At 41.9% G+C, this 51,375-nt stretch overlaps 1 protein-coding gene and 2 long non-coding RNA genes across 3 annotated transcripts; 1 reads left to right on the top strand and 2 right to left on the bottom strand.

Annotated features, from left to right (window-relative positions):
* Positions 1-450: 450 nt before the first annotated feature.
* SLF2 (SMC5-SMC6 complex localization factor 2) lies at positions 451-30,417 on the bottom strand. Its single transcript, XM_062580337.1, has 20 exons — positions 30,227-30,417; positions 25,452-25,495; positions 24,262-24,974; positions 22,131-22,188; positions 20,416-21,578; positions 17,798-17,880; positions 16,728-16,844; positions 16,269-16,436; positions 14,474-14,576; positions 13,004-13,079; positions 11,135-11,276; positions 10,587-10,698; positions 9,235-9,411; positions 8,515-8,612; positions 7,784-7,871; positions 7,085-7,210; positions 6,119-6,196; positions 4,336-4,422; positions 3,599-3,667; positions 451-2,434 (listed from the first exon to the last, which is right to left on the bottom strand). The coding sequence occupies exons 1-20, from the start codon at positions 30,334-30,336 to the stop codon at positions 2,399-2,401; spliced, it is 3,648 nt and encodes a 1,215-aa protein (XP_062436321.1). The 5' UTR covers positions 30,337-30,417; the 3' UTR covers positions 451-2,398.
* Positions 30,418-41,588: 11,171 nt separating this feature from the next.
* Positions 41,589-46,914, top strand: LOC134143029 (uncharacterized). The gene is made up of 2 exons (XR_009959004.1): positions 41,589-41,638; positions 46,420-46,914. It is a non-coding gene; the product is annotated as an uncharacterized LOC134143029 (long non-coding RNA).
* Positions 46,915-48,261: 1,347 nt separating this feature from the next.
* Positions 48,262-51,091, bottom strand: LOC134143043 (uncharacterized). The gene is made up of 2 exons (XR_009959015.1): positions 50,743-51,091; positions 48,262-48,592 (listed from the first exon to the last, which is right to left on the bottom strand). It is a non-coding gene; the product is annotated as an uncharacterized LOC134143043 (long non-coding RNA).
* Positions 51,092-51,375: the final 284 nt, after the last annotated feature.

Here is a 51,375-nt window from a genome sequence, read left to right as displayed (position 1 = left end):
TCCAGACTTAAGCAGCTGGGGAATTATTAGTCAGCTACAAAATGGATGGAAGAGAGTCTGGAGCAACTGGGAACAGGAGAGAGAGAGAAAATGCCGGAATCTATACAGAGGCATTAAGCAGGAAAACATAGAACTGGCTGAGCTAGGAATTACTTCAAGACTTTCTCCATTTATAGTAAGCTAATCAGCTGTGAACTTAAGAACTACAATGACCACAGTGTGACTGAAATAGGACCTGCAGCCATTTTTTTGTGAACTGGAAGTTGATGCATGCCCATTTTACACAGAAACTTTTAATTAGAGAAGCATGTCTACTGTTATTTTTCATTGGTCTATTAAATAAAAGAAATTTCAAGTGGTTATTTAGTTAAAAAAAAAAAAAAAACACAGCAGTTTGCGTGCTTTGAACTGCAATACAAAAGCTGTTCATCTAAACCCCACCCCTTTCCTCCCCCAAAATGTACAGGACAGTAACTTTAGCTTTACATAGTAAGAAAATATATACACATTAGATACAGTAAACCTACTCTGTACTTTTTTAAACTTTATACAATGTTAGTGAGAAAAATATAAACATTAATAAAATTACATACAATATATTCACACAGTAACCAACTGCTACCGGGGAGAAGGTTGGTAAACTATCAAAGACAGAGCAGAGGACGGCATTGTACATCCCCATACCACACCAAGTAATTTTTTTTAAGTCTAAAGTAGTTCTACTGCCAAACAAAAATATTCTTCGAGGTAGATTCTTCCAATCCTTGAATGACATGCTGAGATAAAAAAAATAAATAAAAAAAGAGGGGTTGTTTTTCTTCCTGAATATTGACATCAGCATAAGTCTTGTTCTAATAAAGATAAGCTGATTATCCTGTGAAGGGTACAGGGATGTTGCAGTTTTAGGCTAATTCACTAATGCTTGAAATGAAGGACAATACATTTAATATGAATTTGCAAATAAAATACCTTCCCTGCAAGTCATGTGTCTGTTCTATAGCAGTTCCTTTATATATAATGTACATACTTAAATTTGGATTTTTGAGTCTTTTTTTTTACCTTTATTTTGAAAAGTTGCAAATCTATCATACAAGACAGTAATCTACAAAAATTAAAAGGAAACGGTATTATAAAATGTACACACAGCTATTATTAAAAATCTCACTTTTTAAAGGAATCCCAGTTGGCTTCTACCCAATACCTAAACTTATTGTTCATATATACACACATCCTACAGACAAAACACAGCATAAGATTTAGATGACGGCATACACACAGAAAGCACAAAAGACCACATTTTCCTTTGATTAGTCCATGAACAGCTCTTTGAGCTTTGAGCACACATTGTATATGTGACAACACTTGGCACAAAGGATTTCAGACTTCATATGGCTTTCACGGTTATTTTTACACATACAGGCCAAATGCTCATCTTCTCAAATCTCCACTGGCTTGATATTCTAGGAATAGTATTTCCTCCATTTAAAGAAAGGTGCTGAAGCCAGATAACAAGTACAGGTAAACTTGTACCTTAAAAAGCAGTACAACAATACCGCCCATGTAATAAGACTGCATTCATAATATGGTCTTAACAGAATCGCTTCCTGCACAGTCACATTCACTGCATAAACAAACTAATGCCTAAAGATGAGGAAGATAAAACGTATGCATCACTGCAGTGAAAAATTCTGTTCCGTTATTTGATGAACCACAGCCATGGAGCAAAGTACCAGCCAATTTACCTGTGGGGGCACACTTCCTCCCTCAAGCAAAGAGGGCAGTCCCTTGCTCACACACAGCTGCTGTGTTTTCCACTATTTAGAGACATCGGATGGTCAAGTCAATTCTGCTTTACAGAATAACATGCGCAGGCTACTTCATTATTCAGTCCAATTCCAAATACTTCTTCACCTACTCACAACAGGAGAGACCTAATACTGTTTCTGAACTCATGTTTCATTTTATGGGGCAGTTCTCTTTCCTAGTCATGCTGAACCAATACTTATAGCTGCATACAGACAAGAAAACAAGATATTTTTGAAGACTTTACGCATTGGTGATTAAGAATGGAAACGAAATGAGAAAACTTCCCTCAATTTTCGATTAAAAAAAAAAAAAGTACTGGCTAATTCAGCGAGGGCTATAGAAAAGGATGATTCCCCCCCCCTACTTTACCCCATTCATTTTTTCAGAATCAGTATATTGGTAATAAATGCAATTCCAATCAAACTGTATAGTTGTGTTTTTAGTATTTGCCTGAACCGAGCTCAAGTTTTAATTTAGGTATCTGATTTCCTCTGTTTCAACCAAGCTGTAGCTCCATTCATTCTAAAATCTTCCTTGGCTTCAGAAAAGATCCTTGTTCAATTTCTCTATTTTCCCTGAACTAGGTAAGGTTTCACAGATCTGGCTCCCAGAAATCATGCAGTTTTCCCTAAAGAGTAAAAACAAAATAGAAAACAACTCAGAAAAATCAGAGAGGCCTTGAGAGTAAAGCAGGCAACTGTTTAGCTTGAGATCATCCTGTTGTGCTACAAGTCCCTAGATCTCCATTTGGAAACACTTGCCAGTGAACAGCCAGTTTCCCCATGTGCAAATCAAACCCAAATATTTTTGAAAAAACAACTTTAAAACAATCGCACCATTAACCATTTTCATCAACTGGTAAGTAGCTGCTACAACAATATGCTACTACTCAATTCCCTCCTGCTATATAACAAGAAGCCTTAACCACATTACAAATTAAGTAGTCTTTGCTCACTGTTGAGAATGTTTTATGCTAATATTCTTTTAAGATGAATGTTTAATTACACAAATTTTAACTGGCATTAATACTAAGCATATATGCATTTTTTTAAAACATTATGCAAGACATATACAAGATTACTAAAAAGCTAAGCAAAATTTATTGTGAACGCAAATAACTTTACATTCCAGGACAGCAGTTAAACAGATGGAACCCAATCACATTAGGAAAGAAACTTATCAACCCTAGACTGGAAGAAACAGCTCTGAACTCTTGATATTCATAAGGATTCTCCAACTATTCCAAGGCCAGCTAGATATCATGAAGGCAAATATTTATGAAAGACTACTCATGTAATTATTTATAACTGCACACCTTTATAGAATATGAAAAGAGTTCAGTGCATAAAATCAGACATTTTCAAAGATGAAAAAGGATCAAGGGCTGTTAAATACAAAGGTAGGTGAAACCTTGGACTCAGGTAGTCTCCAGGTCACATGCTGCTAGCAATAGCAGGAAGTGCATCATTGCATTCCAGCCACACTCAAACTCCTTCCCAAAGCATCTGCTAATAACTATAATCAGAGACAGGTGCTCTGATTTGACCCAGTACTAGTATTTTTAAGGGGTTACATACCATTTTAAAAAAACAGCACTTTTAAGTGAAAAAACAAATTTCATCTTTACCTTTAAGAATTTTAACAGAAGACTATGCTAATATATCTAAGTGTATTCCACAGCCACACTATTTATGAAGCAAAAAAAATTAAAGGGTGTACTATTTTCAAATGCTAAGGAATGAGTCAAATGCACCCTGCAATACAAGAAGAAAACAAAATTTCATTACAGTACCTGAGTAGGCCGAGTGTTTTGTATCATATCTTGCCATTTGCCATATATCCTAGCAACCAAGTCTTTCACCTGCAAATGTAGACTGATTAGTTTAGCCACTTAAGAAAAATAATAATAATTATTAAAAAAAAAAAAAAAACACACTACCACTCCCCATACAGACAACAACATTTACTGGGAGGGAACAGCTTTAGAGCTGGCACACAGAATATCACCACCTCAATTCCTACCACATTCAGGGAATTTTGGACTTTTAAAAATCATGTACTTCCATACAAACACATTACAGGCAGATGATTTCCTATCTAAGTGTTTAAAATCAGTACACAAGCCTCTGGTCTCTAAACACCCATCTTACCATTCTTGTAAGCTAGGCTTCTTACAAAAATCTGACAGTTCAGAAAAGATGGAAAACTGGAAAAGATGTCTGCAACAGCAGTCACAGAGGCCAACTACACAATACTGTCTGCCACTGAAAGGAATTCCTGATACGTAAAATCACACTTTTCATAACCAATTACAAGCAGGTCTTTAATACAAGCCATTCAGAACTAAGATTTGTTTTATACACTGTATAAAAACCAGCATAGTGGTGCCTCTGGAAGCTACTGTACTATCACACAAATAAAGAAATGTTGGGGAAAAGCAGAGAATGGAGTTTCCAGCACTGGGATGAGGGAACAATGTAAATCAAGAACACTCAAAAACACAAAAAATCTCAGCAACAAAAAACTTACCTTAGATCGATAAAACAGCCTTGCATCTTCCCTAATATCGCATTTTATGTGTTTATCTAAGGCACCACAAAGCTTCAGTAAGTGTTGCTAAATAAAGACAAAAATGTATACCTTTAAATCCTTCATGTTGAAGCTAAAAAATTTCTCAAATGTTATTTCAATTTAAAAACTATATGCTTCTTCAAAATATATATTAAGTAACAGGGAAAGGAAAGAAAAAAAAAACAAGTTCTTCTGTCAGTTACTGATACACACCTGGTAAACCATATCCAAGAACTTAAAATAATAATAATAATAATAATAATAGCTTACAGTTGTATCACAGCAGAACTGTGTCACATAAGAGTTCCTACTAGCTAAGTTCTAAGATCCTCATCCCCTCAAAGTAGCAAGAGCAGTGCCATTCAAATATTCTAAATTTACAACAGCTAAAAACAGCCTTTTCAGCAATAACACAGTTCATTTGCTTCTGCAGTCCACAGGAATTGGAGTAACAGCTAAAATATACTCAGGGTTTGCGCACTGGCCTTTCATTTCTAATTTTCTCATAACTTTTATAAAGTGTTTTTTTGCAACTTTATAATGATCGCAAGATCTCTGACTTCCTGGGAATTTCTTCATAAAATTCCCATTTTTGATCCCTCACTAGAGAGATGTAAAAGTGGCTCCATTCTGCAGAACAAGTGAGACACACCAAAAGTCTGCTTTTGAGCTTCCTGCAGTGTCTCAAGAACACGACAATTTACCGATATGATTGGCAGAGGACCAGCACTGAAACAGCAATATAGATTTTTTTACACAAAGACTAGCCTGCACAATATTCATCTACCATCCAGTTCAGCCACACACCTCTCTCCATTTGGTTACCAAGCCAACGATTAAGAGGCTCCTTCTTCAATAAGAAATTCTAAGATATCACTTTTCCTTTTATTTTTTTAACCAAGTTCTCCACAAACTTCAGAAAGACAGTTGTAAAGAACAGACCTCAGATCACCACCACAGTATTTTCTTTACCAAAGACAGCTTTGTTTCAGATTACACTCTATAGTAATCTTTTTGCACTTGAGCAGGAAATAGAGATGCTTAAGCTCCCAAACACAAGCAAACATTACTATTTTGCTTCTGTCTTAAGAAACATGTTTGTCCTGTGAACTCTTTAGTAGCCAAGAGCAGTTCCATGGGGCAAATGTACACAAACACCTTGCAGTAAACAATTCACTGCAGAAGATCAGAAATCTGAAAAGGACTACTGAAGGATTAAACAGGTGATGTCAGTTAACAGATATTCACATCAGGTGGTGCAAGGGAGCTATAACTACAGAGGACATACAGCCCTGGTCTTCACTTGATGCACAGTTGCACTCCACCACTTAACAACACTTCACTATGCACTCAAAGAAAACTGTTGCTTCATTTGAGTATATTTTACTAGATATTTTCAAAGTGTTTTTCTTCTAGATTGCAGAATTTCAACTCAATTTAGAAAGTCCACAGGATCTTTGGAACTCTTTGAATTTGTGTTGAGTTAATCTGCAGTTATGTTCAGAGAAAGATAACAAAATACATGCCTTCTGATCCAAAGCTTTATGTTTTGACAAAAGTCCATTTTGCAAAAACGCAAAAGAGGTTTCTGTATTCATTTTACCTCAGAACAAAAGTTTCCCTCAGTGCAGGTGTCCTCTGGTGAATTTATCTTTTAACACATGAAAGCTCGTATCAAAATAGAGTAAAACACACATGATAAAGTCTTTTAAAATCAAAAGATCTAGTCAAAGTTACTTACCCTTTGATTAGAATTTACAACGTCAAAGAAACTAGCTTCACTGACTAGATGGAGGAGGATATAGATTAGGTAGTATGTCTAAAGAGAAATCAACAGAACTTCAGCATTCAAAGCACAAACATAGCTGTTCACATTTAAATACAGCATGATCCTTGCTTTCTGGAATGATTCAATGTTTATGTCCCTGCTGGAATTCTCCAACGGCCAACTCAATGAACATGTATATCTACACATTAGCCTAAAAAACTAATTTGAAATAGTATACTTAAATTTTTGTAACATTTTAAAACAGTATTACACTGTTTAAAGTTACCTAAGTTATCTACAGAGCTTTCTGAAGTTTTAATTGTAGAAAATTGAGTTTATCAGTTAGCTTTGTTTTCCTATCATCTACATTCAGACCAAAATATTTGCTAAGAGATTTATTGGTAGACTCAAACAAACTAATACCTAATTTTCAGTTGGGTGGAAATACTAAATCTTTACCAAGTGACCTTTCTACTATGGTTTATTAAAAAAAAAAGTTCATGAAAACATCTTATTCTGAAGCCTGAAAATGGAAAAATCTGGCATCGCATTAATCAGTTCCCACCGATTACATCAGAAGGGAGGAAAGATGGTCCTGTGATTATACCATGGTTGGAAGACAGGACCAAAAACATCTAGGTGACTTAACCACATAGGAAACTTGGCTGTCTCTCTGGCGGGTAGCACAGGTTAGGTAACACAACCTAACGCAGCTGCCTTTGTCATACACCGTTTCTTTCCTTTCTCCATGACTATAAGCAAAATGGAACATGGGTAATATTTTTAACCTATACAAATGAATAGCAAAATAACTACAAAATATTGTAAGCTATTATACATACAGAATCGTCTTCAAACAATTAACAGAAGTTAAATGTTCTCAAATTTTTGGAGAACGCATAAGGCGACAAACGCAAAAATCCACCATTAACAATATACCTGCTGTTCTAGTTCTGCATGAAGGTGCTCTCCATTGACATCATTCTGCTGCTCTAATCTTTCTCTTGTCCTCTTTAGTAGACTAGAAGGTTTCATGTACACCAGATACTGACGCAGAACATACATCTAGAGATAAAACAAACATCTCAAGAAATTGGACTGGTCTACTGGCACTGGAAAATTTGATACCGAGTGCCACTGCAATATTATTTGTTCACTAAGAAATCTCTTTTATAGATGTTCTTAATTAAAATGGGGGTTTTCATGCTGCGGATAGTTTTTGACTATTTACAAATTCAAGCGTTTGTGTGTTACCTTATTAAGGCATCAATCCTAAACGAAACAGTGATTTTACAGAAAACCGAAACAAAGACAGAAAGAAGCACAGAACTATTTCCAACATCCAAAAATGAATGTTTGGGCACATCCATAAAACTTCACTTGAACTGTGGAACATGCAGGTTATACATATGCATAAACATGCTTCTGACACTAATCAGAAAAGTTACTCATCTGACATTTTTCAAGCTTCTTAAACCGGAAAATAAGCCTACAGTATTAAGACATGAAATGCATACAAACACAAACAATTATATATACACTTTATAAATTTTCAAGGAGCCTTCTTCTGACACACTTCAGACTCTGGGGCAAATTCCACACACACACACACACACACACACACCATATATGCTGTACCTGCTCATCACTGGTATCAGGTATTCTTATATGCTTTTTATTAAGAAGCTTCGAAATTATCACTAGGCTAAGTCGTCTTCTTACTTGCCTGAAAAATAAAGTTAAGTTTTTTTTCCCTACAGAATGTTTCAAATCCATATAATTTCTGCAAAGCATTATGACACTATGCATGGCTTCCCTAGACATAAACTTGCCTAGAACAAACTAGTTGTATTATCTGAATACAGGCGTTACAGAACCAGTAAAAAGGCTAACAAGACATAGGTATCTTTACCTCACTGCAGCTCTTCTTGGGCACAGGCAAACACTTAGACGCTTGCCTTTAAGCCTGGAGCTGAGGATCCAGATCATTTTCCTCTCCAAGAAATAGAACTCCTAACAGAGCAACACTTGAACGACATGAATCATCCAACATTTAATTTATGGATCATTCAGGCAGAAGTGTGAATAAAACCCTGTACTACGGGATTCCAGGATGTCTGTAGTCCAAAAACTACATGGTACATAGCCTAAAATGTAAAAGAGTTTTGTATACAAATAATCCAGTAGAGCTGATTAAGACTGTACATATGCAATAAAAAAATGCACATATATCTGTAAGATACAAGAAAAAAATACTTTTTTTAAAGCATCATGTAATACTTACTTACTTATTGCATTTATCAGACTTCGGGTTTAGACAAATAAACTGTTAGCAATACTACGTATTTCTGATGTGACAGTGTCATTACCTTCCACGTATTATCCAGCTAGGGACCAGCTGAACCAGCCACAGAAGATTATGGTGCTGACTAGAGAGTTCACTCACCGCCAGGCACATCTCAGGCATCTTTAAGAGAACAAAAGCAAGAAAACCCAAAACTGCTGAAAAAAAGGGTATAGCAGGCAGTTGCTTTATTTGCAAAGGAGTACACATCTACTCCCTAGAAACATACACAGCATAAAGATTAAAAGGAATTGGGCTAATAAGACATGATGTGCATAAAGATACTTCCGCATTGCACCTGTAGTTAAGTCTGCCAAATATTATTTTACAATAGGATAGTTGAGATCAGGTTGTTTTTTCCTGACATGCAACAAGTGTAATCAACTTGCTTCACTCTTTCAAAGAGCCATTTCAAACATATAGCAGTTTTGCTAAATAAAAGATTATTGGTTAATTCAAAACAACAGTTCCCTTGTAGAAAGGGGAAGCAAGCACAAAAGCATGGTACAAACCTTTTCAGCAAGCCCACAAACACCCTAAATTCTATACGTTCAGAACTCCCAATTTGTTCGTAACATTCTCCAGCAGTATTTTTGATACATCAAAAACATCCTAAAAATCCCTCAGACCTCTCTCCACTTACCCCAGAAGGTTCATCACTATGAAAACTTCAAAACAGTTATTTTCTCAAAATTCAAGTTGCAATTTTATATATCTAGTACTATAAAATTAATTATGAAGTTACCTTTGTATCCCAGTCTTTTATACTTTTCAGAAGCTTTACAAAAAGGCACTGAAAATCTATCAAAGGAATTTGCTTTAATTGTTTCTCCAAGCTTATTTTAAATAGTGATAGAAGCAGCAGCAGTATTTCTTGATCAGTATAACCACCTTGATATACTGTTGTACAAAAGCCTAGAAACTTTAAAAGAAATAAAAAGCATTAATAGCTGGAACTGATTTAGTCCCCATAAAATATGGTAAGAACTTTAGTTTTCCACTCTCACATTAAGATGCATTTCAAATGATAAACTGTTCTTATAATGCTCTTACATATCAAACATCCTCCACGCTGTCTCAATAGGTTTACACTACCACCTCTTTCTTTTAACCACCTCCTGCAGGCTCATCTTGCAACTATTGAGAGAAATACTTTTGAACAATGGCAATATGCCCTGCGAATTATACAAATATGAAAGATCTTTCTGCACTGCACAGATGATCTTATTCTAACTGGATGAAAGACTACCGACAGACTACCTAGCTACACAAGTAATACTGAAAACAATCATCAAAAATTTCCTCCCTACTCAAGTATTATCAAAAGGGTTATCTACAACACAGCATATAGGATGTGCATGCAAATGAGATCACAAGTTAACCACGATAGGTTTGTATCGTCTCTACCAGAGACTCTCAGAATGTTTCCTTTTGAATCCAGCGATTTTATAGTTACAAATCTCTCCAAAGAAGTGTTAGGAGAATTCAAATACTTCCACAATGAAGTCTGAAACTGGTTATACAGTCAGTATTTTCACCACAAGACCTTTAACCAAGGAGAACTAGCTTGCGAAGTGTGACCAGCACTCACTCAGCCTACGGTCTCACAGGACAGGGCATGGATCCAACAGCTCACCTCTTCGAAAGGCCTCCACCTGCCCTTTATGAGCTCCCACCTCATTCACCTCGTGCTGCACAGGCACTGATCACACCTCCAAGAGCTCCACTAACCCACTGAAGCAGCACAAAACATACTAGCCAAGACTGATTCCCCTTCTCACTTCCACTGGAACACGCAAATGATGAGTGTCTCCTACATTATTAGGGGGTGAAGTGACTCAGAGGGGCTTGATAGTGCCCCACAGCAGGAAAAAGGAAACAGAACAGTGCAACTGGGAGCGAAGCCAAAGTCACAGAGACAGCAAACTTCTCAAGTTTGAAGCAACAAGCTTTGCTGTATGTGGAGATGAAATCCCAGGCTAGCATGTACTCATAAAATATGCCCAGGACTGAAATAAGGCACTGTCCTTATTCAGTAACTGAATAGGGTTACTACCAAAAAAACTTTCACAGTAACTGGAGTTTGAAATTTCTCACCTTAATCACATTAATTAGATTGGTTTCTGGTACAGTGGAGAAGGCTGGTGGATTGGCAGTGATGAGATCTCCTCTTAGCTGGTTTTTACCCATTGTTTCTTGCATATGACTTCTAATAAAAGAGAGGCTAATCTGATCAGTAAATTAACAATTAGAAAGCCTACAACAGCTTAATTACATTAAACTGAAGAAAAAAATTGTTTTAAAATGCCTTTAAATCAGAAACAGCCTCAGTTACAGCGTAGACATCTATGTAAAAAAATGCAATCATTTGCTTATAATTCTGCCCAGTCTTCTAGGCAAGAATTCTTGTAAGTCTCCACTAGGAAGCTATAGGAGAAAGAATAACCCTCCGATTTGCAGAGTTCTTACCTGGCAGAAACTGTTTAAGTTTTGACTTACTTACTTTTAAGAAGCCTGAGTCTAGAATTTAAAGAGCAGCATTGCATGATGGAAGGGGTGAGGGGAAGGAGACCTTTCTGATTCTACATTCTAAGCACAAGATTTCACTGGATCTAAGCAATAAATATCAAAAGGAAAACACTTACAAAATATCACACTCGTTAAAGTTGGGCTGAAGATGCTGCAATGGAAAGAGAGATCTAAACGCAACACCCATATTGACAAAAACAGCTGACACATCAGCTAGTGAAGGAATCCATGGTTTAGACTGTTCATCACTGATGGAAGCTACAAGTAAAAGACATGGAATGGATTAGTTTTAAATTTAGTTTTCAGCATCAGTTCCTTTCAAGGGAAACAAATACGCTCAGTCTGCATCGATTCTACTAGCTCTAACCTCAGAAGATTTGTTGGAGCACTGGATGATACATTATTTTCAGAAAGAATCGTAAGGAGGTGGTTTAACACAGCACTTCAAAGTAAGGGAACCTCTCGCGTATGTAATAGGTGAATTACTTTAAGTTCCACCTCTTTCCCCTCATAGCTCTCTTTCATCACAGACAGTACCACAAAGAAAGAGGTAAAATTTACTTTTAACAGAACATGTAAATTACTGTTCCGCATAGGCACAGGTAAGAGGGCGTTATAATAGGACTGGAAGTAGTGCTAAATAAGATTTGGAAACAGGCAGAGCTTGTAGAACAGAAGTACTAAATAGATGGAATTCACTCATTTGACAGAATTAAGTAACAATGCTCATTGCAAAAAGCGCTCGTTTATATTGTGATTCACATCTGAATGTATCTGCAAACTACATACAGGATACTCTTAGACTGCTAAACTAGCAAGGTGACATGACACTAGATGCAGTGTTCTCCAAACAGTGACAGAAGTCAATAGAATTCTGAATTGGGTCATTTTTAGTGTCTTAAGTCTGTAAGAAAAAGAGAAATGTAATGGAATGTAACACTCAAGACCCTACAGGTTCAGATCTCAATGTTCAATTTGGGGGGGAGAGGGGGAGAGGAATGCATCCTCAGGCACAGAAACAGAGTGTTTAAGAATGGTTTGGAGATTCCATAGTTGGCAGTTTTAAAGTCATTAGACAAACTTTTCAGGAGCAACTGTAGCAGATTTGATCCTGCTGTGAGGGAAATGAAAAGGTTAGAGGATCTGCTGAGATCTCTCCCAGTCTTAATTCTTAAGAGTGCACATCGACCAACCATTCACTTGGAAACAAGCCTGCTGCCAGCAAAGCATAAAACAAAGGAGGCTACATAATCCTACTGCACAACAAGATTCAAATACGTGGAATAATTTGGATAGACCTGATCAAGTATTTCAAGGGAACTGCATTACTTTAACAAAGTTAACAGGCAGGCTTAAATGAGCTAGTGACTTTTGATGGATCTGAATGAAGCAAAGACATGGAGAACACATAAAGGAACTGGTACTGGAGAAGTCTCTGAGAATAGAGATGAAAGAAGGCAAAACACAAGAAAAAGAACAGTAGTGTGGGCTGAAGCAGACTCTTGAAAATGTTTCTGTACAAATGATTCTTTTTGCTTTTGCTATATACCCAGAAAGAAAACTACACAGAACTACACACTGGGTATGACTATGTGAAAACCATCCTGTAGTCCTTAAGCTCTAAAATGAATGTCTGTAACTTCCAAAATAGAAGACAGGGAGGAAAGGAGAGTAAACTTTTGAGCAGCCACACTGGGCTCTTTTCAAGGTTAATTCTAGCTGTGCAAGAACAAAAGTGTGTTTAAAAGGTTCTGTATCTAGCACACTGCTTTGCAAATACATGCCAAGACCACATGCTGAGGCACAGCTTGTGTATGCTCTGTGAAGACCAACTCCTGCACTAAGTAACAGAATAACCTAAAAGCATTCCAGATCCACAGAACAGAGACAGTGCCTTTCCCCTACTCCCCATCATCTTTCCATGCTTAAGAGAAAGAAAATGCCTTTGTTCAGTCAATTTTCTTTTCTGTTTTTCAAACACTCACCATTTTTTATTGTTATTTCCATCAATTTGTCTAATATCTGTGTGGAAACACAGTAGTCAGGATGAACAGACATAATCTGTTGAGAGAAAAGAAGCCACATGTCAAACACTGAGTTACACGATAACATTTTTTTTTTAATTAATAACACACCAACTCTTTAGTACAACAGAAAAACAAACACTAACAGAAAACAAATACCAAAGCCTCTAAAAGCAAGATACATGGAGAAGAGAATATGGATTACTCCAAGCAGTGCACAAATTGCAGGAATACTTAAAAATTCCTTGCAGAATTTTGCAACCCCAAGTTGAATACGTCTATTCAGAAGAAGGTACAAAGGAATAAGAGAATGGAGAATACCATATCCCCTTCTGGAACCCATTTTCATCCATGATCAGATTAATCTTCCCTTTAACCAGGAGTGGGGGCAATTGAGAGCTGACTTTCTACCCATGGGCAAGATGAACATGTGCAATACTAAACTGAAATAATGAATTCTTATTTGTACACAGAACTACAAAAATACAACCATGAAATGCACTTCACGTTTCCAGAGGCACTTCACTAGCCCAGTGGAAATGCTTCTTTTTCTGCCCAACAAGCGTGGGAGAGTTTCTATTCTGTGAGCAAACCGAACTAGCTCACAGTTCCTCCTTATTTGAGGAAGATCCAGAACGTGATCTGGTCCTAGCGAAAGGGAAGGAGATAGAGGAGCAAAACATTTTTCTTTTGGCAAAAGCAGAAAGCCAGTCAGCAGACTAGGCTGCAATCTCACAGGCATCCTCTTTTTATTTTTCGTTTCAGGCACAGTTAGAATTCAGTAAGTAATAATGGAATAGAGATAGGAGAAGGGCATTCTCATAAAGAAATGACAGAACAACCTAAATTCCCTGGGGATTTATACTGCCACAGACATCTAGAAGGCAGACAGCCACAACATTTCCTCTGAGAGTGACTCTGAGCTTTTGAGTCATGACGCACAATGACCTCTTCTGGACAAAAATTATCTGGTATTCCAGATATCTTTGATGATTTAAAAGGTGATATATATAGAACGACACTTTTGCACACTCCTGCACATAATTTAATTCCCTTCCAACTTAAAAAAAAAAAGTAACATTCCTGTCATTTGGCCCATGCTATTAACATCCTGAGATCTCTTCTCACCTAGCAAGCACTGTGTCCTTTCCAGATGAAGTACCTTGTATGATGATGGACAGGGACATACAACTTTCAAATCACTCAGACAGGGAGGAAGAGAAACTATCCTTAGTGTTTTATGAAAAGAGGATCAATCAAAGTCTTTCAGACTGAAGAACAATTAAGAACCAGAAAGAAGATTTATTAAACTGTTACTAATGTAATGCAATAGAATCACAAATTTGTCCTCATTATTTCTGCTACAACTGGCTTCTAAGATGACTATTATATTCAAATACAATAGAACTGCAGGAATAGTATAGGTCTTACCTGGAAAAGCCACTTTAGAATTGGTATGGGACACAAGACACAACTGTAAGCAGAACTTAGAAAGCCATGAATAGCTAGAGAAAGCTGCTGTGTTGCATTAGAACTGTAAGACAAAGACAGAAGGAGGGGGGAGAGGAGAGAACCTATTAGTGGTTCAATCATCACTTTTACAAAAGCATACCAACTTCCTCTATCCCAGATGATCATCAATAGTAAGAGATCTGAACATCTGTAACAGACTGATGCTCTTGACTAATTAATACAAAATACTATAGTAATTATACCTTATTCATGGCAATATCTTTAAAAAGATTGTAAACTTAGAACAACTATCTTTTTCTCTAAAAAGACATACCATATCATTTGGAAATATTTGTACTATTATAGAATGACAGCTTCAAAAAATTGATTTATACTACTGTAGCATGAATCATTTTGCCTGTGGATTAGTATGCTCAGACCAGTGAATAAACTTATTTGCTATTCAGTGACCTTTACCAACCCATTTAGAAAAAGAGAACCTTGTGGGAAATTTTTAAATAATCTCTAAATAAGGAATCTGGACACAACACAAAACAATTTAAAAGGTTCAGTCTAGTTCTGCTGTATAAATCTATGAGGTGAAAAAAGCAATAGAAGAGCAGAACATTTACATTTTCTTGTACTAAATTCTTTTAGTTTCAGTTTCCATTAGAATGTTGTGCCATAAGCAACTGAACTAATGAAACACAACTTCCCACATATCCTGCTTCATTCACCTCTGTCCTCAGTATCTATCAAAACAGAGACCTAACTTCATCCATCTGTTTGACTGAGCAAATGGCACTTGATTCAGTGGCTTCCAGGACGTGTCAAAACTGGACAGCCAGTATGTGCCAACTGGGCAGCTGGCTGGCTTCAAAATGCATAAGCAATTAAATCATAATTGCCTTTTGCAAGAGGCAACTCATTTGGTACTCCTTCCTCTAGCCACTGATTTACAAGATACTTGTTGAAGCTTACATCCTTGCGATCGCCAAATCATACCAATAAGGAGGCCTGAGGGTAAAGGAGTAAATCACAAACTCTTCCTCTACGTACAAGGAGAAACCACTCTTCCCCTTCACAGGCACAACAGCACGTACACATGTGCATACAGAATCCTTTAAGATTACACCAATTCTCTCAGATCCACTGATGCCAGTTTGGAATAAAACTCCACTAAAGTTAATGGAATTCTTCATTTGTGATATTAGGCAAGAATTTGGCCTACTATTTGTAGCCCGATAGCCTCACAAACACACAATACAAATCCCCTACTACCTTCATTGTGTATATCCACGCACACAGTTTTTACTTCAGTGACTGAATCTAGCAAATGTTAGAAATTGTGACTTTCTGCAATCCTCATTAGGTGGACTCCTAAGTCCCAGGCCTTTACAGGACAAAGACATGCAGAAGTCTTTCAGCTTTCAGACATAATGCAACAGGAGCCAAGTCACAAATAAAGCCACAACAGAGGTTTTCTTCCCAACTTGGGATAGTTAAGCTTTTGTTCATTTTAATATTTCAGTTCTGTGTCTTCATTTAAAACCAAAGGTGTTTTCTCAAGAATTTTTGAGGAGGAAAGAAGGATGTTTTGAGTAAAAATTCACTGTTCTGTAAACCTAACCTGGAGAGAATTCCTGGAACAGGGATTCCATTTTGCCTACGCATTAAGACAAAGCTCATTTCCACGCAAAGGCATGATTTCGTCTTAAAAACTGCTAACTCTAACAGTGAATAAACACAGCAGTGTGAAAAAGGACATTCTTACCTAAGGAGGAGTTTTTCTATAGGATTTTGAGGTATGAAATAAAAGTTCCTCAAGTCAAGGTTGTTCTGATTGAAGATTTTTCCAGATGTTGCTAAGTCAAATATATCTTCTCCAGGGTGGTAGTCAGGTATGGCATGAGCCGTTATTGAAAATCTCTGTATAAATGCCCTGTAATGTTCAAAATTGCTTTTATGAATTTAAATTATGAGAGGCTTATTTGCTGTTTGAGACAGTTATCTTCAATGATGTTTCAACATGTCAAATCTGTTAACTGTATTTTAATCTAATTCAACTTTAACTGCCAAGAAAATACACTGGAATGTAAGAAAAAGAGAAGATGATAAAAATGGTTCACATTAGATGCACTAACAACAACAGATAGAATAAGAAAAAGATTGGGAAAAAAGGCTAAAAAGAAAGCAAAGAACTAGATTTAAGTGGTTTCAGAGTAGGAAGGACCTATGTTCTTCTGAGAGATCTCCATCAGCACTGGCATCCTCCTCATCTTCTCCATCTGAAGAATTTGTTTCTGTTCCCTGTATGTCTTCCTGTAACCGCTTTTCTAGTTCATCTACCCTGCAGTAAGAGTAATAGCAGAACATATCATTACCGGTGGGTATCTACAATAGAAGAAAATAAAATTCAAAGTTCTGAATGTGAATCCAGGAGTCAGTAGCCAACCACACACAGCAAAAACATGCAAGACACATTGCAACCGTGGAAAAAATCAAGTAGTTTGTTATTCCAAGATACTAAGTGGACAGTTCCCAATGCCTAAAGAATTTCTAACAGCACATTCAATCTCTAGTTTGTCAGAGACAAATAATTCAACCAGCTTCTGACAAATACTTTTGTAACTGCATCTAACTTTCAGTCTTCTGGATGGATTTCTTATTTACAAATAAAATACTAATGTGAAGTTGAAAAAATACAATCAATTTTATGAATGAGCATTTGCTGCTCCACAGTCAGTCAGTCCATAGTCACAGGCTCAGATTCAACAGAAGTCAATAGCATATACACTCATCACCAATTGACATGAGTACATATACCACATTAGGTCTCCTACTAGAAAGATCTCTTGCAAGAAACCCAATTAGCTCTATCCACTACACTGTTTAACTATTCAGATACTGACAAAGTCTAAACAAGTTTGGAAACTAAAAATGAGCTACGAAAAGCTTTGAAGAAACCAGTATAGTCTGTCTATGCAAATAATTTTATTTCATGCCTGTCAGCTGTTAGCTGGCTCAGTGACCTACAACAAAAGCATCAGTAAATTCAGTCTAGTTCTTAACGGGGCAGACTGATGTATCACAAGTCACTCAGTATTGTTTACTGGGAGAATATCAATCAGCTTTTACACTTAAAAAGTCCTTGTAGATACAGCCAGAGGTATGTTAGTGGCATTGGCAAGCAAACCTCAGCTTGCTGCTATCCAAACTACAGCCAGTTCGGGGAAGACGAAGTACACCAAAGCTTCCACAACTCCATCTATTTTTTTTAAAAAGCATCTTTAAAAAACTAACCTTTTAGATTCTTCTTTCTCCTTCAAGAGATGCTCTAAGCTGTTCACATATGACACTTGGCTAACAACAGGAGGCTTAGAAAGCTGTCAATGAAATGAGATATGTAAAAATAACATACATGAAAAGCCATCAGTTGCATCACTACTACGCAATAAACATGTTAATCTATTAACCCCTTTCTATTTTAGTGGTATTTTGCCTGTGGGTAAAAATGCAAAGGAGATCCTGAAAAACGGGATGATTCACAGTTTAGATTTCAGTCACTTGAGAATTATATAATGGTCAAACCTCTCTCAGCAATTACATTTAGAAATCAATTGCCTAAATACTTTTAAATCCTCACCATAAGCTGGAAAGCCACTTTTAAAAGCTGTACTTGGACCTTTGGAAATTATTTGCTCTTTCTAGCTCTGCAACACTGCAAACATCACCCAAAGACCAGGGCTCCACTGTGCTTCAGACTGGATCTGAATAGCAAAGCAAACCACAGCTTCTCTGCCTGCTAATGCTATTTATTAGGTTAGCTGGAGATTTACAGCATCAGAAGTTTTCTTTTACATCACAGCTTTGCTATTTTTAATCCACTTAGACCCTAGAAATCCTCATTCTTGTACATGGGACAGGAAACTCTCAAAATAATTCAGTACATCTTTAGTAGTTTCACCACTCGCTAAGGAGCGAACACTACAATGCTTACCAAATCACCTCAAAAATCAGACAAAACAAAGCTTTTCACCAAAATCCTAATACAGCACCAAGTTAGAAAGCTAGTAAACATAGTTAAGACTTTTTAAACTGCTAGCACAATTAGCTTGATTTTCAGTAGCCAGAATTTTATTCATCCAATAGCAAATAAAACAGACTTGCAACCTTTCATAGCCAGATTTCAATTCTTTGGACAGTGACCTTCCAACACCATCTTCTTTAACTAGAAACCCTCACCTAGGGATAAATTTTCTTTTGTGAGCTTCCTTACTGAAGGAGAATACAATTAAATATGAGCACACACTCCTACGGGGACTTTCTATTACCCAGAAGAAATAGAAGTTAATTTAGGAAGTTAGTGTCCACCTGCTAACCTGCTAATAAAAGAACAGTTGACACAGCATTAATTTTTGGTATATAGAGACATTTTTCAAATGTCACAAAATGCCCAAAAGCGTTACTCTCTGACTTAAACAGGGACAAAATTCACAAGATGTAAACACATCTTTCAGTCTTTTTGTAAGGCGACAGGCCCCACACTCAACTTCATGTGCTGAAAGACCAACTTTTTGTGGAGAAAATTGAAGCCCCCCCCCCTTTTTTTTAAACATGGTTAATATGCCTAAAATGACTTTTGAACAACTAAAGAATCAGAGTTTGCTCCAATTTGCACATATGCTCATTCTTATAAAAGAAGAGGGGAATGACAGTACAGGCAAAAGTCATGGTCACGGAAATTTTGGGAAAGTTTTTAAACTCTTTGCCTTTTTTGGCCATAATTACACAGAAACAGGGTAAGTCAAATGTTTGTGGTCCCATATATGCCCCTAGGCTACATCTAGGCTGTGTCTGTTTATCAGTCTTAACCACTAATTATGTAGCCATACTAGTTCAGATTGGGAAATACAGACATGACCACAAAAATTTCCACCTATAACGTGCTTGCATAACTAATGGTGAGGTCAGATAAAATAATTACAGCTGTTCAACATCTGCCTATGGAGATATTAAAAAAAAAAAAGGTCAACATAATAAACATCGAGGATTTAGAAATGGGAGACGGGAAAGGAAAGAATATTTATACAGTTATTCTGTGAACCGCAGCTTTATTTTTTACTTTGAAAGATTTTATTCAAATGCATTCACTTCCAAACTGTATCAGCTTTGTTAGGAGTGCTACATTAAGTTCTAATATAGCACTTTCCAAATGAAAATATTAAACCATTAATTTACCATAAAACTTTAAAATAGCAACCTATCTGCCATGCTGTTCTTGAACAAATAGCTAGCTTTTAAAAATACAGATTAATTCATCACCATAATATCCTGTAAATCGAAATTCAAATACTTCTTCCATCCATCACTTGTGAACAGAAGGTATTCAACTGTTTGAAACACCATGAAATTCAAACTCCAATAGTTGGACCTCAAAGAAAATACCATTCTTAGCAATCAAGAACTCAGATTTTTGAGAAGCACAAATCATTGACAAGGATAAATCAGTTCAAGTCAAAAATCTTGCCTGATCAGAAAGATGAAAACATTAAATCCCATACATCATCTCAATATAATCTCTCCCCTTTTTCTTTAGGGGGAAAACAAAAATGAAAAACTTCTGAAAACCACCAAAAGGAATTCAGCAACCATAATCTGATCGTATGAATCATTCAGCCATTCCAAGGATAAGTGTAATAACAAGCACTTTTTTGCTGACTATATTCCACTGTACACTATAGGCAATTAAGCTGGTAAGCAGTTTTGAAGGCAAATACTCCTGAGCTTTCACGCATTTAAAATATACAAAATATACAAACACACATATAATCATACCAAAAAGTAAAAAAGCAAGCCACCAAACCACAGCATAACAAAGCTGATGTGAGGCTTTTTTTTTTTTTTTTTTTGCCACTTACAGGAAGCTTTGGTGATGGACTCATGGTGTCCTGCGAAAGATTCTCAAGACAGTCTCCTTCCACGGTTCCCATCTCTGGCTGGGGACTTGACGACAGAATTTCTTGTAATGGCAAGAATATTTCTTCTTCTTCATCATCATCATCTAGATCGCAGTCCAAATTCTCATCTTCACTGTCAATGCTGCTCTTTGATTTGCTGTTCAGCTTAGATGTTGCTATACAGGTTTTTTCAACTTTCAACTCTCCTGAGAGCTGCGAAGACATTTGGTTGCTTCCTACACATCCTTCTTTAAAAGGTAATGAACAGGGAGCAATTTTAGCAACCTCTTCTGAGAGTGCAAGTTTCCCAAAACTGTCCACTGAATGCAAATTGGAACTACTTTCTAATGTTTTTCCTTTAGGTTTTGGTAAACTGTTGCCAGGTTCAGTACTATCAGCTTCACAAAGTGTAGGTCTTTCTAGTCTTTTTCCATCTTGCTGTTTCATAGCATTCAATACCTGAGATAAGTCAGCATTCTGGAGACAAGATTTCATGTCTTTTGTGAATACAGTGTTTGTCTGAATTAAGTGGTGGAGAGAAGGCAACACAGTAGTCTTTTCCTGAGAAAGAGACTTTTCCAAGAAAAAGCAGGAGTGGGTCACCTGCAATTGATTCTCTTTGGTATCCACAACAGAAACATGGTTATTTTTATTAGGACTGTGTGCAGAATACGAAGATGACAAACCTACAGGGGGGGAATCATTTTTCTCATTTTCATGGCTTGCGTCAAGATATTCCTCTAAAAGAGTAGAATCATGTCTGGGTAGAGCAGCAGCCTCTGTGAGCTGCACAACACCATTACACGGAGACTTTAAGAGGCTGTTTTTCATAAAGTCAGACTTCCTATTTCTGCATTGTTCAGATGATCTACTAAAAAGAGAGTCATCCAAACTTGCTACCGCAGATTGATTTGAACTGTTTGCTTCCAAGTTCATGGCAGTGCGTTTTCTTTTTCCAGGAAGGTCTTTTTGTTTGGATGGCCTAGAAGACATCTTAGAACTAAGGCAGAGTGATGGAAAAGACTGGCTTTTCCACATAATGGTGGCTTTCTCAGATGACAGTCTCACTAGATTTGGAGAAGATGCCTCAGGTTTTGAAGTATGCTTTGACTGAGATGAGTCATCTAAGAGAAGTGTTTAAAAACAGTAAACCAATTTTATAAAATCAGTCAAAACTATAACAGGCTTGAGACAAAAAGAGAGAGAAAAGGCCACTTCTCATTAAGTTATTTAGCACTTGTTTTTCACTGAAATCCCAAATTACTTTAGGCTTGCCCATATAGCAGAAATAACCCTGACCAGAGAGCAATTCATTTTTTTGAGATAGTTTAGAAATAGTTTAACTGGATTTATTCTTTAAAACAGACTTGCATCAGATCATTTCCAAAAAGTATATTAAATTCTACAGACTTCTGCTAATTAATTACAACTACTTTTAACTGCTGTCACTACAGTTGGATCCCTGAAAACTGTTCTAGTCACCTGAATCACATTACCAAAATAATCCTCTTTATGAGGTCACTTTCAACTTCATTTTCCTTGCTCATGACTCTCATAATATACATCAAAAGTAAAGATTTCAGCTGCTTCAGCTACACAAGTGTAGTAGCAAAACATAAAAGACATTAAATGAAGAACCCGATTAATTAATTCCACATTATCAGCACTGCTTCTACCTGAGGTAGTCTCCCATGAAACAGAATGGGATCTTTTTCTCAAGGGACACCCATTTCCCTAAAAATAAAGATAGAGGAGACAAAATGTTAGTGGCATAATTTAATCATTTAAAGCAGGATGTTGTCCTGTGTCAAGTGTTGAGTTCAGCACAGTCTGTTCCCTCCCTTCCCCCCTCCATAAACATGATACTATACTTTATTTCAGGACAAACTTAAAACACAGCTACAAAGATCTCACCAAAAGAACTGCTCCAAACACAGATTTTATACCTATTCTTTAGATCTGCCTCTGACTCTAAATCTCTCTACCTTCAGTGATAATTAATGCAATTACGTTCTTGCCTCCCTGAGCTATCCAAGAGACATGGCCCAGGTGGTTTTCCTCAAAAGAGATATGAGGAACTTGGATAACAAAAAGATGGTAACTACAGAGAAGGAAATATTGGAGTGGGGTGGTGCTAAGAAGACACAAGCTAATCAATCTTTACGTTCCATTCATAACATTTTTAGAGGCACACACAATCATCTTCCTCGCAAGTAACCAACTACTCTTTAAAGCACTTGCTTGGTTGGTAAAGAAAGAAAGTGTAAGTAATTCAACCTAGAATGAAACACAACATAATTAATAGGACCATTTACATTTCCATTCAAGTATTGTGGCTTAAGTGTACAAACCAGAACTGCTACTAACTGCAACTTTAACTAATGGAAAACTGTCAGGCAGGAAAACAGTATCACTGCTGTTCCCTAAACTGCACTATGAAGAACATGATTATTTGTAACAAAATATTTCCTCTACAACATAGTAACAACTTAAATTTCATTGCATTTTCAAGCTTGCATCGATTTCCATCGATGGAACTGTCATGGCACTCAAGCTTATCATCAAGAGAGGGGAATCAAAGCATTTTACCCAGTCCCTTCCGAAGAAAATTCTTCCTGACACAGCTACACAGCAAATTTTTGTTCCACTGATGAAAAACACTTATCTAAGACAAATAGAAGCTATCTATTTCTTTATAAATAGGCTATTTCAAATTAAAAGCACGATATTTTTAATTTAAAATAAACCATTTAAAGATCACAACCCAATACAATCTATAAAAACAGATTTAACAAAAAGATTTTCAAATATTTTCTATTTGGTAAAAATAAATAAAGACAGACAGATTTGGTGCAGTCCACAAGTTGGCAGATAAAACCAGAGTCGGTTGAAGGGCTAAGTCAACCGTAAGTTGAAAGAGAGCTTTTTTATCTCAGTATGTGAAACAATTCAGAGCTGAACCAGCTGAGGATGCGGGAAAGCTTATACAGGGAACAGGAGGAAGTCCACTCATCTCAGAGTGACCAAAACTGCCGATATGATTTTGTAACTATATTTAAAACTTTGTTAAGCAAAGGAAGTATTAACTATCAAACTTAGCCTGTCAAAACACACAAAGGATTCAACACACGCAGGGTAGTCTGTTAAATGCAATTACTTTAAATCATGGGAGGGAGGGAGGGGGTATATTTTAACTGAATGATTTTGTGTATATATATATATATATATATATATATATATATATATACATACACACACACACACACACACACTAAACCATGTGCTGGTTCACTGCTCAGTTGCACAAGCACCACGGCTCACAAAAAGAGGGACCTGATCACAGGTATCTGGGTTGGGCAAAAAAGAGTCTGACTCTTCAATGGGAAGAGACAGATACTAGATTACAGATTTCCAGCTGTTTAAATTTATTATCCTGCCAGCTAACTTACAGATCAGCTACTGTAGGCATTTAAGTGTTGTTACAAGAGCTACACAGACAGATACCAAAAACAAACAAACAGACTCCTAGAAAAAAAAAAAGCTAGAAACAAAGCAAACTGTGGTAAAGCAACTGATGCTTTAGTGTAAAGCTAACTCAGCCTAAGTATTTCCCCATTTTGAATTGACTGCTTTCAAGCCAGGTTTTCTCATTTAGTTTAAAATATTTAATCAGCTTACCCAAGCACGGCTTACAAGTTAGAAAAGGACATAAACTTCTGCTACCTCTGGAAGAGGCAGCATGAAGAACTTTATCCTATCTTAAAAAGTGTCACAGATTTGAAGCCTCAATGACCTTTTTAAGCATACCTGATGTGATAAACTTGTTCCTGAGAATGGCTTTACTGGAGGTGGCATAGATTGTTTCTTTTTATGTTTTTCCCACTTTCTTTCTCTGCGGAGAGCTTCCAGTGATAGCCTATATTGAGGGTCACTTGGACCGTACGGCAATTTCACAGAATGCCCTGGGTTTTGGCACAGAGCTGTGCTGCTCACACTGCCATTATTTCCAGCGCAAGTTTTTTGAGTATCAGCTTCTAACGACAAAACCCATTTGTCAGAGTCTGAACTGGTCTCTTCTTGATCCACAGAGTCAGTCCTCTGTTCCCAACTATTTCCACAGGACAATGGTGTCCTTGTTACACTCGGACACTTTTCATGTCTTCCCTGTTCCTGCTTGACAATTTTATCCTTTTTAGCCAACAAACAGCTGGAAGATCCTGCAGTTACGAGGAGTTTTTGAATCACAACCGTAGGATATACTGAACTCAATGCTCTGCATGCTTTGCTGTTCTCCAACAGGTTTACATTGTCCTTATTTCCCTTAACTCCTCTTCGAATGGCTTCTAGCCCAGGACTTGTGTTTGGTGTTTGGACTGGCATCTTTTTTCTTCTAACTTGCTTTGGAGAGGATATTTTCTTTTCAAATCGTTCAACGCACAAAGCCGACAGTTCAACTCCTGCATCTTTTACATTTCCTCTGTCTGGTGAGCACAACACAGTTCTGTCTTTATGGCCAAGGTCTAAGAGAGAAGAGATGAATTATTCACAATCACAATACTGAAGAGAATAATTTCCCTATTGGACTGTATTACTTGATATTTTACCTCTCTCTTTCTCTCCCATATACACAATACAAAAATGAACTTACTTAATCACTAATTGATATTCACTAGCACTACACAGCTTACTTCACATCAAGTAAGACTTGCATGAGCTATGCCACAGCTTCAGTTGTTATAAACAATCTAGTCCAAACATGTGAGAGAACAGTTTTGACTAATGACCACTCCCATTTAAGGAGATTAAACAAAATAAACATTTGTATTAGTGTAACTTAATTTTATACTATTTATACTAAAATTATTTTGACGTATTTGGTAAGCTGTACCTGTTATACTGCTGTTGCAGTTTGGAGTGAGATTAAACTAAACTTCTGCATTTTTATATAATTAAAATTCATATATAAACATGTCCTTTTAAAAAAGATGGACATTTACCTTGTTTTAGAACTGGTTTGAAGAACTCTGTAATGGACTGGTTTCTGAAGAAAAAAAGGTAAGTATTATCTCTTAAGATAGTAATACATAAATGCCCATGCAGAAAACATCAATAAAACTAGAATAATGTTAACTCGCAATTCCTATGGAAACATTATGCTAGAAACTCTTATTCCATTTTGGAGTTTATTTTCTGATATATCCTGCAAGTCCAAAGCCAACCCGTCAGTCTCCTTTCTTAATCAGTTGCTTTCATCATCCAAGTAAAGATTTACAATCCTTCAAGCTCAACTCATCTTTCTTAAATGGGACTGACCTCAGCTGTACTCAGTACTCCAGAAAACTCACCAACACCTCCTTTACAATCTCTGCATCCCCACTGTCAACACTCTGGCCAGTAACATTTTCTTCTTTTTAAGGCTTCAGTCACACTGTCTGATCTATTCTACATGCAATAAATCAACTGCTAGTTCAACGCACTGCCCCCAAAACTTCTATTTTTTCTGTTAGATTAACAAATTTTATTTGTCCACGGAAATGCCAGTGGGGGGCACAATGCACAAAAAGCACAATGGGGGGTAAGAAGAAAGGTGGTGGGAACTGGCTTCTGCTCTCTTTTAGCACCTGTGATCTAGTAAATCAGCTCACCATAGCACCTGAATCCATACCCTTAGTAACTTCAACAACAAAAACACAACCCTCCTTACATCTAGCAATGTGCATGTTTAATGCTGACTGTCTTTAAAGAACTTAATTTCCAGTAAGTCTACACAGAGCATACTCAGCTGAGAGTTCTTCCTCAATAGCCTTACTTGATGAGAAAACATAGTTATTTTTTCCAGGGAATAGCAAATTACATGTCAAATCCATCCATCAAACAAGTTCGTTCCAAAGCACAAATAAATCTTCTAAAAATGCCAGTTAAGCCACTTCCAGCTAAGTTCTATTAAAATCTCACCCAAGACAGACTCTGGAAGGATAAACAACTTTTTAAAAGTTACAAATTGAAAAGAAGGTGTTATAGTGGAAGGAGATGGCCACAACAACGTCCACCAATGATCAAACCGTCTTCGATGCATTATTAGTTGCAATCAAATATAGTTACACAGCTCTACAAGTCGTAAAGTTCAACTAACCCTGTAACTTTCCTCTTTATGCCCAAAACAATTCGTGCATCATTGTTCCTTGCTTTTTTCATACAGCTAGTGACAGACTGGGATGCAAATTCCTACCTTATCAGCCTTCTCAGCAAGCGCTCCTGTTGGCCCTGCCCACCCAAAACAGAACACACATGTCAGGGGAATCTCTTTCAATACACCTTACTGGTATCTTCTGGCTTCCAACACATAAACAGCATTCTACAGCCATCTTATTTTACACATACACAGCAAGATCATTAAGAACATCAAACCAGAGGTGGTTTCCTATCAAAAAATACTTGGGATGTGAGAACATCAAGGCGTTTCTCTGTGAACTTTATTTCAGAGAACGGACAGAATGTCTGAATGATGCACAATTTGAGAATTAAAATACTGGCCTACGCTTAAGAACTACAAACGTTTGCTTTCCAAAACACAAAGTTATACAGTTACAGCCTGCATAACAGTCATTATAAAGGGTAAAACTATTTATTACTGATTCTAAGTCAATATTTTAAAGCATTTTTGTGACTGTGCTTCACAGCCTCAAAAACTAGCTTTGAAGTTGGAGCCAGAAGATCCCACAGCTCACTTTTTCAAACTCAGCTTGCATTTTGAATCTTTCTGTAAGCAGTTTACTTTCACTGTCACATTTCCCAACACAATTTCTGCATTTTTAGCACACACAAATACAGAAAGCAGACAACTATCAAGCACTGCAATTTAGCATAGTGTAACTCAAGAAAGCCACAGGTAGTCAGAGCATGTGACCACACAAGAGTCTTTCTGGCCTTCTGAAGAGGGCAGAAAAACTACTGGCCAAAAATTTACTTTCACCACCAGCTTGATTTGACGTATACCTTTTCCAGCATGCCAACGCAAAAGGGTTCACAAACTTCTGTTCAACAGAAGAGTCAACAGGAAAAACTGCAAAGCACTTATTCACTGTCACTGGTGCTGATGAATGATCTGCCCTTCCGTTCTACACTGTGCTCTGCTCCGGCACTCTCGTCTTCCCTTCTCATGGTAGTGCTCTCTGCCCCTTGGCCTTCCCAGGACATTCCCAACGCTTGCCTGGGGCTGCTCTCGCAGATAGGAAGTCATCCTGCGGCAATGCCTTTCTGCATTACAGATTTCCAGAACTCTCATTTTCCTAACAAAGCAGCTGTGCTTCTCCTTACAAATTAGGATCTTACCTACAGTCCAAATCTTATCTTTAGTTACCTTGTAGATCCCTCTCTGCACTGAATCTTGATGACTAAACCAAAACAAAAGTCTTCTGCTGTCCTCTTCCTTCTTTCCCCAACCACTGATTTCAAATGACTGCTTACCTTTCTCCAACATCCACTGACTGCTGTATTGTTTCTCATTCTAAATACAAGTGCTTTGTAACAGAACTCAGATGTTTCATATTTATATAAAGCCTTGTATAACACAACTGAGAGCCCAGAGACATTATCTTAGCAAAAGGTGTGTGTGTGGGGGGGGAGGGGTGGTCTCCTTGCATTAGAAGCTTGAGAGCAAAGTGATCTGCCTTAGGCCGTTTGTTTTACGGTACTTAACCATCAAAATTTTCTATTTTGTATTAGCCATTTGGCTTTTTGGAAGTGCAAGGAATAGGAACTGTCCAAGAAAAACAGAACAATAATTTCTCAAGTGCTGTACTGTATTTCAGACAAGGAAGTGTACTAGAAACCTCAAATAAAAGCAAAAGATGAAAAAAAGTACAAGAAGGAACGTGAGAAAGTAGTGCACTCTCCAACTTGCTTCTCACAGGTATGAAAACATGAAAAGAACATGCAATTTTCCATGTGAACAGGACCATACCTGTTCACAGGCTGTTTCCATGAATATTTCCATTAATGTTTTACTAAGAAGTTAAATCAGCCCTTCAAGGCTGAAAAACTGGTGAAGTAATACTCTGTTTCTCATTCTTTTACATGATATGAAAGGAAATGTTGTGCAATTGTTTAACATACCTTTTTCATCAAAGCATAGCTTTGGTTTATGCTTTCCAGCAAAATACATATGTTCAGCAAAACATACTTACCATCACTAAAAATTATTCAACCTTTTTTGTGAAATTCTCATCTTAAGTAAGACAACAGAGAGACTACTAAAAAACCTCTGGACAAGAAGAGTTAAGAAACCATAAACACATGATGATGCAGGCAGCACACCTTTCAGAATTAAGGGCACAACACCTTTAAGGAAGGAAAGAGAAAACACTTTCACTTGTTAAGCAGATGAAACCCAACAAACTCTTCAAAAATAATTATTTTTTACAGCCATATCAATGGCTATCTGTGATAGGATAAAAAAAAAAAAGTGTACTTTTTTTTAAAAAAAAATCCATGCTGGAAACAACAACATCAATAGCTCAGAAAAAGCAAAGTCATACAAAGTAGAAATACTAAGTCTCTGACAAAATGAAACCACTTAGAAACCACTACAGAAACAACAAAAAAACAAACGAGAACGTCATACCTAAAACTTCATAACTGTCTTCCACACGACCACAATATAAAAGAATACAAGTTTTTCGTTAGATGAAAGATGTCTTGAAAAACTGATAGGCAGCAAAAACAAAGCCTTGGTAGTAGTTTCAGTTTCCCAGGCAGGAAGCAACACAAAAAAGAAACTGAAGTTTTAACTCCTCCCTTTCCTCCAAAGGTTAGCGCTAACAAAAGTGGACACAGAACAAAACAAGGTGCTGCTTATGACATAAGAACTCAAGACTTCCTTCATACTTCAAGGAATAGAACTTAGGTAACTCAGCAGCCTATGAAAATCTTACCAAGTCTTTAGTAGAACTTGGATGTGCAACAGCTCGACAGATTTATCACATCTAAAAACTGCCACCAACCACCACTGCCTTCATTAGAGACCTTCTCCTGCAACATCATTAACAGTCCACAGCCAGAACAGGATTAAGAGCAGACTTAAAGACAACTGAAGCTCTCTTTACACCTGAACTGCTGAAGCCGAGCTCTAAAGACAGACTTGCCAACAAACACTGAAATGTGAGACTTCCACGCACGAGGGAGGACTCCTAACTGGAACAACATGCCGAAGATGCTGGCCAGTCTTCGGCTGGGTATCGTTTTCTCGGTACGCCTATCAGGTTCCCCAGCTACCGGCCACCGTTCATCGCGGCCTCTGAACTATCAGCATCAAATGAAAACAAGGGCAGAAGACGGGGCCTACCGGCTCCGCCAGCCACGCAGCGCGCACCAACGCAGCGCGCTCCCACGCGGGGGACAAGCGAGCCCTCAGCTGCCGCGGCGGCGCGACCGGAGGGGCAGGGGCCGGGAAAGCGCCCCAAGCCCCGCGCCGCGGCCGGCGGTGACACTGCGAGCGGCCCGCGGCGACGGCGGCCATGGCCCCCCGGAGGGGGCGGCGACGCGGCGCATGCTGGGAGCTGCCCCCCCCCCCCCCCGCGCGAGCGAGCGCCCCCCTCCGGCGGGGCGGGGCACAGCGCATGCCGAGAGCCGCCCCCGCCCGCCGCGCACTGCATGCCGGGAGCCGCCGCCGCCTCAGACGGGCGCTGCCGCCGGCGGGGCGCCATTCGGCCCCGCAGCCGCCGCCGGCACTCGCGTCTCCGTCTCCCCGCTGGTCTCTCTGCCGCCCCGTTACCTGCAGTCCCGGGCGGTCTCTCTACCCGCGACCGCCGGCCTAAAATGGCGCCGGGACGTGGTGACGGGCGGGCACGGCGACGGCGAGCCCGCGCCGAACGGCCGCGTCATGGCTGGCAGTGCCCAGCAAGCCCCACAAGGCGGGAGACAACGGGGAGGCCGCCCGGTGCTGCTCCCGCCCCCATGGCAGGGGCCACCGGCGCCGCGACCCTCGCCTCCGGGGGCTGTGGGCGGGCGCGGGGGGGCGGGTGCTTTCCACCTGCGTCGCCGATTGGCTGAGCGGCCGTAGAGGTAATGCCTCCCATTGGCCCTCTGACCTCAGGGGCGGGACAAGGGAGACGGCGCTCTGCTGCGATTGGCAGAGCTGCCGGCAGAGAAAGGGCGGTTTGGCGCCTTGATCTCATGCTCCCCCTCCCGCCCCACTTCCCGGTCGCTGATTGGTGCGCGCGCGGGAGGCGCGCAGGGCGGCCCCGCCCCTCCCCCGCCGGTGGCGTCGCCCCCTCCCCTCAGGGGACGGCGCTGCCTCCCGCCGCGGCCCCTGCGCTCGCCTCAGCCTTCGGTGCCCCCTCAGGGACGACCTACCCCCCCCCCCCCGGCAGACGCCATTAACTGCCCCTTGGCGGGCGGCGCCTGTCGCAGCGCGGCGCTATGAGGGGCCACGACAGGGCCCCGCTGCCCGCGCTTGTGAAGCTTGAAAAAGGTGGGACTTAGGTGAAGCCGTCACAGCACCCCCCGCAGGCCTCTCCGCCTTCTCGGTCCCAGTCTGCTGCCCTGGCTCCGGGCTTGGCTTCCAGCGCCTTTCCTAAGAAGGCATCCGGCCGTGTCAGTCACCCTGCGTTTTACCCTACCGCCTTTCAAACCACTTAGCCCCGGGTGAAAAAGCTGAGCCAGGAACGCAAGGCAAGGCTGTGTAACAAAGCCTAGCGAAACCTACTGCTGCTTGGTGGAGTGTCTCCTGCAAGTTTAAACAGGCTATCTGCTACAAAACTAGTCCCTACAAAAAGGAAATTCGAGATTTTTGTCCCCCTATCTTGACACTTGATTTTAAATGGTTAAAAGCAGGCATCTCACAAGAACAAGCTGCTTTCTGCCCTTGGTCTGCATGAAGCTTTCTTCTCCCAACAGTAGCACAGAAGGTTGATGCAGTTTGAAACTTTGTGGGGTGGGGGGGGTATGTTTTTCCCCTCCCTTCAAAACAAGCACACACACACTCTGTCTGAAGATAGAGGATAGAGTCTTGGACTTGAATGCAGAGACAAAATCCAGTCAGATGGAAAGCAGCAGACCCAGCTGATGTCCCTTTCTGCATCCCACCTCAGGCCTGCCAGTGAAGGGAAAGTTCACAAAACTAGCAGCAGTAAAGCACAAGTCATAAAACAGTAAACAGGCAGAGACAGGTTAAGACTATCTCTCTGCCTGGTACTACTTGTTTGAGCCCTCCCTTCATCCTGCCCCATCCTTCAGTCTCCCCCTTTTTTTTTCCTCCCCCAAAAAGCTTTCACTCATGTAATTTATTGTCTTGAGCCCAAGAGAGAAAGAGTAGAAAAAAATTTAGTCATATAACGTATTTTACTCTTCTCTGTCCTTACCACATCCACCACACACCGTCTTAGTTTAACTGTGAGCTCTTCGTCACAGGGACCATCTCTGACAACAGATCTGTATAAAGCTACCACAGGGGGATCCCATTCTTTGGGGCACTGAGAACTACCATTCGCAATGCCATCAACCCATGTTACACTTGGTGTAATTTTCTTAAACAGCATATGAAGAATGACTGGGCTTGCTATCATTTGAATCTACTTGAATATACAATGTGTATAAATTACTGTTTGATACAGAGTTAAATAAAATTCATGCCCAGTGCTACCAGCCAAGAATTCCAGAAATTTAATGTCAATTTGAAGGAGCAAAAATTTGTTTTGATTTTCAGTTTAGTATTTGAACCCAGAAAATTTGTAGCAGATCTAGACACATTTTGAACAAACTGTTACAAGAAGCAAAGTCACATACAGAATTTAGTGATAACTCTAGAGAAAAATGCAGACAATGGGCTTCTCCAGAAAGAGTCCAGCAGAAGTAATGGAAACATGAAGCTATTTATCAGGGAGCAGAAAGGGACACAAGACCTGGCAATTGCTTAATTATAGCTTCTAGCAAATACGGATATAGTGCCTTCACTAAATAGAATATTGTGGCATTAAGGATAGTAGAGTGCAGCAAGTACAACTGCATCAGCTTGATTTTTTCTCCATCAGAAAAGCTGTATGAATAAAGCCATTTCAGACAGGTATTCATTTAAACTGTATATAAATGTATATACGTGTCCTACAACAGGTCTCAAACTGACAGGGTATAGAACTACTTAGGCATGCAAGTACAGGTATCAGTAAGAAAAAAAATCATAACATTCAAGCTGCTTTTTAAAATAATTGGCATACATTTTATCACCATAAATCCTAAAATTCCCACAGAAGAGGGAACCTTACTTTCCCTGGCACTTCATGAGCCCTTCAATACTTATGCTTTCCTTTTTCCAAATTACAAAAAAAGCACAAGAAGCTTACCTCAGTGTCTTGCTTCCAAGTTAGCTATTCATTTACTTTTTGTCCAATTCCTTTCTGTTGCTATTCATTTTATTAGTTTTTCCCATAATGTAGTCTCAATAGCTCAGTTTCTGCACTTTACCCACAAGCCTAAGTGATGAGAAATCCTGAAAAAGTACAAATCTGAAAAACTTGGTTTTACAACTAGATCCAGAACTACAGTAGTGGTATTATGCAAGTCATTCTTTGCTATTTGTTTGATTACATCTGTTTCTTAATTGCCTTCCAGAATGACTCATGCCCCCCCCCCCTTTTTTTTTTCCCTTCAAGCAAAAGCAGGAAGTATCCCAGAATGCCAGTTTTCTAAATAGTATCCACAGGGAAATGGGTTGCCTACAGTACAGCTATATCACAATGATGAACTGAGATAACGTAGGCCTTTAGCATCTGAAAGGCAATCGCAATCATTTAATCTTTATTAGAATATCTTAATGTAAATTTTCTAAATAGAGTTATTAAAATCCATGAATATGAAAAAAATGCTTTTCTCAGAGACACAGAAGTGAAGAGAAGCATTTCTAGTCTGGGAAGAAGTTGTCTTCAGGCTTTAGAAAACATAGTTGAACTTGAGTTTTGAATTTTCATTTAAATATGAGTATTTTTAGCCTGTACCAAACTACGTAGAAAAACATCCATCACTGCAGTTATGTAACTTTCTAACCTTAGAAGTTCTAAACTTTCTAAAGTCCTAAAATCACAACTGAAATCATACAGTAAGAAACTCCAGTTTCACTTGCTTTCAATTTCTGAAGGCACAAAGTGGGTGTATATACTTCAAAGGTATCTGTCTGAAAAAGGAAGAATGTCTTCCTTTCTCCTTACAGAACCCCTCACCCAAGGGACGCTGCTGAAACACCTGCTTCTCTCGCATAAGAGACTTTTAGATACACTCCAGCTACCAACCCTTCAACAACAGCATGCACTGCACGTGTTATGCTGTTCTGCATTGTTTCAAAGGAGTCATCACCAACCTGGTCATACATGGCTACCAAAGAGCCTGCAGATCACTCAGATAGGTGTTAGGTACGTGGGCCTTCATGCATTTGTAGTCGTGGAGACACTCTCAACCATCAGCAAATGCTACAACCGATATTCAACCATTAACTCAAACTTCCTCACTGAACATAGTTTGCATCAGAGAATGCTGTTTTGCAGTGGGCCATTTGCAGCCCTTATCTAAATAAATGGGGATGTCCTGCAGGCTGCAAAGTCATAACAGTAGCATGACACGGGGACCATTGCCCGTGGATGGTCATCTTAGGCCATCAGCCTGCACCCACTTCAGAACTTCAATTTCAAAGCTCAGTAGGAAATATTCATCCTAATCACATTCTTGGAAGGTCTAGGGACCTCCCTTCTGCTCATTTCCACCTTATTTGAACATGCCTGACTTCACCAATGGCACAGCAAAGGGCAAATCATTCAGAATCACTGAGTACATGCTGCCTCAAGGGGACTGGAGTGGGAAGAGAAGATGGTTTTCTGCAATGGCAGAGAACAACGAAACTCTCCCAGAACAGGAAGCAGACAAAAGCCAAGAAGCAAGGCCGCAAAAGAAAGACTTCTCTAAGGAACTGTGAGGAGTGACAAGTAAGGGCATCAGCAGCTTTCCTCATGACTCTTCTGTTGGAATTTAAGCGTCAGAAGTGACCTTTTCCCTGATGGGTCATCAGGCCAGAAGGAGAAACAGATCACAAATAATATTTAGAAAGCCTTTTATTAAGCTGTTAATAATATTCAAATTATTATTAACAAATACCTATTCACACAGTATATTCAATTGTTTCCTATGGACACACATGTGCAGTTACTCATTGTTACCCAGTGGGGAGGCCAACTACAGTTTACTTAGGTGCCACTGGCATGTCAGTATGACCCTCTAGGTAGATTTTTGGAAGTCCCTGTTCCTGCAGGTATAACTACAATCATATAATCTTTGTCTGCATACAGCAGTCCCTGCCTTCTTGGATATGATCCAAATTTGACAGGAGGGCATGCTGGTGGCCTTGTATATGGGTTGTATAAGTTCAACTAACTCTTAGAGTCTCCAGTTTATACGTTTTTGTAGATTCAACAAGACCTCAAGTCTCTGGAGCTTATCAGTTCCTGAGAGACTTTAACATATTACTTCTCAGCATGTACTTCTCTTCAGCTTGCTGTTTTCTGGTAACTACTTCTCCATCCACACATCTGGGCTACCTGCAGAGCCCAGTCACACAAACTCACTCAGAAGTGACAAGTGCTCTTCAAGCATCCCTGTATTTTGGAAAAAGAGCTGTATCAAGGCTATTTCCCATCTTTCAAGCCTGCATAGCATTGCTTTGGACTACAGCTACAACAGCAGAGAGTGACAAGGCAGGAAGGCAAAGACCAGCTGTATATTAGCACTCATTTACATATCACACTGCACAGCACATATTAGAAGATAGGAAGCAATAGAAAACAGGTGATAGATTTGAATGTCTCTGGCATGAAATGGGTAGTGAGCTAGAGGAAATGTTTGGAAGCTTTTCCTGTAAGAATAGAGATATTCCATGAGTATCCATGAAACCTGAGGAAAGATGTTCTCTTTAGACATAGATTAGCTTTATCCAGCAAAAGTGTGAACCTGAGCATGTAGCCAGAAGTGTGGCTGTAGCTCACAAATGTGCCTGACCTAAACCTGTATAAACTCATCAGTCACTACACTTTGCCAGCACTTACAGCTAGCTTGCTTGCTCTTCTCACTTCAACTGCCCTGTTCTCTTCACCAATTTGCTGTGTGATTGCAGCATAATCACAAATTATAGGACTCAGATACAGGCATTTACCGGTATCCTCACTGTTTCATCTTCTTCCATCTTTCTGGAAGAACTTTCATCCCTCACACACTTCAGTTCTCAGGTATTATCCTATTAGAAGTTCAGATCTCTGCACAATCCCTAATGAGTATTTCAGGATACCAATCCACACCATCTTTACCAACAGACCCTGTTCTTCTGACATACAGCTCGTTGTCCAGAAAACTGCATTTTCATTTCAGTGAACATCTGGAGAGATTATTTCTGGTACTGCAATTCCAGATGCAATAGTAAGAAAATTCTCCACCAATTAAGTTGTCTCAAGATTGTGAAGTATCAGCTCTTCCAGAGCTGCCTCCTCCCAGGAAACTCTTACATGTCTGGCCATAAACTCAACCCTAGATGAAAAAAATGGCACGAAAAGCAGCAACATTGCACACATCTGTCAAGGGGACACATTAAGACAGAAGAAACTCCATAACCATGTATCCTAGCTTTATGTACCATAATAATTCTAGTACATTGTATTACATTTACTAAATATGTCAAGATGACTAATGTGTTAAAGGTATGAGCAAATTGTCATATGTACCTCTTCCCACAATCATTTTCACTGAAAACTTCAAATCTACTTATGTTAAAGTTCCTGATTTTTTCTTCAATTCCCCACCTTTAATTGTTCAAGCCTCCTAAAGCTGTCAGTGCCAGAACCCTGGATATTTAACTTCAGAGAAGATCAATATAACCTTGTACAAAAACTTCACCTGTCATGAGCTCTAAAAATATCCTGCTTTACAGCTTAAGCAAATTAAAGTAAAAGATGGAAAGTGACTTCACCTGTGGCTTCTTCAGCAGACATCAGTCATGTTAACATCTGTCAAAGTCCTTGCAGATCCGTTTCTGCAGAGGTGGTCCCTTGGAGAACAGTACTGTATTCTTGGCAAATGTTGTTGACTGCTGACAGTTTCTGCAAAGACTAATCACTTTTCATGCAAAGTTCAAATACAATCTCAAAATAGGGAAGAAGGGCAATCCACCTCAATCAGTCAACAACAAAAAGAGCTTTCCTTCAGCAGCTTATCAAAGTTTTCAGCTTTTTCACTCACATCTTGAGCGTGGTGCTTACAGCATGACATGCAGCAGGCATTCTAGTCAGTAAACTAGATTAGCTAATCAAACATTGCCAGTCCTCACTCCCCTTCTTCCACTTACGCTGGGCTATCACCAAACTCTAAAAAAATAAATAAATTAATAAAAAAATCCCCTTTTCACAGATTGAGGGAATCCCTGCATGAGCTAAGACTGTCATCTTTCCCCTACAATCAGAGATCTCCTAATGAATTGAAAGGCTACTCACAGCCTGGGGGGAAGGGAAGGAAGGAAAAAAGGAAAAATCCTATATTAAACAATGCTGTCTGGAACAGGAGAATATGAATCAGTTGCCATCACCAGTAGAGTCAGGACACGCAGGCAGATCATTTAATGTCTAGTTAAAGTGTGTGAACACTTTCACATGTTTAACAAACCACGCAATAATCAGTAAAATCCCTGTCATTGTCTTGACACTTTTTCATCTGTAAAGTCCAGATCCTAGTTAACACATAGAAAGCTGCTATATCAAAGAATAAACACTGGCAAACCTTTTTAGAGGGACTTTTCCTGTGGAAGATAGCAAACTCTGCAGGACTAGCCACCTCAACCAGGATCCAGGGACACAGTTCTCCTAAATAGATTACATGAAGATTTGGTGAAAGAGGAGAACCAAACTCAGGAAGTTTCTGCTCATACAGAAGTGACAAAGCAGAAGAGTTAAGTGTTCTTCGAATAACAGACCATTAGAATTAGGCCAGCAACTTAACAGCTGGACCAATAAACTGGGATCTATGCTGCTATCAGGGAAGTTGTTTAATCTGTGTTGCTGATATCAGAAATATGCCTAAAATACTAGCTAGCTTAGAATAATTAAGTCTGTTTTCTGTAACAGATTGATTAGTCAAGGACATCCAACAAACTAGTGAAGCTAACACGTAATTAGCAATTACAGTTTGCTTCAGTGCTAATCTGGAGTCTGTTACATGGCTGATCCCAGGGCTGCAATAAGTTTTGTGGAAAGGTCTATGAAGGGATAGCTTCCTCTTACAAAAGTTGCAGGAGTCACCTCACACCTAAGAAAACTCTGTGATCACAGTAAGTCATGTCTGTCCACCTGTTCCAGACAGCTGGGTGTTCAGATAGGAAGGCAAAGGCCTGTAGCAGAAATAGTAACCTTGGTATGAACTAAAGAACAGAAATGTCTGTGAAAGCATCAGCAGAAATAGAGCAAGGGCTGCAAGCACAGCCTGCGTTGATAACCAAGACGACACTCAACAGAAATCAAACTGTAAACGCTGACAAATACATCTGCAACATGAGGCCTGTGCACTGATATGTCACAGTGCAGGCAGAAGACTTATGCTCTGTTAATGGGAGCATGGTAATAAGGCCATATCATACTGTATGTGCAGACTGTGGCCATAAGGATATTGAAAATGAGGCAGCAGATATACAACCTTTATGGAAGAAGATTCTTAGTGAAAACATTTCACTAATGCCCTTTAGTAGTAAGAAAGTTAGGAAATGTCTGCAAAAATCAGTTCAAAGGAGACTGAAGAATACCAAGAGGAACACAAAAGATGTAGCAAGAACTTGACAGCCAATTTCTTTTAATCATTTGTTTCATACAGAACTAATCCTGGCCAGACAGCTTGGACATGTGTTTTCATGCCCATGAATACAAGGGAGTGAAAGTGAGATCTGCAACAGAATGAGTGAAGTCATTTTTCTTTGTCACCTTCCATAGTTTCACACTGAGTACTTGGATGCTCAGCATGTATCTCGTTTGTCTAATGCCTTATATGTTTTCCCCACACCTTTAGCACTCTAGCAAGCTTCCTCAAACTGCTGGCCCACATCATAGAAAGCTGAGATGAATCATAACCTTGTCTTAGATTTATGGCCAAATCACTGCTAGAAATGAAGAAAGATTGGCAGTACACAAGGCTGGCTAGAGCCATTTCCATCTAAGAAAGATCATGCAGTGCTTTGGTGCACCACTAATTGCTCTCTGCTGAATTCCCTCCAACAGATTCACAGCTTTTCTGAAGCACAGAGCCCAAACCTGCATGCAAATACTCCTGCTGTGGCCTTATCAGAACCATCTGTTTCCATGCCTGCAGGATAAACTGCTGCTCATACCTTTAACTCTTCACATACAGCTGTGACTCACTATAACCTACAGACCATTTCTTGCAGAACAGTTGCCTGAATAACTTGTCTCCATCCAATAGTCACTGCAGTTGACCATAATCTTTTGCACTGCTCCTTATTGCAATTCCCCACACTTTCTCTAGTTTTTCATTTTTTCTAACTCCAGATCTGTTTATTTTTATCCCTCCCAAATCACAGCTTAAACATTCTGCAAACCTAATATATATACTCTTTATACCACTATATAGGCTGCTGATTAAAACAATGACTTCCGCAAAACTCTTGGCAATGCATCCTTTTCTGGCAAGAAGTCTGTAATACCTAGCCCGAGCTCAACTGGGTACAATGTAGATTCAGATAGCCAGGAATTAGTGCAATTTAGGCCAAAAAAAAAAAAAAAATCCATGTTCCAATTTTGCAGGCTGCAGGTCAAGGCAGGCAGATAACTAAATGTGTAAATACATGCTAAAATAGGCAAATACACTTCACCAAATTCTGTTCTGCAGGGCTACATTGTTATGGCTTCCTGAGGCTGGTAGTTTTAAAATGCTTTCAGGGACACTTACACTAGCTGGAGTCACTTCATTATGTGTAAATATACTCTTAGAGAAAGTCACTTAGCAAGCTGGCAGCTAAATGCAAAGCTGCATGGGAAGAAATCAACCTGCTTTTGCAGATGTTAGCTATTGGCAGGCTTAATACAAAACTAAACTGTTAGCAAAACAATGCTCTGATACAGAAAGCACTAAAAAGTGTACCTCAGTAGCCAAATTAATAAAGCCTCATTTCCTTTATCACTGTAGTTATCATCCCCAATCCCTTATCACGTCTCTTGTTCCATTGCCTGTTTCTAGTGCTTCACCCTCACATTAGGCAGAAGGCAGCATGTGCTGGAGCTTCTTCCTTGCTTAAAGCAAAAGCAGCCTTTCCCCAGCTCTCCAAGCTGCACTTTGTCAATAATCAGTAATCAACCACCAATAAGTTATTAATGGCTCTCAGCCCTTTCCATCTGTGACCATGTTTTCAAAGCCTTTGCTGGTGTCCCCCACAAACAGTGCATCCTTATAAGGGACACCTGGCCCCAAGCTCTGGTTCACACAGACAGTTCTCATAACAAGCTGATAACTAGCCTAACAGGCCAGGAAAAGGGGCTGATCCTGGAAACTGCAGTACTGCTTTTACTCAGCCTCTGAGTAAAAGTATACTTATACAGTCACACTATACTAGTGGGCACATGCCAGGGTTCAAAGCAGACCAGTACTGAAGTTGGTTGAACATGCTTGCAGCAGGTCTTCACTACAGCTACTGCACCAGCTGGCTGCACGCCAGTCACCATCCTCTAACTTATACCTGGAAGAACTATCAGTCATGCAAGAAATCACTTCTTCACAAGTACCTCTAAGGATAGTGTCTCAGGCAGGTAAATAATTCTTGAGTTTTCCCTCATTGGCTTCTTTCCTATTCAACTCCCATTTTCGGTAGCCTTTGCTTGACTAAAGAGATAACCAGAGCCTTCACCCCATACTGTATTTTGCATTTTTATGGCTCTGAGCACTACTAAAACAGATAACCCTCCCACACACCTTTGACCTCATACTTCCAACCAAATGTGGTTCTTTGATTTCACAGTTGCACTGAAGAGCCACCTTGGGACACCCGTTGGTGCATTTCTCAGACGCTTATCTACAAGCTGATGAACTGTTGATCCTGCAGTCTGCATAGGCAGCAGTCTGCCCTGATCCACAGGTCAAAACCTGAGGTAAGACAAACTGGTGCAATTTCAAAGTGAACCTTGGGATATGCACGTGACCCTCCAAAAATAAGCATTGACATTTTAACCTTTGGAAACTAATTCTAGGTGCAAGGTTAGTATTTTTAACAGGCTAGTTTGATTATCTGGACATCATCTGATAATGAAGTGGTTTAGAGCTCAGCTATGTTTTTAATGTTACATTGTGTGACAACTTCAAGTTATGAACAGTTTTATACACTTAAAAGGAATTATATTTTTTGCAGAAAAAGCTTAAAGTCAGATGCCTTTTTTAAAACTAAAGCCTCTCACTTTTACCCTAAAAAGCTTTATTTTCAGGTATAGGCTTAAAAAGTTCATTAATAGGGTGTGATACTACATAAGCATACCCAGAACTCCCCATGTTAAAAATAGGTGAGATGGAAGAGTTGAGTCATAAGGACATGAAACACTTGCATGTTCATTAGGTTGACCACAGATAAAAGATACAATAGCCATAACAGATATTCTTACACTTCACTCAGCTAGGTCAAAGGCATTCGCTTGATTTCCTTCTTGTGGAAACAAATTTAACTCAAAGGTAAGACTCAGATCCATACAGCCAGTTAAAAACCCCATCCACATCTTCTACCAGCCACAGCTGTATAAGAGCAGGGAGTGATGAGCTCCTGCCTCTCCACTCTCATCTTTCTGCTAAAGGTTACCACTGCTTTAGATCACCTATGCTAGCATTGTGCAATTGTTCCTTACACATTTCCATCAAACAGAGTTTACATAGTTTAATAAACAGATTTTTTTTGCCATCAGAGTGTTTTTACTGTGTTATGTGCATTGGAGGCAGGAGCAGATCATGGGCAGCTCAGCTGGCAGGCAGAGGGTGATGACAAGTGCCTGGACTGGCAGCCTTTTTGGCTAGCACAGCCAGATCCAGAAGAGGACACAGTCACGCTCTACAGAAGCAGACGACTTTCTCTCCATAATAGTTTGCACAGGGTGTGCAGGCAGCAGCCAGCCCCTCACATCTCAGCCAGGTAAGGGGCTAAGTCTGACTGTGCTCGGTTTCTTGCAATGCCCAGAAACAAAAGTCTTCCTCTGCATGTTCTAGCTAACAGCTCTGCCTCATGTGTGGTTCACACTAATCAAGTTTCCAGAAGTTAATTCATCTTCCCTTAAGCTCTGTTGAGGCTGACAGAAATGACTTGCCTCCAGCAGGCTGTGCATGCTCTCTCCCCCCAGCACCCAGCCCCTTTGAGAGGAACAGGCTGTACACTTGCAGTGTGCTTTTCTTCCCACTTTTCTGCCCTCACCGTGAACCTTCAAAGGAGAGGAACCTAAACCACTTCCTTGTCCGCCAAGGAATGTGTTTGCTCACTCCCAAACACTCAAAGCTTGATTCTTTCACTATTGTTTTATGTTTCTCATAGAGCACTGTAAGTGTGTGTGCATGAGAGGGTGTAAACCAGCTGCCTGGGGAAGAGCAGAGACTTGCTTTCTCCCCAGCAGCAACAAGCACTAAAGCCCAGCCTCTTGCAAGAAAGAGAAACTGAAGAGGAGACTTAATTACCATAGAGCACAGTCTGAAAAGAAACCAGCTACTAAGAAGTATCTTAATTTTGTGCTATTATCTATGATGGGAACTAATGATTAGGACCAGAAACTAGACAGATTGAAATGAGAAGACAGTCAGAGGAAAAATAGCACTGGTGGTTAACCAGCAGAGCAAATCATTAGCAGAAGCTCTGGCTTTCCTATTTCCCGATATCTTCAGGCTTGTCTTTTTGGAAAAAAATTGTGCCTTAGTTTAACATAAGCAGCTAATATTACAAGGAACACAAAGCAAGCAAAAAAATGGGAGCTCAGTCTGATGTCTGCTTGTTTGTTAGCTCTATGAGCTCTAAAATAGAGAAATAAAGGGGATTTCCCTAGCATCTGTCCTTGCACAGGGCTGCTGTGCCCACAGAGCAGTAGGTGCTTGGGCCCATGAGGGGCCTTTCCACTTCTGACCACTTCATCTATACAGCAGCTTGCAGTGTGTTCAAAACATGTGCCAGCTAGTGCCACATCCAAAGCCCAGCCCTTCTGCTGTTCTCGTTTCAGAAGTTTCCAATTCTTCTCCCTGCAGTTCCATATGAGCAACCATCCCAGGCAGAACTTATCCCAGGCATCCCCCACACTTGTTTATCCCTTTTGCTGCTATACAAACTTCATGCTTATAGTTCTCTGTAGTTCAACAGTTAACAGATTAGACAAGGGTCCCTTCAGCATTTGTCACATGTTCTGGTGTTCCAGACACATTAAAAAACAGGTTTCTCTTGCCAGAAAATAAAAGGCAAAGGTAACTTTTTATTACAAATACCAGTAAGAAACTCCTACAAAGGAAGATTTCACTAGCAATTTCTTCTCCCCACTATTCTGGTTCCTCTGCTGTTGAGACAAAAACAGAAATCAAGTACTTTTATGAAGCCACCTCACAACTACAAAGCAGGAAAGCCATTCTTGAGCATATGTTCCCATCTCACACCAAACCACACTCTGCCTTTAGCTTCCACAGCATTAGCAACCCAAATGGCACAGCAGACAGTGGTTTTGAGCAGCACTTTCATAAGCCACAGACACTATTTGATGCCATTCTTTGCTTGATGCCATAAGCTGAGCAAGCAAAGCCAAACTTCGCATCAAAGGGTCTGATCACAACACCCAGCAGAGCAAGAGCTGGATCAGCCAGAGGGCCACGCTGGCCCCGGCAGCATCTAACTCTGGAGGCTCCTCTGACCCTAGAAATGTGGGGCAGCCCTTTCTACAGGGGCCACAGTCAGGAAGGTTTTGCTCATCTAAGCAGTGCCAGCCAATTCATATTTGTATATAAGCTCAAGGGGGGGGGGGGAAGGAAGGAGCTCCTAAATGGAAAATTGCCAAAGGCAAACTCAACACAGCTCATTTGCACAGGGTTCAACATCTCTTACATTTCCCCTACCATACCACTTTCATTAAGGCTCTAACAACTAAGGGACAAAAACCCTTCAAAACTACACCTTGGAGACACAAATGGATTTTTCCACTCAGAATATGGGCAAGATAAATGCTGCTAAGAGGAAGCAATTAAGCTTAGAAGAGACTTTACAAGAATAGGAGCTCTCAAGATTTGTGTGTTTTCATAACCTAAGAGGAAATATTAACTTAATCCTAAGGATTCAGAGTACAAGTGATTTCTAAAATGATTGGCCTCCTCCTCCCAGTTACTGTTTACTGAAGTGCAGATGAGAGACTGCAATTCCTTGATCTGAACTGGAATTGAGAACTTCAGTTTTCAAAGAGGTGATAAACATGATTCTCTTGTCTATTCCTAATGCTACTTGCTCTCCTACATGACACTGAAACAAGCCTAATTAGGGTTTCTTTTTTCACTCACCTATAAACTTGTGCTGACAATACAAGGAAAATGATGTCTTCTCTTATCACAGGAACAAAGCCACCTGCTAATGCTGTGAAATCCTTAAGGTTGAACTGCAAAAGTACTAATGAACCTTTCTGGGAGACACATCCAGCATGAGTGGGTTGATATTTACCTTATCTCTACAGCAAGTATTGGCTTTCTCTTCCCTTACCTTTATGTTGTAAGAATTCCCTGAGCAATATTTCCCTCAAGTTCCCTCCTAAGGCATTCCTGGAGTTTTCCCACTCCTCTCCATTTACATCAGGCTTCTGGGGATGAAGCCATTGATCATCTTTTCATTCCAGCATACCAAGGTATTACAAGGTAGGATGAGACAAGACTCAATGCACTGCCTTCTTGCTTGATGAGATCATATGGAGACCATCCTTGACAAGTGCTTTTCATCTACACTACTAAAATCTTTGAGGACACAGATTTTGCATCTTCCCCCCCCCCCCCCCCTCCGGATACAAACATGTGCAGAGTATACTGGCCCAGGCTGCCACTGCTTCTTGTCTGAGCTGCTTTGTATATTTGGCCTACACATGGCATAGCCCATGTCTCATGACAAACCAGATTTATTCAAATGCCATGTGATAAAACACCTATACACAAAATTGAGTGCAAAGGCAGAGGGGATCCTGGTTGGAGACGCTCTTTGCCATCAGCAGGGTGCCTCTGGCAGGTCTCAGAAGTGTATTACAATGCACCTTCGAATGAGCTCATTTATTAGGGCAAGACAAACCAAGGGACTGGGAACAGGCTAAATCCACTGCTGCTCTGGCCAGATGACAGTGGTGCATGGGCCAGGACACAAGGGGAGCTGCAATATCTACCCATACACCACACCCTGCTCGAGGCAGTGGGAAGGGTACTGAGGAAAAGCATCCTGCCTTTATCACCTTAAGGCCCCGAGCAGTCCCCATCCCTGCAGTGCTATTGTCACCCACAAACACACATGAAGCTTTTTGCCCTCCCTGCCTTTCCTCTCCAAGTTAGAGGCACTTCAAGACACAGGGCTTGTCCTGCCCACTTCACACCTGGAACCAGCTGTGAGAGCGTTGCTTGGCAGCAGAAACTGCAGCAGAGACAACTGTGGAGAAAAAACCTCCAAGCACCATATTTTCAAAGGCTTTGAAAACACTTTGAACCTAAAGAAGTTGAGTTTAGATTTGCTATAAAAGTCTTATAGAACCATTCTTTAGCAAACAGCTGTAGTAAAGTCACACAGATGAGCTCCTGATGAACACCCTCCTGGCTTTGCTGCATACCCACACAGTGCCCGTTGACAGCATGGCTGGGAGACAGTGGGCAGGAGCAGCTAAGTTTGCAGCAAGACTTTGAACAGCTTGAAGCAGGGAAGGCTGAGATGCCTTTTTAATGCTTACCACACTGATGAGGGCCAGAGCAGGCACCACAGAGAGCATTTTAATCCTCCACTGCCAGCAGGGCACACCAAGAAGGAGCAGGAAGAAGGGCCCAGAGATGGTGCTCATCTAGTTAAAAGCAAATCCATCTTGCACGCCTTGAAGTGCCTTGATTTTCTGTGGTAAGAGCTGTCACATGCATGCAGCTCCTCAATCTCAGGGAGAAGTGTAATCAAGTCAAGAAAAATCACCATCTTAACCGTGCAGTAACTACATGCTAATTTCTCAGAGTTAACCAGCTCCCTCTCAGGTCACTGAGCCCAGGAGAGACTAACCAGCATTTCCAGATCAGCTCCTGGCATGGTGTGCATGCTGAGACACCGCTGGCAGCATTAATGTGAGCATGCAGCCCTCTAGTGCCCACTCTCAGCCATGTCTCAGCAGGACCGTGTTGTCACCACTTGTGGCCATGTCCCTGCAGGGCTGTCACATTTTCTTACCCCTTCGCCCTGGATGGTGCATGTCATTCCCAGAACCACTCTCACAGGATGGACTTTGCTGGAGTCTGTTGGATTACTCCTGAACACACAGCAGCCACCACCAGGCACTTACTCTCCGATGGCTTAGGAAATCAAAGTTGAAACTCCCAGAGGCAGGAAGGACCCTGGCTCCCCACATGAGAGATTCAGCTGTAGGCCATCTCCAGGCCGAACTAGTCTCAAAATCAGCATCTGGGACTTCTTTTCTGCAGTTAAGCCCTCTCTTCACAGCCTCCAGAGTTGCTACTATGCCATGCTCTTCAGCTGTGGCCAGGCAAACCTCCCCCCCAGGGCCCATAGCACCTTTTTCCTAGTTTTACGGCTTTCAGCCTGCCCACAGACTCTGCTCCAGCACTTCCCTCTATTTCTGGGGACACAGGTCCTTCCAGCCACAGACCCTTCTTTAACAGACAGGGCCAATATATTTGTGTTTGACAAACAAAGGATAACATCTCCATCACCATCCTTTCCAGGTCCTCCTGCTTGGCCACAAGTACTGAACATCTCCTCTTCACCTGATCCACGAGCTCCAGGTTTAAACACAAGGAAGCCCCATGTCTACTTGAGATACCTGCTTCAGCTTCACTGCTGCTGCACTTCAAAGCTCCCCTGGGATGCCTCAGGCTCCAGCTGCTTGCATCAGCAGGTATAGCTTTATCAGCTCAAAGGAGACCAGAGCCAGGTTGGCATCAAGCAGGGCTGCAGCTGGAGACACCCTGCTACCACACAGCTACAGTTCTGTGTAAGGTCAGCCCTTTGCCACCCATGCAGAGCACAGGGTGGCTGTTCCCACCTCTGCCTGGGACCTCACCTGACTTTTAGAAGCAGATCTTTTCCCCTTTGTATAACTTGCATCTCTTCTTACCTTCTGCTTTCACTCCTGGCAACTTTCTGAAGAGCCTAGAGCATACCTCCAGGAGAGCACCAGCTAACCCCAGAGTCACATTAAGGACCCTGCAGCAAGTTACTGGCTTGGTCTCCTGTGACTTTTATTTGCTGACAACAGGCGCCCCGCAGTCTCTCCTTCCCATCTCCCATTGGCAGATCCTAATGAGGGCCAGACCTGGTCCCTGATGCTCTCCAGCTGCTGATCAGCTCCAGCATCACCTTTCCCCTTCTGCTACAGCCCTTGGGGCACAGCCCAAAGGTCTCCACTCTGCACAGCTTGTTTCAAGGACACATTCATTAGCCTGAGTGATGCAGCTGGAAGATAACAGGGGCATCTGTGGACACATAAATTGTTTCTCAGCCATCATTTGTACTAGATGGCAGTAATGTTTGCTAGCATGCTGTGCTGAGACACAGGGTTCAGTGGGGCAGCCTGAGCCTCTGCCTGGCACATGAGGGTACCTGAGACACCCCGTGAGGGATGGCAGAGAGATCAGAGGACCTCAAGCAGACTCAAGTCCTTCCGGAAGCCAGGTGGAGCAGCACAGGGCATCTCCAAGGGCTCTAGACCCTGTGCTTGGGCAGCTGGGTCAAGGCCCAGGTGTCCTGCTTCTCATTGCTGTAGCTACCCCCTCGCCGGGGGTTCAGCCGCTAGAGGGAGGCATGGGAGACTCGGACAGCGTGCGCAGCTCCGGTGCCATCCGACGGGTGCCAGAAGCGGACGCGGGAGCTGATCTCCCACCCTGCGGGGGTGACGCCGGCGATCCCATCCTCCTCCAATGCTGCAGGGCGCCCGGCCCTGCCGGCTCCTGGCAAGCGGGGAGCCGCGGGGTGGGGGGACGCGTTGCCTTCAGTGTCTCCACGGGTGCAGAACGAGATGCGGTGGGGGCACATGTCGTCCCCAGCCTGACTCCTGTGCACCCGCCAGCTCCTGGTGATTTGGGGAAATTCACTCGATTTCTGTTCTGTGTTGCCAGGGATCTCAAAGGATGGGAAAAGCTGTGGCAGGATCAACAGGCTGGCGCGGGGGGAGAGGGGGAAGGGGGCCATGCTCCGAAAGGCGGCAGAGAGGCCGAGTGCTGCTCCGCTTTGCTTCCTCACCGCTTGAAAGCCACGAAAATGCGCAATGGAGAGGCAGAAGCAGCATGATGGCTTGTCACGGCGGGGCTGGCCGGGTGCCAGGCCGGGTGCCAGGCCGAGTGCCCCACGCTGCGGGGTGAGCCTCAGCGGCTGCTCCCACAGCTCTGCCCGAGGGACCACCTGGGAACAAAACCCGCCAGCCCATCCCCCTGGCGTCAGGCCCGGAGCCGCAACCCAGCCGCTTTGCCCCACTCGCACCCCTCTCAGTGCCCGTTTCGCCCTGCTTTCTCCCGAGGCAAGGCGCACACCGGCCCAAAGGGTGAAATGGCCAGGCTCGGGAGCCAGCAGCGGGCTGCCTGCTTTTTTATTATTATTATTAAAAAAAATGGACAAAAAGTTTGGTAGGAAACCTACAGTTCAGCCTGCAAAGGAGCAAAGCAGCGGCAGCGCTTTGCCCTGCCGGGCTGAGCCGGGTGAAGCTCGGGCTCTCCCCTCTCTGCTCGGCCGGGAAAGCCCCCCGGCTTCCCGGGAAAGCAGGCGCCCCGCGCCCACGCTCCCCACCGCGGAAGCACGGGCTGCTCCCCCTCGCGCCGGCCAGCCGCGTCCTGGTAGTGACGGTGCCACTGGCCCGGGGATGCCGGTCTCTCCCTCCCCCGGCTTCCTCTTTTCTCAGAAAGCCTGGAAACCAAAGGTGAAAGAAGTGGGTGGAAACCGCGCGCGTCGCCGTCCAGGAAGAGAAGTGAGTAAGGCGGCTGCAATATTTAACAGCGCCGGCTGTCAGCGGCTCGCAGCGGCGCTTCGACGAGAGCCGCGGCCAGGCCACGGAGCCGCCTGGTAAGTAAGCGCCGGGCTCGGCTGCCGCCGCGGAGCGCGGGCGATGGGAACGTGCTCGTGCCCCATGCCCGGCAGAGGCGGTGGGAAGGGGAGGAAGAGGAGGAGGAGGCGGCACCACACCCTGCGGGGCACCAGCGTCTTCAAACTTATGGTACCTTTTTTTTTTTTTTTGCAAGATCAGACCTGTTCTGCTAAGGTCTTATGTTTCGGTGGTGGCGGGGGGGGGGGGGGGTTGCATGTGTAACTACTTCTGCAGGCTTCCTTTTCGGTGGGAGGGGAGAAGCAATTTGGATTAATGCCCCAGCCCCTTGTCTAATCAGTAGCTCCTTTGCTAATTAGCCTGTGCCAGAATGAGGGCACTGATTTCCTCCTTTTTTTTTTTTTTTTTTTTTTTTCTTTCAGCCAAATAATGCAGGAAAGGGAGAGCAGGTGAAGGCCAGAAAGAGCTACAGCTCCCTGGCAGTTTGGATTGAATTTGTGCAGGCAAAACTGCCCCCCTTTCCCCCCCCCCCCAGCACAAGTCACTGTGCTGGTCAAATCCCTGCGTGGGAAAACGGCACCCTCGGTGCCCCCGTCCATCCTGCTCCGCTCCCCACGGGTCAGGGCGGCACTGACGCAGGCTCAAAACCTCGGGAAGAGCCGGGGCGCTCCGCGGGGCGCCAGCGGGCCGGGCACGAGCTGCGCCCCCAAGCACCCGGTCTGCGGCAGCGGTCGCTCCCGGCCCACTGCCGCGGCGGGACCCCGCTCGGCCGGGCCAGGCCGTAGCGTCTCCGGAAAGCTCCCTTCCTGCCCCGCTTCCTAACGAGCCACCTCGTTAGCGCCGCTTCCTCAGCGCAGCGGCCTGCACAGGGAGGAAGATGAGGAGAGGGAGGAAGAGGAGGAGGAAAGGCGCTCACTGCACTTTTCTGAGCTTGCCGGGGGCTGGTGGATATGGCAAGTCTCCGCCACGGGGGTCTGCAAACCAGCCCGGTGGGCAGCCGGGTCCCTGGGCCGCCTCTCCCGCGCCGGCACTGCCTCGTGGACGTGACCAACAACCCACCGCAGTCCCCGAGATGTGCCGGGGGCCAGGACCTGCTGCCGGGGGGCCCCGGGTTTTGCAGCGGGGCTCAGCTCGCCGGGACACTTGCCTCCCGCCGTCTGGGGGTGAGGAAAGCCGCTGAGCTTCAGTTTTGTGCTGAACCAACCAACCAAACAAAAAAAAGTCTTCAAGTCTTTCCATGCATTTTGCTTACCAGCTTAGACTCTAGGTTTGGCTGAAAATGGACCTACCAAAGTTCGACCTGCCTTGGTCCTGCCAAGGACCTAGCCTGCCCACAGCGTCTGCACCTCGGGGGCCGCTCGCAGCAACCCAGCGCGCAGGAGCCCTCGCTCCAGGCCAGGACACTGCGTCGTGCCACAGGAGCACTGGGGTCCAGCTTCGGGAGCTCTTGGCCCCTCCATCGTGCCCCGCTGCACCAACGTCCTTCTGGTCTCCCAGGCATGGATTTATGGAGAGAGGGAAGGGAAGGACCAAGGGGCTTTATCTTCCCTGCCCAGAAGTGCTAGCACCTCCCACGTGTCTCAGCAGAAGACCACGGTACCACTGGGCATCCAGGACTTTGGACGCTGGAAAGAGGCTCCCCTTGGGGGAGGTGGGGACCAGGGTCAGCTGATGACCAAGCTCACATGAGGTCTTCAGCCCAAACCAGAGGGCTGGGGGCAGGGGGAGCAAGGAGCTTAATGCGTTAAGGTGTTGGATGCACCCGAACAGCCCGGCTTGCTCCAGGCAGAGACTCGATCCCTCACGTCTGCTGCATCGGCTCCCTGCCAGCAAAAGCTTCGGGCAGCTGGAAAGAACCAGGCTCGGGGGTGGGGGTGTTTGGGAAAGGCTTTCTGCCTGCTCGTTTTAAACTGCAGAATTACCTCTGTCCTCCTCGAATCCTAAACAGACAGGCTCCCCTGTGGCTTCTGGTCCACCCACGTTAGCAGCTGCTGCGCAAACTATTTCCACTCACCCACTAGCTGGTGCCTCCTCGCGCCAGGCATTTCCCCCAGCGCAGGCATCGGTCCGAGGGGACCGGGGCTGAGAGGCGCTGCTGGGAGCCCTGCACACCCCACGAGCGCCGAGCTGCTCGGCTTCCTCTCGACGCCCAGGGCTTGGCTTTCCCTCTTCTGGATGCGTCCAAGGAAGAGCAGGTTCAGCCGAGGGATGCGCTGCCTCCCCGCAGCAGACCTGCACGAGGCAGATATACCCAGGAAGGATTCCTCAGGCTCCTGTGAATAACGGGCACATCTGGAAGAAACGGGATTTTTCTTGCAGCTCCAGCAGCTTCCTGCAGCTCAGGGCCGATCTGAAACTTTACGGTGGCTCCAAATGACAGGACGACACGTGGGAAAAAAAAATAGCAGCCAGCTTGAGCAAAGTTTCCAAATAAAGACACTGCTGCATGTGCTACATCTGGGGCAGAGCGAGAGGTGCCAAGGCCCTCTCCTTGCAGCGGTTCCCAGTTGCAAAAATCTGTGTCAGCTGCATTGTGTCATCAATATAATTAGCTCTTTCTATTTTTTCCTGCTTGCAGATGGAGACACAGCCGGCTGGGGCCATGGGAAGCCAACTTGTGCTGGCTGCTTGGCTTTGAGAACTGAAT

Source organism: Rhea pennata, chromosome 7 (genome assembly GCF_028389875.1).
Source record: "Rhea pennata isolate bPtePen1 chromosome 7, bPtePen1.pri, whole genome shotgun sequence".
Lineage (NCBI taxonomy): Eukaryota > Metazoa > Chordata > Aves > Rheiformes > Rheidae > Rhea > Rhea pennata.
This window is presented reverse-complemented; position numbering and strand designations above follow the sequence as displayed.

Excerpts from the sequence above, each read along its gene's own strand:
- SLF2 (XM_062580337.1), bottom strand. The coding sequence starts at position 30,336 with ATGACGCGGCCGTTCGGCGCGGGCTCGCCGTCGCCGTGCCCGCCCGTC. Across the intron at positions 11,277-13,003 it reads GGAAATAACAATAAAAAATG|CTTCCATCAGTGATGAACAG; the intron begins GTGAGTGTTTGA and ends TTTTACTTGTAG. Across the intron at positions 7,872-8,514 it reads AGCTGGATAATACGTGGAAG|GCAAGTAAGAAGACGACTTA; the intron begins GTAATGACACTG and ends TTTATTTTTCAG.